This window comes from Neolamprologus multifasciatus, chromosome 2, assembly GCF_963576455.1.
Source record: "Neolamprologus multifasciatus chromosome 2, fNeoMul1.2, whole genome shotgun sequence".
In the NCBI taxonomy this organism is placed as follows: domain Eukaryota; kingdom Metazoa; phylum Chordata; class Actinopteri; order Cichliformes; family Cichlidae; genus Neolamprologus; species Neolamprologus multifasciatus.
This window is the reverse complement of record NC_140440.1, coordinates 12,682,830-12,753,939: the sequence shown is the minus strand read 5'-3', so window position 1 is coordinate 12,753,939 and position 71,110 is coordinate 12,682,830. Positions and strand designations below refer to the sequence as shown.

Here is a 71,110-nt window from a genome sequence, read left to right as displayed (position 1 = left end):
AATTTGAGGGGAGAATCAGAATGAGAATACTTTAGGCTACTGGCTAAAAAATTTCCTCGGTTATGAATATCACCCTAAAAATGTAATGATATTTACATTAATACTTTACAACAACCTTTCAGTAATTTACAAAAATGTTAATTAAAAAGAAAATAAAACACTTAGTAATGGGAAATGTGAGGCAGGGGAAGGATGTTGGCGCCCATTTAATCACACCCATGGAAATTATGTCAATTTTTAACATAATTGCTTTGATGTGTTTAGAAGATTTATTTATTTATTTGGGCTTCATGAAAGACAGCAAATAAGATTGTAAATAAGACAAAGAAAAGCAACTGACATTCTTGATAAGACTACACTATAGGAATCTTGCAGCTTAGATGTGTATGCAAAATTTCAACATATGAAAGCATATTATCTATAAGATGAAAACATCCTCTCCTGTAGATTGTTTCATACCAAGCAACAGTAAGTAGATCTAATCCAGCCCAAAAGCTTTGACGGCTGTGTAGATCTGCTGCTTCTCTGCTGCCTTTGCATCCTTTTTGTTGCGAATATCAGCTTCCATCATGGCAAAGACAACAGCAGAAAACATCTGTGTGTCCTTAATCTGGGAAATGTAAATGGAACATATTCAAAAATGTAAAAATGCTTATTAACCTTTAATATTTATTTTTAATTTTCAAATTTGTGAGAACAATCCTAGTATTTAATACTTCACCTGTTGTCTTTTCTGATCACTAAGGTTTTTCTGCAGGTCAGGAGCTTGATCGTAGTACAGAAAGACAACAAGTTAATATCAATTTAAGAATCTTTTATTTTGTTTATAGTGAACTGTGAGTAACTTCAATTACCTTTGTGATCACTGCTGTTGGCTTTTTTGGTTAAGTAAATGAGGACAGCAGTAACAATGAGATTTATACCCATGACAGCACAAAGCACAAAAACAACTGTACTGGCTGTCTGTGATGACGCACTGCTTTCTGCAACAATAGTAAAAGTGAGAAAACAAAATTAGAGTTGCCTAATAGTAAGATTACAGTTATGAAATAAACATTTGGATTAATTACTGGTACTCAAATATAAATATTATCTGATTTATGTATATTATATATCTTGATTTAAAAATCAGTGGCACAGATACCTTGAACATCCAGTTTAGTTCCAATTCCCAGTAATATCTCCCCACATGTGGCCACAGCACAGTAGTAAGTCCCAGCATCAGAGGAGCTGACGGTCTTAGAGAAGCGATAAACACATCCATCCTGAGGGTCAGATCTTGTCTCACATTGATCGGTTCTGTTTCCATGAGTGTAGATTATGTTTGGAAGAGATTTATTAGATCCATCTCTGAACCAGAAAACATTATGATGTCCTGAACACGTGTTTTTCTCAGAATTTGTCAGAACTGAACACTGAAGAGTTGCTGTGTCTCCTGGACGGAGTTGATTTAATGCTGTCGGCTGCTGTACAACAATATAGTTTGATGTCCTTTCAGTGTTTCCTGTGTAATACAAAATGTAATACAAGTAAATTATTCACCACATTCTCAGAGGCATTTAAAAAGTTTGTAAAAGTTAGTCAGTTCATTACCTTTTACTAACAAATATGTCCCACTCCATTCAAGTTTAATCCAGGTGTCTATTCCACAGTGATACATCCCCTCATCCTCTTGGACGACATTCCAAATGGTCAGGTTGCTGAAATCTTTACTGTTATGTGCAGAAAATCTTGACTGAAGAGACTCTGAAGGTTTTCCAGGAAGTGACACTAATAATTTAAGAGTATCTCCGACTCTCTGCTTGTACCACTGAACCTTTCTGCTGCCGAGCTCTTCATTTGGTAAAACACATGTTAATGTTGCTGTTTCACCAACATGAACTGTTTTCACTTGAACCAGAGAATCTGCGGTAAAAGAAAGAGTTTTTTTCATGAAGTAAAAACATTTATTTTTTTATGTTATTATCTCTATGTCTACACAATTTATATGAATCTATTCAACATAAATGACACGTTCAGTTTGGTCAGATGGTCAGATAAAACAAAAACAAACAGAAACAAATCCCCCTTACTTCCTCGATGAAGAAAAAGCAATGTAATCCATAAGACGACCATCTTGAGAATGCACCTTAGGGTTTTTCAGTAAGTTAAGAAAGGGAAATGAGCACACTGGGTTAGACCATAAAATGCGTCCGATTGGTTAACACAGAAAAGACTTCCTGTGACACCAATTTCATCTTGATCTTTTTCTAAAACATATGATCTTTTTTCATCTCCTGTTACAATGTTTGTTCACTTCCTTTTTTTTTTGACTCTCTATGGTTTAATATGTACTGCAAAAACTGCCTAAAACACCACAAGTTCTGCAGTTCAGGGAAATGTTAAGTTGAGGGACGTAACATTTTGTTCTTCAGTTGTGTTGAAGAGCAGATTTGACTCACACAGCGAGTTTGTTTATTTTCTTCAAAACCAGAACTAATGTGTAATTTGTGGTGCAAATTACATATGAAAATTACATAGCAAACCAAACTGACTATTCAGACTGTATTTTTTCTTTGCACTACTTCCAAGCACTTTTTAACTTGTAACTTTGTAACTAATCTAATGTGTGCCTTTGTGTTTTAATGGTATTTTGCATATATTCCTCTTGATTGTATATATTTCTCCTGTTTGCTATTTATTCCTGTTGTCTACTATTTAGACTTTATTCTGGGACAGCTGGTATGGAGCACCCACAATTTCATTGTACATGTACAATGACAATAAATGGCTATTCTATTCTATTCTATTCTATTCTATTCTATTTTGTCTTGTGAGAATTAGAGTACAGAAGGTGAGAAGGTGTGTCCAAACTTTTGACTGGGAGTGTATAAGTTTTAATTTTCTAAGTAATCACATTTCTAAAGGTACTACTGATATAGAATTCCCACCAGATCTCATTAACAACCATCCAATCCACACATGCAATGAAAACAAACTATAGATGTGTACTAGAAAAAGTTTTATTTCCTGCGAAAATGGTGTGTGAATGCCATGTAGCAGAAATGTAGTGGAAGTGTTGCTGAAAAAAGCTGAAGAAGGAACTATCTGTTGAAAAGAGGTGAAGAAGCTGAACTGTCTGCTGAAGACGGCTTTATTTGAAAGAGTACACTGAAGAGAGTCAAGAAAGCAGAGGGAGAGAGAGCGGGGAAGACATGCGGCAATGGCCATAGGCATGATTTGAACCTGCGCCGCCTGCTCTCAGGGTGCCTACTCATCTCAGGAGGCAAACCGGCACTCATCCCAGAGAGAGATATGACGTAATGTAAAAAAAGAAAAAGTAAAACAGGGAGTAACGGGAACGCACACACAGAGGCGCAGACAGACACACGGAGACATGACTGGGAACAGAATGAAACACGAGGGAAGCAAGTCTCAAGAACTCACAACAAAGACAATCACAGCCACACAGAGGGAGACATAGAGGGCAAAGACACAAGGGGGAATACTAAATAATCAAAATCTAAACAGGAACAAACTAGGCACTAGAAAATCAACGTAAGACTACCAAAGAGGACTTAAACATGAAACATAATGACATCAAAACACAAGAAAATTCAAAACACTGGGTCAAATGTCTCAGGATCGTGACATCCACCACGTGTAAACAAAGCTTCTCTGCCTGGAGAAAAATTCTTCTCCAATCAGCATTCATGACACATACTTTAAATGTAACTATGCACCTGTCTTTCTCCTTGAAATGCCTTTGTGCACCCCACCTCCTCCATATTTCCTCCTCTCATCATTCAAGCTCCATTCACGCCACTTTTATCTCCACCACCAGCGTCTCGGCTCGAGGTCCTGCTCCAATCGCTTTCACAGCTGGGGTTCCGTTCTGCCGAAATGGGCCATCGGAGTCTAAGAGCCAAGCATCTATCAACACTCTGTTCACTCTTTCCAATGACCTCTCCTTATTGAAATGACAGTTGGCTATTGTCTTTGAAAGCCAGCTTGATGCTGAGCTACTGGAATGCATATTTTTTGTATTTTTAATGGGAATTTCCATATTTCATTACCAAAGGCTGGTGCTTTGCAAGCTGAGAGGATAGTAGGTTTTGCACATACATTTTGGAAAACCCTGTGCTCTCTGACAGGAGGCTGACTAAAAACTGACTCTGAAACATATGACAAAGAAGACCCAGGACTGTTGAACAGCTATTGGACAATAATGGGGCAACTTTCACCAAGTCCAGCAACTGGTCTCTTCAAATCCCAAACAATTATGAACTGTTGTTAAAAGAAGAGGGGATGCTACTCAGTGGTAAACATGTCCTATACTGTTTTATATACATTTTACACAGTGTCCTACATCTTTTAAAACTATGGTATACACGTATCAGACTGTGAGACTGAAAACATTGATTTGGATGAATGAAAAACACTACATCCAGATGGACAGAATCCACTTTCCGGCACTACCATTTGTTAAATTCACTTTTAATGTGACATATTTTTGTCACTAGAGAATGTAAATAACAATAATAAAGGTTAAGTTAATAAAGGTTAATAAGGTTAATAAAGTTAAATTTAATTTGACGAGGATGAGATGTTATCGTAGTGATAAGATGGTTACCTCAGGGAACTGATTTAAGATTTAAATTCTGAAGTCATATATTGTCCACACATGTCAGTAAAAATAGGATTAAAAATTAGTGACCAAAATAGTCTTAGGACACATGGAGAAGAGTGACTGGGGCCTGGTGGTATATCACATCTGTTTGGTTCCTTCTGCCAGTGGCGGTCCTAGCCTGTTTGGCGCCCTGGGCGAGCACTCCCTCTGGCGCGCCCCCCCCCCCCCCCCCCACACACACACACACAGACAAAACATATTAAGGATTGTACATTAATGTAGAACTGTTGCTGTAACCTTACTGAATTTCACCAGAGAAACACACACATATGAAGAGAGAGAGAGAGTATGCATAGTATGCAAATGGCTACCAAACAGCCATCATAATTCGTCATACAATGAGAACAGGACAAATCAACATTTGACAATGACTAATTAATATTAAAATCTGTAACATAATGTATTGTTTGGAGTTTAGTCTGTTACTGTTGCTATTTTTACCATTTCTTCTTGGAGCAACTGTAACGCACATAATTTCCTTAGGGATTAATAAAGTATTCTGATTCTGATTGTTTCAGGATGACCTGCCATTATCCAATCACACATCTGCTTACCTGCATCATTTGCTCGTTTCTCCTCCTCTTCTTTTCTCTTTTTTCTAAACTGAGGACCTGATGGCTTTGAACTTTTCTTGTCCATCTTCCATTGGTTTTAATTTTGCACTCCAGTATGAACACAAATCCCTCAACCCGAGGATCACCACAACATGATCTAACACCTTAGTTCACAGATTCACTTTGTCTAGGCTTTATTTCTGAGATTTCACACAACCCATGATTCAAATCATGAATACATAATGGGCTTGGATTTACAACATTATGAATGAAATGTGCTCTATTTGGAAGCCGCAGGTCTTCCTCCCCTTTCGACGGGTTGTGTGTGAGACTTTAAATCAAACTGTAAATTTTAAATTGTTATTGATCCCTTTACCCCGAGTCCTAAAGTGTATATTTATTTTCTTACTCTTTTATATTTATTGTTTGTTAACTTGCACTGCTGTAACTGGAGCCTCGTCGTCTCATCTCTCTATATACTGGACTGTATGTAGCGGAGATGACAATAAAGTTTACTTTGACTTCAGCAGCGAGCAGGCGCACCGAGGGCTCTCGCGCTCACTTTTCATGTATAGAATTTCGAAAAAACATCGGTGTAAATTATAAGTCTGTATTATAATGTCTGGTGTTTTCGTGTTTGTTGTTTTGTTTTTCTTTTCTTTTCTTTTGCGAGTTGGTTATTAGACGCTGCTCCAGCCAGCCAGAGACTCCCCCGCCGCCCCGCCCTCTCCTCCCTGCGCTGCAAGCAGCAGGCGCACCTCGCAAACGGAGGGCGTCCTTACTCCCAGCAAATGGGCGATAGAAAACCGATCGGTGCCTTTGCCATCCCCAATATGCGCTGGCTGACGTCAGGGCAGCATGAGTACGAGCTTTTTTTTTTTTTTGCCGGTGCCCGTGATGCCGCCCCCCACCACGATGCCGCCCTGGGCAACCGCCCATGTCGCCCGTATCTAAAACCGCTACTGCCTTCTGCCCACACAAGTGGGCTTTACGAATCTTACAATTAGGTATGGTATGGTGGCATTTACGAATACAGGACAATTGTACAATGACAAACACAATGTAATTGCAGAGTGTTAGGTCATCTTTATAATTACTTTTTTTAATGTAGTGTAAAAATGCATTTACATTCTGCATAGAAAGAAAACAAAAGCAGCAGCAGCGGTGGTCTTTATTTATTAATCATTTACTGGTTTAACTGACAGATTAACAAGATGCATATTTTTTATTTTCATAATCTAATATTTTTACAAAGCAGAGACATTTACATGAAAGCATAATTTTTCATTTAGGCAATATATTTTGTAATTGTCTTCTTCAAGAATCACTGTGGAATAACATTAAAAGAATGAAAAACTTACCAGCAGGTGGCAACAGAGCATTTGTCACCTTGCTGGGCCTAGATGTTTCAGTTTTTGTGGTAGTGCTAAATAAACTGGGGCTGGTGTATCTTTTAGGTGAGGCTGCTGCAATTGTTGACTACCTTTGCCATGAGGGGTTTGCTCGGGCTATAGCAGTTTTTAGTTGGCTGGTATGTATCACAGTAATATTTCCACCAGTACAACGGCCTGGTTTCAGTGTCAGTGGCTTTAATGTTGTGGTTGATGAGTTTAAAAGAGACCACTTGTGTGGCTTTTATTGAGAATTGCTCAATAAGCAAAGGCTTCTTCTAATGCACGTACCTGTCTGCAATGTAATGTTAGATGAAAAAAAACAAAACATTGTCAGTTGTTTGTCATTGATGTTTTGAGGGTCTCGGATTGATTTCAGCCTTTAAAACCTCTGATCAAAGAATTGATAAAACTTCTTGCCCAACTGTCATTTTCAAATACTGAATTTGATGGTTGTCTAGATGAGAAGATGGTCTTTAAAAACAGACTAAGAATACAAGGTTTTTCTTTATCACTACCAAACTCAAAGTATTCAGATCACTTTTGCAATTTTTAAGAGAGGAAGAAATCACGAGATTTAGTGGAGAATAGACTATCATGAAATCATGCATTGCGTTACAATTTTTGGAGTAATTACAATCCTCAATGCCAAATCTATAACTGTAGGAACTAGTAGCTATTCCTTTGCTTTAATAATAAAACATTAATCTCAATGTATATTTTTAACCGATATCTATGTACAATTTAGGTTTTCAAATACAGATTATGCTGGAGAATAATCAGTGAAAACAAACTGTACAGCTAAGTTTCACTAAAAGGGTTTGTAAAATTTTACAGGAAGTGGATTTTCTGTGTTTCAGCCAATGACTGTAATTTCCACTTTGTACCCCCTGATTATCTTGTGAGCAAATCTTCCTTTGAGTTGGAAGACATCAGTTGTGCAAGAGAAGGCTGAGGTACCACAATGATCAGAAGCCTGGTTTCTTTGATTCTTCTAAGTACATTGCGTAAGTTTACTTCTGCACTGAAACATGTGACACTGTGATATAGGGTTGAGTAATATTTGTTACATTTAAGGTGCTTTGTCCTGTCATGTTCAAATCTAACTGATACTGTATTTTGTTTTGTTTTGTTTTTAGCTTTGACCGAAGGGGATGAGGGTCCCTTCCAGAGCTCTATAACTGTGACTAAACTTGGAGATAATGTGACTCTGACATGTGAAATCCCTAACGATGATGTTGGGTTGTCTTACTGGTATAAGCTGAAATTTGGATACATGATTGAAACAATTGCCTCAGGAAGTTTTGACAAAATATCACTTCAGGGACAATTTACCTACTCAAGATTCAGTGCCACAAAAGTGGGTTATATGTATTCTCTTACCATAACAAATGCAAGCAAAGAAGATGAAGCGACATACTTATGCCAAGGAGGAACGGCATACATAATGGAATTTTTTAATAGCACGCTTTTGGTCGTGGATGGTAACGTATTTTAATTTGACTGTTTTTGTCATATCTGCTTCTAAACCCAAATAATTACAGTTGATGCTATTTCATAACTTTTTATGATTCACACAGATACAAAAACGCTGCAGAAATCTGTCACCGTGAAACAAACTTCAGACGTGGAGTCAGTACATTTGGGAGATACGATGACTCTGCAGTGTTCGCTCCTCTCTGAGAACAAAGATGACACAGATCAGTGTCCAGATGAAGACAAAGTGCACTGGTTTAAAGGTGCATCAGACGTCTATCCAGGCGTCATTTACCACGGCAGTCTCAGAAATAAAGAGGACGGGAGATGTGACTACAGTCTGTCCAAAACTGTAACAAACTCATCTGATGCTGGGACGTACTACTGTGCCGTGGTGACATGTGGACAGATCCTGTTTGGTGAAGGAACTGAAGTGGAGATAGGTATGTATATTTTTTAAAATTACTTTGCTTAATTATATAGAGATCTTAAATGGTCAATATTCTAATTGCCTAAAATCTTTTGCTGATTTTTTCCTACATGTTAATTCACTTCATTGAAACTGTTTTTATGCTTCAGGGAATCATTTGATAGGACTTTAAAAAAATATCTGTAATTCTTATATTATGCATTAATGTAAATGTAATATTTGATTTGCTACTGTTACCTGTGGACTTGTGGACTTAAATGGCATAAAACTCTTAAACCTCTAAACCTAAAAAAAGCCCAGAATTAATTTCTTAATGCTTTCCACATTTATCATAAAGCATTTCATGGCTCACAGAGACTGACTTAAAATGTTATTAGTAAGTGAAATCCACTTATGGTAAAAACTATTCAGTGTTTCTTTTATGACATTTGATAATATTTCCTGTTTGCAAATTATAAATGAGAATGAAAGACTTTCGTGTATTTTGTTTTCTGATTTTAGGACAAAAGTGGGACCCAGTTGTCCTTGTGCTCGGCATGCTGCTGGCTCTCTGTGTGATTGTGATCGCAGTTCTTATTTTATCCAGACACTAAAGGTTTTTCTTGCTTTGCTTTCTTAAATTTAGAACATCCATGATTTTTGGAACCAGAATATCAAAGAAAACATTGTAGACAACGAATTTTAATCCAAGAGCTGTTGTATTGAATTAATAAAACTGATTATGAAATTATTCCTTTTTATACTCATATTGGCTTCAATAATGAAAACATATAAAAGGCCCATGTCATAGCATAATACATCTGGTGGACTGTTTTTTGTTTACTCACTGTAGCTGTGAGACTAACAGTAGAATATTTGACTAACTGTAACATACAAAATAACAACTTAGCACCAAAAATATAAAATTTTCAATTAAAATTGAATTGATTTGAATGAATTTGGTCATAAAAAACATTGTATCATATTGTTAATGCATTTAGTTATTCTATGCTATAGTCTGTGTTACATCTCCTTTGATAAATAAAGTCTATCCAAATTACAAAAGTCTACCTGTCTGTTCTCATAAAACAACACTGTGTGTTTGCACATCTCAAAGTGAATAGAACTATTACCTATATGTTTGTGTTTATTGTTATTGTACATTTGCACCAATCTCTGTCTTTATTGTTATGAATGTATATGATAGATTATGCAGCAAATTCATTTTCTTCTGCCATTTTGAACACCAGTCTTTACTACTACTTACTACTCCTCATACATGTTATATTTCTGTATTTTATTTTTAATAAATTTGCAAAAAATTCAAGCAAACTTTTTTTTCATTTTGTCATTATGGGGTGTTGTGCGCAGAATTTTTGGAATGAGACCTAACCCTAACACAACAAGTAACGTGCTGTGAAAATCGAGTTTCATTGTCAACCCATCAAGTATACAGTGTTTTTTTTTTCTTTTTTTTTCTCCTTTTCTCTTTTTTCTTTCTCTTTCGTTTTGCTTTGTTTTTCCCTTGTAAATTGTGTTGATTAATGCCTGTAATCACCTTCGTGAATTAATATTTTAGAAATAAAGAATTTAAAAAAAAAGTATACAGTGGGACAAAATATCGTCCTCCTGGATCAAAGGTGAAAACCGTAAAAAATAAAAAATCAAATATGCATATATACAGAAATAAGATAAACTAAGAATAATCACAACAGTATTGTACTTGAATAGAAATAGAGTAAGAATAGAAAGGAATGAGAATGAAAATAAATACAGCTCACACAGCACACACAGCAGAGTGGCGTAGTCATTAGCACTGTCGCCTCACAGGAACAAATTGTGTTGAATTTGCATGTTATGCCCATGTTTGCGTGGCTGCTCTCCGGGTACTCCAGCTTCCGCCCACAGTCCAAAGACATGCAGTTAGTGGGGAGAAGTGAATTGATATTTCTAATTGAATAGGTTTGAATCTGAGTGTGAATGGTTTTCTGTCTCTTTCAGAGATGGGCCAGAGTCCCTTCCAGGCCCTATGACAGTATCAGAAATAAAGAGGAAGAGACATGTGACTACAGTCTTTCCAAAGCATCTAATGCTGAGTCGGAATTAATATATTTTTAATTTCATATTTTAATCTTTGTTTATCTGTACTGATTACTGCTGTATTGATTTCAGTGAATAGAGGTCTTCACATGGTAGGTTCAGGCTTTTAAAGGTTATATGAGTTCGATCAGTTTAATGTGTTCACAGCCTGAAGTGTCACAGTGGTTGGAAACTTACATACTACTTCTTCACTTTACAGACTACAGTTTTACAGTTTTTTGGTTATTTCATATGTGCCTTTCTGCTTCCTCTGTCAGCTTTGGTCTGTTTTTTTTCTCTGTACTTTTCTTTGTTTGTGTTTTCTCCTCATTTCCTGTGGTGTCACGTAGAGGCACAGCATTTCAGCTGCTCGTGTTGTCTTGCACAGCTTAGATGGAGGTTGTTGTTGCTGTTCTGGTCACAGATAATGGTTGATTATGTTATCAACTTTCTCTGCTAACTCAGAGCTTCTGTTTCAAGCTCTGTCACATCATCTGTGCTGCTGTACAGCTGGGCTTCGGTCGATAGTGTTAGTAAGGTACAGCTTAATAACTTATAAAATTCATATTCTTTTAGTATGTTATCTTTCTGGCTCTCAAAGATTACTGAATATAAATTAAAATAAACAAATTAATAAATAATATTAAAAAAATGATATAACTACTGACTATGTATGGATTTTGATGAGTCACCATGGTCATTTAACCATATAATAGGAGAGCCACCTTTGTGACACTGAAAACTGTGACTTCAAGCTCAAAATATTTTGTAACATAACTCATTAATCTTTATTCAGATTTTGCCCCTCTGTTGTGTAATGAACAAAGTGGAGTTGAGGTTGATTAGAGAAAATGTTCTCAGCAGTCTTTCATCATAAACTGTAGTGTGAGAGAGATTTTATTTTTAAATTGTTACTAAAGTGGTGCAAATTCAAATTTAAATAGATGCAAAAAGTTCTGTCTGACACTGAAAACCATTATTTTGAATCAAAGTTGAAAAAAGCTGCTCAGTCTGTAATTAAATGTGTTTTCTTCCATTCAGCATGGAAATAAAAGAATGAGGAATTTTGAAGAGAATTTTAATTAACAGAGACGTGAACATGATCAGAAGGTAGTCTCGCTGAAACTCCAGGCAACTAACTGAACACCACAGGAAGCACAATCGGCCAACAGGCGGCGTTGCCAGCACCACTAATGATCAGCAATCTTTCACAATAAAAGCATTCAGAACGCTGATGTGATGGAGGATCAATATGTTAAGCCAAACGGTGGTTTTTTCACCTTTTTAATTAACAGACAAGGAAAACTGTCGATGTTACAGGTGTCGTATAACGTTAAAGAGGGAAGGGTCAAGTTTGGTTAACAAGTTTTAGCATAAAAACGCATGATATCCTCTCATCTTGCAAGGATATGCAGTGTAACACAATCAAATTTGCTTCCAACAATTTTTATCCATCCATCTTCTTCTACTTATCTGGGTCCGGGTCGCTGGGGCAGCAGCCTAAACAGAGACGCCCAAACCTTCCTCTGCTCAGCCACATCCTCTGTCTTGTCCCAGGGAACACCAAGGTATTCCCAGACCAGTCGAGAGGTGTAATCTCTCCAGCTTGAACATAAACACTGATTACAGTACATAAAGAATTTATTCATCACAGACTTCATAATGAAATTCTGTGATTTCAAGAATAGTTTTATATTTTTATAGTCTCTATATATAATAATAAATTTAAATAATTAAATTAGCTGTATAATACCAGTAGGCCAGCTCTAATAGTAATTTGGCTTCGCGGGCCAAATGTAATTAGGCTGCGGGCCAAATTTGGCCCGCGGGCCAGAGTTTGACACTTATGTGCTACACTATCAGAGACAGTCTAAAAAAATGTGCTGGTCTGAGATGAAATTGCCCTTCAGTCAAATCTGCGGGGTGTTTACTGGGTAAACATTTTCAATGTGAGTTGATATCACCCTGAAAATGGTATATTACTTAAATTAATACTTTAAAACAACCTTGCACTATTTTGCTGAAATGTTAAGGAAAACACTTGGAAATGGGAAATGTGAGGAAAGAAAGCAATTTTTAACATGATTACTTTAATTTGTTTGTAGGATTTTTTCTTTTACTACAGTAATCTACTGAAGCGCCTGACACGAGAGCATAGACGAACACTTCTGAGTGATCCTTGTTCATCATCCATGGATAACACCGCGGCAACTCCTGCTAAGCAGGCAAAACCTGATTTTACTTCAGCAGCACAGAAAGCGTCTGAAGGTGAGCTTAAAAACATGATAGCAGGCTACATTGTGGAAGAGATGCTACCGCTGCGTACTGTAGAGTCTCTGTCTTTAAAAAATTTATTTATTATTTAAAGAGTTTAATTTCTATTGTTTGCCCACTCAAGGTTTATAGGGATTTTAAGAAGTATTTAGTTAAATTACTTATTTAGTACTTAAGTTACTTTTCTGACACAGTAATTAGATAAGATTTTTAAATACAATATTTGCTAAGTAATTAGTAATTAATTACTTTTTTAAAGTAACTTACCCAACACTGGTTGAAGAACAGGTTGAACCCATGTTGCATGATTTTGCTTCTTCAAAAACCAGAACTAATGTGTAACTTGGGATGAAAATGACATCGGAAACCATCCAGCAGCAGATTTTCCACTAAAAATAAACTACATCAACCCCATGGTAGAGCTAGAAGAAAACCAAGAATAATGGAAAGTAAAATTTTTTAGCTATGATTGTTTTATTTAGTTCACGAAATGTCTAACCACAAATCTTAAAATGAGAAATAATTTGTGTCATTATGATAATTATGAAATTAAGGACATGATTTCATAACACGCTGCACCAGTGCAAAACTGGGTAAAAAAAAAAAAAAAGATACAATCAGTATTTGCACAGTGTCCAGACTCCGTGTGGAAACTTTCTTTTTCACAGCAGAAATTTCTCCAAATCGTCTCCTAATATGGATGAATGCTGGCTGTAACCTCAAGGAAGAAACTGGGAAGTGTTTTTAAAATGTGGAGTTAAATTTGTTAGAAAACGCATTAAAAACGAGTGCAATAAAAATGGCCCCAGCACACATGGAGAGAAATGGCTTGATTGATTTCACACTGATGTCAAGTAGACTTCTACAACGTTTCTTTGCCATTGCCATGTAAGGTGACATGCGGTAACTGCTCCATTAAAAAACAGGCAGCAACAAACATCTAGACAAAAACCTTTAATGGACTCAATTTTAGTAGCTGACCTTAGAGCAAATAAACAGTAAAAAGTTAAAAAACACTTACTTCAAAACCTCTGTGTTTCCTTTTTATTCAGTCAAAATCTCTTCTTTTATTAGTTACATTTAATTTATATTTCAGTATAGTATATTTAATAGTTTAAAATAATAGTTGTATTGATTTTTTAAATAATACTTGTACAATGTAGAAATATTTAAGTAAAATTACCAATAAGTCACCAGCAGATGGCAACAGAGCATTTGTCACAACATGTTGGACCTGCAGTGACTTCAGCTCAGTCATCCTTTAAGACAGCAGCAAATAAGAGCCGTCATCATTACTGTTATACACTCATTTTACTCAATAATGAGAGCTAATGTAACAACAGTTTTTATTGTAGTAACATGACTAATTATGGCCTTTTATCCCAATCCAGAAGATAGAAATAAAATATATTTCAAATTTATTTCTAAAATAATTTATACAATTGACCTTAATAACTTAAAACATTTATAATGAAAAAAAAAAGGCCAAACAAATTTGTGTTCAGTTGAAAAATCAACATTGCAGGGAGCTGGTCGGCTGTCTTATACATATTATGTTGTTGCTTTGAGTGAATTCTGTTGCATCATATCCATATAATACCATCTTCCTTTTATTAAGAAACAAAAATACGGAGAGTTTTATTTTCAATCTGACTGTTTGCATTGAGTTCATTTTATGTAAAAAACATAAATAAGTAACTTAGAATAGGTAATTTATTCACAATACTTTAGCTGATGTTTCACAGGCAGTGAGTGGAAAAATCAGCAGTGATGTGGTTGCGTGTTGTGAATCCACAAGGGGTATTTTTTTCTCTCTTGCTTTCTATTTTTAGTTCGTGTGCAGGGGCTAACTTTAAACCTGTTTCCACAAGGCAACTCAAGTTAAAGCAAATATTTTGTGCACTAGCAACTCGTAGCATATCGTGTTAGCACTTGACGTGTGATAGGACAACTGTTCTGTAAGAATTTCCATTACAGCAATGTGGTTTCCTTCATAATTTGTTTAGAAAAAGCAATGCACTGCTTAGTCACGCAACATAGTTGTGTTGTAAGCTATGTTATGCAGCGTCCACAAACATTAGTATATTAAATAACTGATTAGTGCCTATCTTGAAGTTTTGAGATGCCAACAGACAGGAAGCCATCAGTTGTGCAAATCGCCATCTGATATTATAGTCCCTTAATACTAGCTATATCTTATTCTTATCTCTGGGGGGCCAATTAGTATTTGTCAAAGCTACTAAAATGGCTAATTTGCATACAAAGCGTCATGTGGCATGTGTACTGCAAGGCCCATTTGCTATGGCGTATGTGAGGGAGGTCAGTCGCACGTGTTTTAACTCAAACTATAATATTTCAGTAACTTTAATCTAGCTGCATATAGTGTCTATGATTTATCTGGAAGTTGAAGTGAAACACAAATTCTTAACAGAAATAACCCTAACCACCTCCCCTCCAGTTTCCTAATGAGGACGTTGCAGGTTTGGTAAATGTGGCTGTTATCAGCGGCCATGACTGGAGGGTCAGAGCACCAGTGCTAAAGAACACATTGCACACAATAGTAAAACACAGCTGGTACCTGACAACAACATATAATCCAGGGGTCCCCAAGCTCAGTCCACGAGGGCCGGTGTCCCTGCAGGTTTTAGATCTCACCCTGGGTCAACACACCTGAATCACATGATTAGTTCATTACCAGGCCTCTGGAGAACTGAAGACATGTTGAGAAGGTAATTTATCCATTTAAATCAGCTGTGATGGATCAAGGACACATCTAAAACCTGCAGGGACACCGGCCCTCGTAGACTGAGATTGGGGACCCCTGATATAATCAGTATGAATTTGGAACCAACTGAATGGCTCAGAAAGGATAGCTTAACCTTTGAACACTGTAGGAGTTTCCTTTACTCAGTATGAATCGGGTTAAAGTCTTTTGCTTATCAAAACCAAGGCTGTAAAATCATAGAGTATGTTGTACATATTATGAAGCCTGTTGTGGTAAATGAACTAAACTTGAACATTTAAAAATCAAAGGTTGTTCACTTTTAACCAAACTGTAGTTGGTGGGTCTGCAAATATTTTGATCCCCTGACCCACCTCATAAGAAACCAGACAGCAATCATTGTGGTTTCTAATATCTGTCACTTTCTGCCCAATCACACCCAAGTTAACCTGGTGGTCTGCAAACCTCTTCTGACCTTTGATCGATTAAACTTTATATGTTACATATTTAACATCATCACATTTTAACTCTCAAAACGTGACTGAAATAATTTTTATTTCAATCTTTAGCACAGCTGTACTTGTGTGGAGTTTGATTGAAAGCAGTTCTTTTTGTACAACTCTGCATTAATGCATTAATTAAACAATGTCCAGTACAGCAGATCTGAAAACAATCAGGTTAACAGTTACAGCTAAAAATAGCTTGCCAAGGCTTGTTTTCAGTGAGCTACATATCCTGTTGATACCAACATTCATATGCGTTCTGAGTAAACAGGTTTAGGCGGGGTGTCGGAAGCAGAGAAGTAGCCAGCCTGCATCGCACAGTTCAGCCGCCACATGTGGCTTTGCTTGTTCTCTCACAGACACGGACGCACCTATACCACAGTGCTTTGAAATGAAAAGACAAGAGGCTTGTTGATTTTGTCAAACTGTATCTGCACAGTTGCATGTGCATTGGTCATTTTTAACTAGTTTACATGCATCAAGCGAGAGCAATATTCTCCTCACATAAAACATTCCTGTCTATGCACCTGTCATGCAAAAATTAGTGAATTCTGCAGAGTCCTGATTAAGCAACGATAAAACATTTGCAACATCTGAATGATTTCCTTTATCTGTGCAACAGGATTCACACTCTTCTCCTATACATGTCATACTGTGGGTTTTTGTTGGGTTACTTAGAGTTTTATGGTAACTGGTAAATGGCCTGTATTTGTATAGCGCTTTGCTTAGTCCCTATCGACCCCAAAGCGCTTTACACTACATTCAGTCATTCACACACATTCACACACTGGATGTTATAGATGTTTCTCATTGTTATCTAAAGATGATTTTTTTATTGTTTCTATGTTTTTGCATTCTGAGTTCTGTTCATATGTTTGTATTCTGCTTACAACTAACTCATTTTCCAGTATTTATAGATCGGCCTGCTTTGTGTTGTCTTTTTGTCAAGTCTCTCCAAAATGTTTCCAATTTGAATTACTTCTTAATTCATTTTGTAGTTAAAAGTCTCTGTTTTGTGTCTTTGTCTAAAAAAAACAAGATAAGGACAAATATAAAGCAGAGATGTGTTTCTGTTAGAGGAGTTAACCTGTGGAATAGTTATGACAGTGATTTAAAAAGGTGTAGTTCATTTTCCTTGTTTAAAAATATGTTTAAAAATAGAGTATTAGAAAAATATATATATCAAGAATGAAAAGAGCAAAAAAAAACAAAAACAAAAAACAAAAAAACCTCTTGATTCTTTTGCTTTGATGTAGTTACTTATCTAAGGTGGAAAGTTTTTTGTTTTTTTGTTTTTTTCTTGTTTGTTTGTTTGTTTGTTTTGTTTTTGCTTTGTTTTATTATTTGCTTCGAGCCCTGTGTACAGGAGCTGCATGCTAAAAGATCTTTTGTTAAAAGGGTTGGCGTAATAAGCAAATGCTTCAGCCAATACCTTTTGATTAGCCTTGTCTCATGCTTTCTTGCTTTGTGGTAGATCTTTGTTCTGTCTTCACTGAGATATTTGAATGCTAATCAATAAAAAACATATCACTCACTTTGTCCTTAATTAGCGTCACGTATATTTATCTGTGCATCAGAATGATTGGAGGCAAATCGTGACCTACAGGTGAATCACCAGCCTGGTTGCTTAATTGAGTGACTGGGTTCTGTGGTTAATCTACTCACTGTACCTTTTGCTTGAAGTCTTCAGTTGTCCTTCAATGGACATGTTAAACAAATATGTAGGACTGCTTTCTTCCATTTGCACGATATCTCTAAAATAAGAACATTTCATGTCTCAGAGTCACACTGAAAAACTAGTTCATGCATTTATTACTTCCAGGCTGGACGACTGTAATTCATTATTATCAGGATGTCCTAAAAACTCCCTGAAAAGCCTTCAGTTAATCCAAAGTGTTGCAGCAAGAGTCCTGACAGGGACTAGAAAGAGAGAGCAGATTTCTCCTGTTTTGGCTTCCCTTCATTGGCTCTCTGTTAAATCAAGAATTGAATTCAAAATCCTGCTCCTCACATACAAGGTCTTAAATAATCAGGCCCCATCTTATCTTAATGACCTTGTAGTACCATATCACCCTATTAGAGCACTTCGCACGAGAGCACTTTGTAAGTAGACCTCTATGCATTGAATCATATCTGTTATTAATCTCTGTCTCTCTTCCACAGCACGTCTTTATCCTGTCTTCCCTCTCTTGCCCCAACCAGTCACAGCAGACGGCCCCCCCCTCCCTGAGCCCCGTTCTGCAGGAGGTTTCTTCCTACTGTCCCCAAAGTGCTTGCTCATAGGGGGTCATATTCCCAACGACAACGCATCCGTGGAGGGCTTCCCCACTGTTGGGGCTCTGGAACCTGTCTCCTGGAGAGGGGGTGGACTCTGTCTCAGAGTCTCGGGTGGGTATCCTGGTATCCCCCCTGCTTGCTGCCTGTATGTTGGGGTTTCTCCCAGTCAACGAGTGGGTTTGTTACCTGCGCCTCCGGGTCAGGGAATGGGTCCTGACCGTCGTCTGCGCTTATGTGCCTAGTGGCGGTTCAGAGTACCCAGCCTTCTTGGAGTCCCTCAGTGGGGTACTGGAGGGTGCTCCACCTGAGGACTCTGTTGTCCTACTGTGAGAAAGCTGAAGGCCCTGCCTCCCATACTACTTTTAAATATCTTAGGAACGACAAGTACAACAGCAGTCTAAAACCGAAGTGCTCTATTGGGGAGATATGGTACTATAAGGTTATTAAGATAAGATGGGGCCTGATTATTCTAGACCTTGTGTGTGAGGAGCAGGATTTTTAAATTTTGGATTTAACAGGAAGCCAAGAGAAGAGAAGAGAAGAGAAGAGAAGAGAAGGACACGTCCCGGTCAAAAACTACCAATAACCTCAGCTTTATCTGAATATAAAAGCAGCAAATTAGGCGTCATCAAGATCTTTATGTCTTGAAGACGTTCCTGCAGTACACTGCAGTTCAACCAATTGGTGTGTTATCTGGCTTCATGGAAAGATTCGTTTGGGTGCTATCCACGTAGCAGTGAATATATATGCTGTCACCATATGATTGGCTAGACATTCCCACCAGGTTCCTGAGTTTCCTTGGCAGGGCTGTCATCTCTTCAGCAGTTCCACTCACCTGAAGCTGATCTGAGGCGATCAGGCTGGAGAGATTTAAGCGCGACATGCTTTACTTACCTTGTTTTCTTGTACCATAGCTCTCCTGGACTCTCCGTGACTCTTACATTTGGCTTCAGGCTCTCATGCCACTGTTACATTCTATGTCCCATTGTTTTCAGCTACTGTCAAGTTCAACCAGTGCTAGATCAATAAACATTGTTAAACACTCTGCCGCCTTCGCTTTGGGTTTCTGCGTTTGGGTTCAGTTCAGTTCTGCCTTTTCGGCCATTGTGACATATGTTATGTCTTCAACTGATCCTGAGTCTATTAGACAGATGTGATTCAAACCACTGCAGTGCAGAACCTTTAATATCTACAGCATGCTATAATTGCTGAAGTAAAATATTATCGTCAACAGGATGAGCAGAGAAATGACTCGACTGTCACAGACCAGAAGAATCATTTGTAACGTTCATAAATTCTGTTTTGTTACAGTGATGAGCTCTGAAACTTGATTGAAAATCTTCAAATAAACCATCACTCAGCAGATGATCAGTTAGCTTGTCATGGTCCGTGGTCCTGTGTGTGGAATGTGTGATGCGCGGGTAGCCACACCCCCAGGCTGGGCCATCACCGGCACACCTGCTCTCCATCGGGGTGATTACCTGAAGAGCTACTTCCGGCGTTCAGCGTCTGCCACCACACCTGCCTGTCCTCCTGCTCAATTGGATCACCCGGTGCATCATCTGGCCCATCCACTACCTCCATGGATTTCCTTCTCACGGACTTCCCTCCCGAGCTCCCACGGTCCTGCTCTGATCCCTCCCACGGCCTCGATTCCGGCTTCCTCGCATCATTGTTTCCCCGGGTTTTTTAGTTCCTCGTTTTGCTCCTTTGGTTTTCCTGGGTCACCTTTTGTTGTTATAATAAAGTGTCATTTTCTGCTAGCGCTTGAGTCTGCGTTTGGATCCTTTTGTGCATGCGCGCCGCCGCGCATGACATAGCTACCCTTTCAAGAATTTTTGAGATAAGAGGTAAGGTTTGAGATTGGCCTATAACTGGTTGTGACCACAGTGTTAAGTAATGACATGTAAGTGAAATTTTAACTACTGCCATATTGAAGGCCTGTGGTACATAGCTGATAAATAGAGATTGACGCATTGATCAGTGGTATGACTTCCTTTTGCAGTCTTGTGGGGATGTGGTCTAAAAGACTGATGGTTTGGTTCACTGAGAAATTCAGAAACTCAATTGGAGAAAAAGCAAACATCCTAAAGCCTGCTCTTTCAGTCCACTCACTCTCTCTCACTCACTTCCACATTTTAATCATCATGTTTTATTTTTACATACATTCAAAATCCATGTATTACTTGTACCTTACATTTTCTCAGTACATGTTTATTTAAATAAAATAGGAATTTGTGGTCACGGTCTGCAGGAGGCAGGCCGAGTAAAGAATGAGTGGAGGACCCAAGTGCGACACTGACGAGGAGACGGAAAAATGAGCCTTTTTTGAGGCTGATACTTGAGCATACAAAAATAAAGCAAACAGGCTGAGACCAAACTAAGACAACTATGAATAAACTGTGACAAGACTAGAGAGACTATGAAAGCTATAAAGACTGATAATACTATGAAACATGAAGGGACACTATGAAGTCTAAAACTAGACATGGGGGAGGGAACACAGACGACACCACACTGAATGCAGGAAGATGGAGGGCTTAAATACACACATGAGGTGACCAGGGGAAGTGGAGACACGTGAGGAAACAGCTGACTAGGACGAACATAATGATGCCACAGTGGAAGTGAAAACTAAGTACATAGAACTTCCAAAATAAACAGGAAACATTACGAGACATGACAAGAATCGAGACATGAAACATGACAGATAGACATGAAGCAGGGAGACACAAAAAGATCTACAAAGCAAAGGACTAACACAGCAACCTAGGCAATTAAACTGAAACTAGAACACAAGTGGAAAACAAAATACAATAAAACTCAAACACTGGGTAGTTTGACTATTTATGTAACCTGTAGTGTCTCATGTCTCGTTTCCTGAGATTAGAGGATTACCATTCTGCTCTGAAGTGGTAAGGCCCACCAACCAGCATGCGTACAGTGAACTTTAATCATCAAAACACGAGTTTAGTTAATTGATCTCCTTTTGCTCCAAAGAAGAACTTTAATATCATAAGCCACGTTTATTTCTCACCCTTTATTTCAGTTTCATTCAAAGTTTCATCTTTCATTTCGGCCATAAAGCAGTTGATTTGCACTATGGAAATATTTTAGTCAATATGTGGTGCAGGTTTTGAGTTATCCCAAAAGTTTATAAATTAAAATCAAACTAACATCCACACATAGCTTGAAAGGGTAAAAAGGAACAAACGTTATTCATTTCATATACGAAAGCTACAAGAATGAACAGGATTCTTGAAAATACTGAAATTATACCAAAACCACCCGAAACCTAACAAAACCAAAGACAAACACCAGTGTTTTACTTCATTACATATTTGTTTTGAGTGGGAGTCCAGTAACCTCAGTAAACAACTGCACTGAAAACAAAGTCACAAAGCACTTAGTATTATACAAAATGTAATCCAATGATTCATGTTCTCTGACAAGAGTTGGCAGTTAAACTCAGTCATGTAAATGATGAATTTCACGCCTTCATTTATGCTGCTTTAATATTAAGCTTTGCTTTATTTAAGTGGATTTAGAAGAAAAAAAAATCAAACAAAAGCTGCTTAGAGAAAGATCCTAACATGTTGTGCATGAGAAGTTATTTCTTGAGACCGAAGTTAACGGTTAGATTATTAAATGTATGAAACTGTTACATGGATTGCCATGAGACAACGCCAGCATAGAGGGAAATAAAATGTAGGGTTGCTATAATGTTATACTTTCTTTGCACAATTGATAGCGAGATTATTAATTCTCGCATATAAGGGACAAAAACGTTGGGCTGGGCTGTGTGACTGAGACGGAGAGTTGCAGGAAGCAAACAGCTGCACTGCAGATAAAAGTTGAGAAAAGTGCCGATAAGTTCTGCTTACACTCATTCTGATCCCCGCAAAAACAAATGTGAGGCATTATAGATCTATTGTACTGCTTTGGTCAATGAGAGGAGTGCTGATTTTATTGATTACAGATAGACAACTCAGGCTTTGCTGTTGTTTTAGATGCTTAAACACAACATAAAAAATGACTAAAACAAAGTTGATCTTTTTAGGGAACAAACCTTCTAATAGAGTATTTACATCTTACATGTGTGCAGTATTGTAGCTACATCTGAAAGCAACTATCCAGTTGAGTTTGTCAGTCATAGCAAATGCAAAGAGGATCTGCTAACTTTGTTTGATTGATCATTATTTATTTGCATTTGCATTTTTTAAGTCTGGATACTAAATTTAAATCCAAAATCTGTAATTTGGGTATAAGGATGGTTTTGCTTGCATGGTTGGTATGTAAATTATGGGAAGTGTAAGGTCAACTTCAGGGTGTGAGATGAGATATAATAAAATAGTAAAACATATTATTTTAATAAAAAACTGTCAGTTGTTGTTCATTGGTGTTTGAGGGTATGAAGATAATCATAGTCTCCTAAATCTTTGTTACATGATTGGTAAAACTATCTGCTCAAGATTTTTGTGGTTATCCTGTGTGGATTGTACATCATAAACAAACTAAAACACAATTTTGTTTTGAATACAACTGTATTTCCATGTATGTACAATTTAGGTTTTCAAATGCAGATTATGTTACTCTGGAGAATCTTTGAAAACAAACAGTACAGCCTATATTCACTGTAAAGGGCTTGTAAAATATTACAGGAAGTGCATTTTCTGTGTTTCAGCCAATCACTGTGATTTCGACTTCCTAAACCTTGATCATCTTGTGACTAAATCTTCCTTTGAGTGGGAAGACATCAGTTGTGCAAGAGAAGGTTGTGGTACCACAATGATCGGAAGACTGGTTCCTTTGATTCTTCTAAGTACATTGTGTGAGTTTACTTTTTCTGTACTGTGGGATGTAGCATTGTAATCATATAAGACAAATTGTTTAAGGCTCTGTAATATTTTAAACTGCGTGATGATTATACATATTTTTAAGTATTTTGTCCTGTCATGTTCTAACTGCTACTGTTGGTTTCTTTTCTTCAGCTTTGATTGAAATGAGTGAGATTCAGCAGATGTCTTTGCATGTGGCTAAACTTGGAGATGATGTGAATCTGACATGTGTGAAAAACAATGCAGAGATTTCTTACTGGTATAAGTTGAATTTTGGATACATGCTTGAAACAGTTGCTACAGGAACTTATAGAACAATATCCCTCAGTGGACAATTTAACAACTCAAGATTCAATGCCACAAAAGTAGGTCACGTGCTTTCTCTTATCATAAGAAATGTAAGCAAAGAAGATGAAGCGACTTACCTCTGTCATGCAGGATCGGCATATGAAATGGAATTTATAAATGGCACGATTTTGGCAGTGAAAGGTAAAGTATATTTATTTTAGTGTTTTCTTTTTATATCTGTGTCAAAATCAAAACAAATACAGACATTTATTTTTGTGAATCACACAGATCCTAAAACTCAACTTAAATCTGTTACTGTGAAACAAACTCCAGACATGGAGTCAGTCAAGCTGGGTGATATGATGACTCTGCAGTGTTCGCTCCTCTCTGAGAACAAGAATGACACAGATCAGTGTCCAGATGAAGACAAAGTGCACTGGTTCAAAGGTGGATCAGAATCCCACCCAGACGTCATTTACCACGGCAATATCAGGAATAAAGAGGACGGGAGATGTGACTACAGTCTGTCCAAAACTGTAACAAACTCATCTGATGCTGGGACGTACTACTGTGCTGTTGTCACATGCAGTGAGATCCTGTTTGGTGAAGGAACAAAAGTGGTGACAAGTATGTTTTTAAAGTCTTATTTAAAATATTATTATTCATAGTGATCATTGTTGCCTGTAGTTCTGTGAATATAGACTGGAAGTCTTCACCTGCTAGTTTCAGGCCTCTAATAAAGCAACTCTACCAAGATCAGCTTTAAATACATTAAACATACAATGTTCTTAAGGCTTACAGCCCACAGCCTATTTGTGTTTGTCATATTGCAGGTGCCATTTTGCTGCCTTTGTTCTTTTTCTGTTCTTTTATGTGCATGTTTTCTACTCATTTCCTGCAGCGTTCTGTGTCACGTAAAGGCCTCTGCATTTTAGCTGTTCATATTGTTATATGCATTTAGTTTAGATGGTTTTACTGTAAGTATGTCAAGCTAGAGGTCACAAACACTTAGGATGCAATACAATCTCAAAATGCAACGCTTCATAACAAAATGCCACATAAAGAATACAGACAAGTTAGTATTAGTTTTAGGGTTTTTTTTAAACCCCATCAAAGATCTGTGAAGCCATACTTGGAACAGCTAAATAATAATGTGTTGATGTTCAGTAGAGGGTTGCACTAGGAAGCAAGTTGAACATAGCCAGGCCCTCTTTGTGGTAGCTGGATTTGAGAAAACCTAAAATCTAGTCAGAGATAACAGGTATCATGTTCAGCTTTTTCTGTTAACCTAGATTTAAAAACACCTAGAAGCATTAAGACAAAACATAAAAATAAGTCATATTTGTCACACATGCAGTACTACTTTAACCTCCTAGGACCTGCGTCCACATATGTGGACATCACATTTTGGGTTATTTAGACCAAAATACTCAATTTTGCTCTACAAGTGCCTGATATGCACTTACGAGGACATTATGCTGCTACTGTTCTATCAAAATTTTAAACGAATATCCTCATATGTGGCTCTGATTTTTCTTAGAAACAAAAATTAGGTAAAAAAAAAAATCTGGTAATTCCTTTTTTTGACATTCATCAGGTCCCAATCAGCCCAAATATCAAAGAGAAATTAAAAATGCTGCTGTGGAAGAGTTCAGGTCTTAGGAGGTTAACTTCAGTTTCATATGGTGGTGTTATTATGATACGGCCTAACAAGTGACATGTGTATAAAATGTTTTCCTTCAGGCTCTTAAAGCTTACTTTCACTAAAAATAGCTAAAATATTGGACTTTCAGCGAAATGAAACTAATATAACCTGCTACAGACAAGATTGTGTGTTCATCGTATGTTACCGTGGTGATAAAGTCCAAAGACATCTGCCTTACTGATGCTGAAAACTTTTACTTTCAGCTCAACATAATTCATTATCCATGAACCTTGGATTGCAATACTCTCTGTTGTGTAGTTAAAAAAAGTGCAGCTGAGGTTGATGAGAAAAAACATCGTCTGCAGGCAATTTTCCATAAACTACGAGGAGAGAATGATTTAATTTATTCATTGTTATTAACTTGGTAATGAGTAAAATATTAGTAATTAATATAAATCAATAAAATCCATCTGCATGAAATTTAATTGGGACTAACAGTGAGTCATGTAGATGTGCGCTATTACACAATTACATAAATGGGATGTAAAGTGTCTGCTGGGATGTTTTCTCGTTCCAGATGAGTTCCCGCTCAGTGCTGTGCTCGTGACGCTGCTCATCTTCTCTGTGCTCGTGAATTTTGGTCTGATTGTCTCCAGAAAAAAGAAGCCAACTTGTGAACGGTCCAAAGGTACAGTGGTGCATCACATTTCCATTACACCACATTCGTGTGTGTACACATTAATAGTATAACATTAGTATACAGAAATAGTTACCTTGCTAGTACCGGTTGCCTTTAGAACTGCCTTAATGTTTCAACAAGGCTTTGCTACTGAACTGTAAGTTTCCTTATCTTAGCTGATAGAAGAAAATTACTAACAAATCACATAATAAAGCACTAATACTACTAAAACCAGGACATAGCTATGTATTGACCCTTTAAAACTGGTCAGAGCAGCATGCTCTGTTTTGCGTAACTATTTTTAAATCCCGGTAGCTCTGCAACCACGCGAGCTAGCGCAATAATTTTTTTTGCATATGAAACCAGAGGAGTTGTTCTTACATCTTATGCCATCAGCTTGTCCTCGGTCACAGTTTCCTTCCACATATAGCTTTGCAAAAACTGCATAAAAAGCACTTGCAGCAACAAAAACATAATATTCCAGAAACACGCTTTGCCGATCCGATCAGCTGTTCATAACACTTCAGACGTCAGCGCGAACTTTCGCATGTCCGCCATGACCTGCCCGAAACAGGAAGTGACGTCATTTTTCGCGGAAATGTCGTTTTTTTACTATCTGGGCCTCATGAGCCTATACTGGTGTTTTTAAAAGTTATGTTTGACTTTATGACTTTCTGTGTGGTTTCTGGGATGCTTAGGACTCATATTGCACCGCTGGAAATAGTTTATTTTGATGCATATGCTGCTTTTTTGCAAATTTGCATTATAATATTTATTTTCATTTTTCCTGCAGTGTATAAAAATTGGTGTATTTCAAAAATAAAACTATGAAGACACTCAAAATAAATTTCCTGTGGTGGGAAACTATTTTGTGCAACTTTTTTGTATTTACAGTTTTGAGGGATAAACCTCTTAAATTTCTCTAACTAGAAATATATGTTAAAAAAGCAAAAACAATTTTAAATTTTTTTGTAGTTTATTGCACTTTTTTGCAATTTATGTAATTACTATGCACTTAATGCAGACATATTATTAAAATTTGGGCTATAATGGTTGTATTGATGTATAGCAACTTGAAATGTTCCCAAAAATGGCTCCACAGCATGTAAAAATATAATATAAGCTCTGGCAGACTTGGTTCTATGGTAGGTCTTAAAGGGTTAAACAAAATATCTTAAAATAGAGTTGGTTCTTTGTAGGAAAGCTGTAACTTGGAACAAAATCTAACAGACTATAATGCCATGTTGAAATGCAGTCCTGTACTCTGCACCCAGTAATGCATGGCGTGATACATTTCAGTCAGAATTAGAATTATTATCAACTGCATGGATCGATCAGACCTGCCGTGTGAGTCCTTACATACCCATGTCACCAAACTTTAAGTGGCGACTTTCTGGATGAGTCAAAAACGTAGATTACTCAAACGTTAAGCACAAGTGCTTTCAAACTGCTTTGCATGACAATGACTCCACTAGACCCAAGCAGTCATTTCAGCAGACAGATTTTAATCTAATAGTCTATTTCAGAAGTGGTAAAGCCAGAGTTTAACAGTATGAATCTTCAGGTGCAAACTCAATAAGGAATTTGAAAATGATTTATTGATATGCAGAATTCAGTTAAACTATCTGGAGATTGGACTCTGATGCCCCATTGCAGCAGAATGAAACGCTGGTGGTGGAGATGAAGACAGAGGCTTGCATGAAACCTGAGTAACATGAGAGAGGCAGGGATAGGGAGGAGGTGGGTTTCACAGAGGTGTTTGAAAGGGAGGATGACAGATTAACAGTGAGATTTAATGTACTCGGAGTGGAGGCTGAATGGCCTGAAGAAGGCGGACAGAAAGATGATTGGACCAGACCAGTGATGTCAGCATTGGAACAATGGTAGTGTGGGAAAGTGGAAGTGATGTAAAGCATAAATTAACCAGCAAATACCCAGGAAGCAAACGTGTGACTTCATTTAAGCTGTATCAGCTTCATTTAGGAAAGACTAAACTCTCAAATGAATGTTTCCATGAATGAAGCTGTTTTTAGAGCAAATGGATGCCTTATGCAGTATTACTGTAATCTTGATAATTAGCTTCTTGGATCTGACCTAAAAGGCTTTAAAAATAAATCACTCTTAATGTTTTCTTTTTCTGAACAGGAGGAGAAACCGTCTCCACTCAGCCTCCAATCAATGACCAGGATAGATCAACTGCAGATCAACTGAGTAATGTGGTACATATTGTAAATACTGAAACACACAGCCAGCATTTTCTATGACAAAACTGAGACATACTGAGATACAGGCAAAACTACAGGGTAGTAATCAACTTTACCTGACAGCCTTTCAAAAAGTTGCTAAAAATAAACTGATTTAGTAAAGTTTAGACATGAAAAGAGTTTGATTGGGCCTCAGTATCACACTTCACTTTCAACCTATGTTCTGTGTGTTTAATATAAATTGTAAAACTGTTTTAAAATGGTTATTAAATTCCAATTCTGTTTTCTATCTTCTAATTTCTGTTAATAATCTGCAGGAGGGTGAAGAAGGAGGAGTCAACTATGCGGCGCTGGACTTCTCTTCTTCAAGAAAAGCTAAAAAATGGAAGAATAAGCGGGAGCTACCAGATGACAGCATATATTCTGGCATGATAGACTACCAGTAACATGCTCTCCTCATCAAGAATGAATATTTAACAATTTTCATGCTGATATATTATTGTTAGTAGCACTGCAAAATAGATTAGGCTTGAGATGGGACATGTGTTTTGTAATGCTGGCTATTTAACCCTTTAAAGCCGGTCGGAGCGGCACGCTCCGTTTTGCGTAACTATATTTAAATCCCGGTAGCTCTGCAACCATGTGAGCTGGCGCAATAATTTTTTTTGCATATGAAACCGGAGGAGTTGTACTTACATCTTATGCCATCAGCTTGTCCTCGGTCACAGTTTCCTTCAACATATAGCTTTGCAAAAACTGCATAAAAAGCACTTGCAGGAACAAAAACATAATATTCCAGAAACACGCTTTGCCGATCCGATCAGCTGTTCGTAACACTTCCTACGTCCATGTCAGAAGATTTTTATTATTGAGACATTTTATTAATCATTATTGCTGATATACTAAAGCTAAGAGTGTTCATATTTCTGTTTTTACTTAACCACTTGCACAACTGTCTACACTTTGCCTTAAAAAGACTTGTTTTGCTCTCACATTATCTCACAGGAAACCGCCACCCAAAGAGTAAGAAATGACCTTGTAAGAACATAACCTTTTTTGAACATAAGTTCCGAGATCTCACACCTGCCTGTTTGGCTAGGGAATGTTACTTCCTTTCTTGTATGTTTCATGCTGTGTATAAATAAAGGCAGAGAATTGCTGCAGGGTGTGGGCCTCACTTGAGCTCCCACCCGTGCACGTTGAACTGTTACAAGTGTCTGAGTGTTATTTCATTATACCTGATTACTTGATAATATTGTCTCTTATCATTTTTAATGGTCCTCCGAGCCGGAGTGGACATTGATTATTTTCTTTTTCATGCTCCACTAGGAAACCTTCATCAAGTCCTGACGTCGTGAGAAGCCCGCGCTGAAGTCTGTCGACAGCTCCTCTCCAGGCAGAGGATAAAGACCAGAGACGCTATAATTCGATTTCTGGCCAGCGTTCTTATAAAGTGGTCCACGACGTTGGGGGTTGATGGAGCAGACCTAAACAACCACGAAATAAATCAGGTGAATATTTAACACTCACCCACATCTTGCGAAAAATTCGAATAAGAGTTGACGCTGCTCCTACAAGTAAACGCTCGTTCTAAGAGAGGACTGGTAGCTATTATAGGAAGCTCCTACAATGTAAATGCTCGTCCTAAGAGAGGACTGGTAGCTATTATAGGAAACTCTAAATGTAAATGCTCGCCTGAAAGAGGGTTGGTAGCTATTTTAGAGGGAAAAGCGTCATAATAAAAACCTTTAAACGCGCGAAATATTTCTATTTTATTGTTTTGTTGGTGGAATAAGTTACATTTTACAGCACAATAGGGAGGCTGAACTATTCCACCGTATTGTTTGCCGACTGGTGCTCACGTACTGGTGGGACGAGAAAAAGGTTGTGCTTCATCACATAAAATTAACACCGCTTTCAAGGGTAGCTTGAAAGTAGAAGGCTGTGTTAATAACCTCTCTCATCCCTCGTGCCAGAGAAAGCACCACGGCTGTTTGTGTGTGTAAAAGTTAAAAAGCTGTAATTTTCAAGGTACCTAAACATAAAACATTTAAAACAAATTAGTGAAAATGGGTAATAAATCAACAAAACTCACTGCTGACGAGCAGTGGTTAGAGAAAAAATGTCCAGGCGCCGGACAAATTAGTGCAAACAGATGGAGGAATCCAAAAAAGTTTAAATGCCCTGCGTGGGAGGGAAAATGTAATCCCTCTGCAGTGATAACTTTAAAGGAGACCCTCCAAGCAGAATTAAACAATGCAAAAAGTCCTAAAAAGAAAATAAAACGTACTCAAGAGTTAAAATATTTCAAAGCATGGAAAGAGGAGGAAGACAGACGTAGTGAAAAAAGAAAAAGAAAAAGGAAACAACATTACAAAGCCTACAGCCGCCACTTTATGTACCAGCACCGTCAGCACCAGAGCCACAATCAAAAAATCCCTTCACTAGTCAACCTAATCCTAATCCTTATGCCCAAGCCCGAAGTGCATTAAACTGTATGACAAGAAACCCACAGGAAGACATAGGGAAAGACCCGTCAGGCAGGGACATGGGAGGTATTGTAGATCCTCCAGGACCCTCTGGAATTTTTCCAATGATAGCTGCGCCTAATCCCAGATATGGACAGTTGATAGGTGGTGAGAACGCAGAAAGAGATATAAACCCATTTGTGTATGCTTTTAGACCATGGACCCAAGCTGACAGACAAAATGTCGAAAAAGATGTTCCATCTTTAAATGAAGGCTTTCAACAGTGGAGAGACGCAGTGGAACTAATTAGAACTCAATGGGGCCTAAACGGTCATGAAATGCTTCAAGTAGTGCAAGACCTGCTAGGATTGAGAATGGGGACAGTGAAAGACGGTTTTACAGGTGCAGATGACCAAGGAAGACCTCTTGGCCCAGATTCCCTAGATTTAATGAACACCTTGACAGACTTATATGACCGAATTAGGGTTCGTTTAGCCCCCAGAGCAGATTATTCCAAAATAGGAGAAGTAAAACAAAAGGAAGCCGAAACACCATCAGACTTCCTTGATCGGCTACGCCCGGTTTTCCGACAACATTCAGGCCTAGATTATGAAGACCGCCCTGAAAGACCTTACCAACAGCAGTTAAAAAATGCATTTCTAAATGGTCTCCGTCCCGCAGTCAGAGCCCATGTCGAAAAGCACTGGGTGACAATAAACACAGGAAATCTAGCAGACGCCCTACAATATGCAGAGCATGCAACTAGAGTGCTGAAAAAGAAGGAAAAAGGAGGTGTTTTCACTGTAGATCCCGACACAGGTGTCATAGCATTTTCTGGTGGATACAGAGGACAGGGACAAGGACAACACAGAGGAAAGGGACAGAAAAGCAGAGGTTACAAAGGTAACAGGAAGCACAGAAATGAAAGAGACAACCGTTGTTATAATTGCGGAAAAGAAGGACATTTTGCACGAGACTGCAGAAACAAAAAAGAGAATCATAGTGACAGAGAAAGTATGTGACTAGAGCAAAATACTGAAGCTGAACAAAACATTGAGGATGAAACTGAAATCTATAACATACAACAATTACTTTTAGGCTCTGAACATAAACCCACAGTAATTATTCATGTAAACAACGAACCTATGACTATGCTATGTGACACAGGCGCATGTAAAACTGTGTTAAATCAAAAACCACCGAATCTGAAATACTCCAGTAACACCATGATAGTAAAATCAGCATCAGGGCACACCAGCATTAAGTCTTTAACAGAGAGCCTACTGTTAATACATACAGACAGTGGACGCAGCTGCAAAAATCAATGTATATATGACCCATCCTGCCCAGTTAACCTTCTAGGGAGAGACTCCTTAGGAAAACTGCAAATAGGTGTATTGCCAGGGCCAGAAGGCATGTATGCTAAGTTAATGTTGAATGAAGAGCAAAACCTCACTGACTGTCAGATTAATGTGTGTGAAGGGCAGGGAGAGCCGCACTACTACTGGACATTAGACCTGCCCTCACTAGAACCTTTGCAACACATAGCAAATCAATATCTGCGAACCCACTCAACACGGCAGAGCTACACAGAGTATCACAACACACTGAGGTTCAAACAAAGCCCAGGTCATGACCCCATGTATGACTTACAGGTGCATAAACTGGGCCCACAAATGCTTACATTGCAGCACCTATATGTCACTCAAAGTGGTAATGCAGTCTGCTCTGTACTTCAGCCAGAAATAGTGCAACGAGTGAACAGGATGCCTAAACCACATGTATCAGTAGCACACAATGACAGCACTGAGTGGAAAGATTTAGGCCGCGTTCTCGCTCAAGTTGAAAGGGACAGATATGAAAAAACTGAAGAAACACATGAGGGATGGCTTCAAGGTCGAAGAACAGGATGCATGAGATACACATTAGGGTGGGTACTCACTACCCACCCAGCCACCCACATGATTGACAGCACTAATGTATACGTGCAGGAAGATAGTGAGAACTGACATGAACTCTCATTAGAATTACACCCAGAACTACAACAACTGCCCACAACACTGTGGTCCGTAGGACCTACAGATGTAGGATTAATTAAAGGAGCAGATCCCGTTGTAGTAAAAACCACCACAACCTACAGGCCAGTCAAACCACAATATCCCTTAACAGCAGAAGCAAAGGCAGGCATCAGGCCAGTAATTGCAGATATGGAGAAAGCAGGCATTTTAGTAAAAACAACCAAAGTGACCTGTAACACTCCGATCTTTCCAGTGAAAAAAGCAAACACAGGAAAGTATCGCCTAGTACATGACCTCAGAGCAATAAATGACGTAACAGAACAAATCCCACCTGTGGTAGCAAATCCACACACAATCCTAAATCAAGTAACACCAAAAGAGCAATGGTTTTCGGTTATAGACCTATCAAATGCATTCTTCTCTGTACCGCTACATTCTGACTCACAGGCTCTGTTCGGTTTCACCTTTGATAATCAGAAGTATACATATACAAGGTTACCTCAGGGTTTCCAGAACAGCCCCACCCTGTATGCAGAAGCTTTAAGGAAATCTATGTCGCTTTGCACTCTCCCTGCCCCAGGACAGTTTCTCCTGTACGTAGATGACATACTGATCACGGGAAACACACAGGCAGACTGCAAAGCGAACACAATAACAGTATTACAACATTTAGCTGAACAAGGCCACAAAGTCTCACAGCACAAATTACAACTGTGGAGCTCAGAGGTCACATACCTTGGCCACAAGCTCACAAGGGAGGGAAGAACACTGTTAGACAGCAGGAAACTAGCAGTACAGAATGCTCCAAAACCGCTCACAAAGCAACAGATGATGAGTTATTTAGGTCTCTGCAACTTTTGCAGATGCTGGATACCTGAATATGCTCTGTTAGCTCAACCTTTGCAAAACTTAATTTATGGAAAAAATCTAGCACTGAAAGATAAAATAGAATGGACACCAGAAGCAGAAAAAGCATTTAATGATTTGAAACTTGCCCTACAAACACGCACAGTCTTAGCCTTGCCAGACTATGACAAATTATTTTATTTGCATGTAGACGGAGGTGCAGGCTATATGAAGGCCGTTCTAACACAAGCATTTGGGGAAAAACAACGACCACTCGCCTTTTACTCGTGTAAATTAGACTCAGTTGCTTCAGGCTTGCCTACGTGCATACAGTCATGTGCAGCCGCAGCAGAGGCAGTAAAAAAGTCTGCCGACATTGTTCTCGGTCATAAATTAATTATCAAAGTTCCCCATGCTGTAACCTCCATCTTACTGCAAGCAAACTTGTCTTATCTTACACATGCAAGACAGCTCTCATATGTAGGCATTCTGCTATCACAGTCACACATTACAATTGAGAAGTGTGGACAACTAAACCCAAGCACACTTCTCCCCACTTTAGCAGACGGAGAAAAACACTGTTGCATGAAAAAATTAGATGAGGAAACGAAACCACGAGCTGACATTCATAGCACACCGCAACTGACCTTCACTAACATTTTTGTAGATGGCTCAGCATCCAAAAATAGTTTGGGGAGAAACTGTGTGGGCTATGCAGTAACCACAGCTGACAAGGTTTTAGAAGCTAAACCACTAACTTCCTCACACTCTGCTCAAACAGCTGAACTGACGGCTGTCATCAGAGCATGTCAACTACATGAGGGACAAAAGATAAACATATACACAGACAGCCAATATGTTTTTGCAGCAGTACATCATTTTGCAAAAATCTGGCAAAACAGAGGTATGGTTACTTCTACCGGTAACCCTGTGCAACACGGAAATCTTTTAAAACAACTACTAGAAGTTATAACTCTGCCAAAGAAGCTGGCATTATGCAAATGTGCTGCACACCAAAAAGATGACTCTGAAATTACTAAAGGCAACAACTTTGCAGACATAGCTGCAAAAAAGGCAGCACATCAGCCAATAGAAACCTTAATGTCTGAAACCACAGAGTTAATACCACTTGATGTACTGAAAGATGAACAGAAAGCCGCACCCACTGCAGAACAAAAGAAGTGGTTAAAATGTGGCGCACAACTGAAAAATGACTTAATGACCTGTAATGGCAAACCAATATTGCCAAAATCTCTACACAAGACAGCAGCATTAGTGACACATGGCTCGACGCACGTGTCAACAGGAGGGATGATAGATATTCTCTCTAAACACTTCTACACTCAAAATTTCGAAAATTCAGCAAAAGAATTTATCAGAACATGCATGATTTGCCAAAAACACAATGCACAGGGAAATCTCAGACCCAAAAGAGGTCATTTTCCCACACCACCTCACCCATTCCATACAATCCACATGGACTTTATCGAATTGAATGAATGCCAAAATTCGAAATATGCTCTAGTAATTATAGATGTATTTTCAAAATGGCCAGAAATCTATCCAGTAAAAAGAGCAGATGCAATTTCAGTAGCAAAATGCTTATGCAATCATTTCATACCCACATATGGCATCCCTAGCCTGATACGGAGTGACAATGGAACACATTTTGTAAATGACATAATTAGCAAGGTCTCTGAAGCCTTAGGATTTAGCATCAAACATCACTGTGCATACCATCCACAAAGTGCCGGACTAGTGGAAAGAACTAACGGTACAATAAAACAAAGATTAAGAAAATGCATGGAAGAAACAGGAAGGCCATGGCCCGAGTGTGTAGGCCTAGTAAAAATGTGGATGAGACTGACGCAAGGCTCTCAGAAGCTCACACCTTTTGAAATCATTCATGGCAGACCATTTCCACTGCCGATCACAAGCGAGCCAATAGACAAATCAGTAAGGGAAACCACCCTAGCTGAATGGATGACTAAACTGCTTGAAAACAAAGAGATTGTGCTAAACAACCAACTGCCGAGTGATTCTTCTCCAGTCTCTTCCAGGTTGAAACCAGGCGATTGGATCCTGATTAAAGTACTCCACAGGAAAAATTGGAGTTCACCGAGGTGGGAGGGCCCCTATCAGGTGCTGCTGACGACCCCAACTGCATGCAAAATAGCAGAACGACCCTCGTGGATTCATCAGAGCCACACAAAGAAGGTACAGGACACATCAGGCTAAGACGCCAGCTCCCTAGAATCTCACCGGTGCTCTAGTGGTGGAGAGAGGGCTGATTGGGCAAAAAGCCCGCCCTTGATCTTCTCGCCCTAGTCTACGCACCAGAGGTTTTAGTGTGCTTGGTCACCATGAAGACACTGTTCCTGCTATCAGCGATCCTCCTATCACTGGTGGCTCTCTTTGCAATATTCACACTGCAAGGCAGCTACAAAAGAAATCTGAAAAAAAGATGGACACATGACAACTCGCACCTGCGCGACCTGAACCAAGACCACAACCACCCATGGATGAACAACGCGTGGTATAAGTATGTGTACGACAGAACACGCACCGACAACAGCACGGAGTGCTATGTGTGTTCACACATGCCAACAACGGCCATACACGCAACAATATATGGAATGGCACCTCAACTCGATGAAGCAATGTGCATATTCAACAAAGCGATAACTGGCAACTGCTCACGCAGAGATTTGATGACAACAGGACTGGCTCTAAAAGGTCAAAGCACGAAGAAGAAAGACCAAATTCCATGGTGTAATGACACAGATGTTAAACGTGTCATGAAACCAATCTCACAGCAAAGGGTCATATTCAAACAGACAACCCATTGTGCCTACAATCTGACAAACTGGAACTACGCCTGTGACGAAGAACATTGGGTAAACGTCAACGCCAACAACACCAAAAGCAGATCATTCGCCATAGTTCTGCCACCTGACATACAGCACCCAATATGTTTTGCCTTCTCGGACGGAAGCAGAAAGGTCGGACGGAACCTTAACTGCACACAAACCTTTGACATGACCCAATCCACAGGAACATTCACCTTCAAGAATGGAACTTTCTGGGTCCAGGGAGCCGCTTGGGCCTGCGGGCCTAAAACCTACTTCATGCTCCCACCAAACTCCACCGGTCTGTGTGCACCAGTGCTAATTTCAGACCACACCTTCAAGATCACAGCAGAGACACACGCACGCATATCAAGAGCAAAGCGTGAAGTCGCTGAAGTGTTGCCACATGACTCAGTCTACGGATCAGATGTGCCTAAGAACTTCAAGTTATGGACCACCGGTCAAAAAGTTCTCCACTCCCTGTTCCCTTGGGTGGGAACTGGAAAAAACATGCTCAGGATTGAGACACTTGACTACCGATTTGGATTGTTCCTAAATGCCTCAGTAAAGATCAACAAGGCACAAAATGAAGAAATCGACGCAATACGCATTGTAGTGATGCAACACAGAGTCGCACTGGACATGATTTTAGCTGAAAAAGGAGGTTTGTGTGTATTGTTTAACACCACATGCTGTACATACATCCCAGACAATGTGCACTCACAAAACATGACCGACGCTCTGAACGCTTTGAGAAAGATTAAGGACGCTCAGCAACAAGACTATGTCACAAGCACTGAAGATTGGCTCACATGGTTGCTAAGTGGTTCTTGGAAGTCCCTACTGATTAAAGGACTTGTTTTTGTTGGAATTTTACTTTTACTTTTATGTGTTTTCACAACATGTGTAATACCCTGTCTGAAGAAAATGGTATCAAACATAGTGATGACCTCTATCAATGCTTATGTAACACTGCCTCAAATGGAAGATGTTTTGGAAAAGGATTCATGTGATGATGTTGAAGTCTAATTGAACCCAGGATTGCTCAATGACGTTCTGACCGAAAATGTTTAGGCAAGAGGTTATGAATTGAACCAATAGCAATGCTGTTATTACAGAAATTTGAACAACAGGAGGGGATGTCAGAAGATTTTTATTATTGAGACATTTTATTAATCATTATTGCTGATATACTAAAGCTAAGAGTGTTCATATTTCTGTTTTTACTTAACCACTTGCACAACTGTCTACACTTTGCCTTAAAAAGACTTGTTTTGCTCTCACATTATCTCACAGGAAACCGCCACCCAAAGAGTAAGAAATGACCTTGTAAGAACATAACCTTTTTTGAACATAAGTTCCGAGATCTCACACCTGCCTGTTTGGCTAGGGAATGTTACTTCCTTTCTTGTATGTTTCATGCTGTGTATAAATAAAGGCAGAGAATTGCTGCAGGGTGTGGGCCTCACTTGAGCTCCCACCCGTGCACGTTGAACTGTTACAAGTGTCTGAGTGTTATTTCATTATACCTGATTACTTGATAATATTGTCTCTTATCAGTCCATCAGCGCGAACTATCGCATGTCCGCCATGTCCTGCACGAAACCGGAAGTGACGTCATTTTCGCAGAAATGTAGTTTTTTACCATCAGGGCCTCATGAGCCTATACTGGTGTTTTTAAAAGTTATCTTTGACTTTATGACTTTCTGTGTCGTTTCTGGGATGCTTAGGACTCATATTGCACTGCTGGAAATAGTTTATTTTGATGCATATGCTGTTTTGTTGCAAATTTGCATTATAATATTTATTTTCATTTTTCCTGCAGTGTATAGAAATTGGTGTATTTCAAAAATAAAACTATGAAGACTAGAAATATATGTTAAAAAAACAAAAACGATTTTCAATTTTTTTGTAGTTTATTGCACTTTTTTGCAATTTATGTAATTACTATGCACTTAATGCAGACATATTATTAATATTTAGGCTGTAATGGTTGTATTAATGTATATCAACTTGAAATGCTCCCAAAAATGGCTCCACAGCATGTAAAAATATAATATAAGCTCTGGCGGACTTGGTTCTATGGTAGGTCTTAAAGGGTTAAATCAAAAATATATATGTTAAGATTATGTGGATCTTTATATTATGTACTATCAGATTTGAGTTGAGTAATATCAAACTGACATAAATATCAATCATAATTTAGTGTCATTAAAGAGTGAATTTTATGTTTCATGAGACACTTTAAATATACATAAAATTGACAAGAACATGACAATCCACAAGAGGATATGCTTTAGATCAGGGGTGTCGAACTCCAGGCCTCGAGGGCCGGTGTCCTGCAGGTTTTAGATCTCACCCTGGGTCAACACACCTGAATCACGTGATCAGTTCATTAGCAGGCCTCTGGAGAACTTCAGGACATGTTGAGGAGGTAATTTAGCCATTAAATCAGCTGTGATGGATCAAGGAAACATCTAAAACCTGCAGGACACCGGCCCTCGAGGCCTGGAGTTCGACACCTGTGCTTTAGATTAAAACCAAGACTTAGCTAGATGGTGTGACAACTCGTAGGGTGTTACTTACAGGATTCTGCAGAATGATGGTGGCAAATGCTAAAAGTTCTCTTTTCAAATGTATTTCCCCAGTTATTGAACCTAAACTGTACCTTGACACTGATTATGAAGTGATACTAAATTTAAGTTTGACATATCCTTAATAGGGATCGCAGCTTCGATGTAAGATGTAAAACATGACAGCTTATTAAGATAATGTAAAGTTTGTTGTTTCAAAACATAAACAGCAATCAGATTCTGCAGACTGATGATTGCTCTGTCTTTATTTAATATTCTGGCAGACTCTGTACCTATTAACAGATAGCTTTGTTAGCATCTAGTGCATGTTGGTTGCAAGGCAAGCAAGCAGATAGCAGTGTGCAAAATGAAATAGCTTACAACACATTTATAAAATGATAATATAAACAAACACTGAAATGAAGTAACATGTGAATCCCATTCACTCGGACTGGCTGAACATTGGAAACCATCATAATATCACGAGTCCAAGGTTTAGGCTCAATGCTAAGAGAACGAGGCTCCTCAGCTTGTAATTGCATTGAATATTTCTTGTGTGTTGTTGCTTTCTTCACGGAAATAAATTAATGAGACTGAATTTTAGTCTGACTGCATCAGTTGACTGAGGTTTTCTAATAGTGGTTTTCATTGTTTTTTCTCAGTCTGTCTGCATCTGGATGGTACCTCTGTGCCTCTGTAGTCAGTTATGTCTCTGTTTATTCTCTTTTTGCCTTTGTCAAGTCTGTATGTCTCACAGTTAGTTTCCTGTTTTAGTTTGAAAGTCTCTTGTCCTGTGTTACATTTAGTTTTGCTTCCCCTGTCATTAGTCTGACTTCGTTTAGCCGTAATTTGTTTTTCCCAGCTATGCTCCATATTTGTAATTGCCTCATGTGTGTATTTAAGTACTCCGTCTCCCCCTGTTCTTTGTTACGTCATTCAATCAAGGGATGCTGTGTGGCAGGTAGAGAGTGGACCCAAATGCAGAACTTTGCAAACAAACATGAACTCAAAAGGTAGCACTGGCATGCAACATGACAAAACATAAAGCACAGTTAACTGGAGTAGGCTTACTGAAATGCTAACGCTGACTGATAGAGCGTATGCAACATGAAGGACATGACGACGGCATGGTAAATGGCCTGTATTTGTATAACAATAAGCACATAGATGTGTATTTATTCTGAAAGAACTCTTGTGCAAAGTAATTAAACATCCCAACACCAGCCCTTAAAATAAAACTGAAAAAAAAAAACCCTCATAAATAAAACCTGATGCCTGTAGTGTGAACTAAAGTGTCATAGGCACTAAATGTAATCTTCTTCTAACTGTGAAAACCAAGGCAACCATTTTTCATAGATAAAAAACTACAGATGTCACAAGTACAACAAATACTGACAGCACAAACTGCATTAGTGATGAAGCAAATTTATGACAAAGACTGAAACTAACAATACCAAAAAGTCACAAACAGACTCTGTAAAAGGATGTCAGGTTTATTTTCAAGGACATACTCGATATGTTGATACTTCATCAACATCAGCATTTAGGAGTAGACACTAGTCTCAGTGAACTCCCTCTTCCTTCTTCCTCTGGTTTTTCGTTCAGAGAAATTCAGTGCAGCGTAGTTTATATCAGCTTCAGTCTGTGTTATGATAAGAATACACAAACATAGTTTAGATGGTGATGAGGAACTCTTTAGACATATTTGAACCGAACAGCTGTCATTTCTATTACTTACTGATTGGAACAAACTGTCGGTTTGGACTTCTGTTATAGCGCTTTCATATCCTTAAAATATACATTGTAACAATAAATTATAATCGTGAAATGCACTAAATGCGATATTACCCATTTACTCATAGACATAGATACATGCATTAAACAAATTCAGGTACACAAAGTAAAGGCAGTCACTGTGGGGAAGGAGGTGTCGCACAGATTCATTAACAATTGATTAACAAAAATTTACCTTATTGTGTTATAGAAGAACTCATTTAAAGGTTTTGTTTATAAAAGGCATGACTCTTTACCTTCAGGTAACACTTACCTTTACTTTTCTTACATACGCTTCGTCTGCAGATGAGGAAAACGTTTCCAATGACTGAAATGGCCAAACAGCTTATTAATATTGCCATTTGAATAAACACGAGTTGTGTTGTTCGCTCTACAAAAAAGAACAAAAATTACATTCTTAAAAAGTCTTATAACTTATCTTGATATTAACATACTTTAGTATAAATGCTAGCAAATAAAACAAAATCATACCAAGTTCAACTGTAGTTCCGTTTCCCAATAATATCTCCCCACATGTGGCCACAGCACAGTAGTAAGTCCCAGCATCAGAGGAGCTGACGTTCTTAGAAAGCTGATAAAAACATCTTTTCTGAGGGTCAGATCTTTTCTCACATTGATCAGTTCTATTTCCATGAGTGTAGATGATGTTTGGATGAGATTTATTAGATCCAGCTCTGAACCAGAAAACCTTATGATCTCCTGGACACGTCTTGTTCTCAGAATCAGAGAGAACTGAACACTGTAGAGTTGCTGTGTCTCCTGGACGCAGTGGATTTGATTCTATCGGCTGCTGTACAACAATATAGTTTGATGTCCTTTCAGTGTTTCCTGCATAATATAAAATGTATTACAATGACATTCTTCAAAAAATACTCTGAAACATTAAAAATTTTGTAAAAGTTGGTCTGTTTATTACCTTTAACTAACAAATATGTTCCACTCCATTCAAGATTACCCCATGCTGTCGTTCCACAATGATAAATTCCCTCATCCTCTTGGATTGTCTCCAGAATAGTCAGTTTGCTAAAATTATTTGCATTCTTTGCAGAAAATCTTGATTTCAAAAACGGAGAAGCATACACAGGTTCTGTATCTCGATATAGTGTCACAATTAATTTAAGTGTATCCCCAACACTCTGCCTGTACCAGTATACTTTACTGCTGATGTCTTTGGATATATCACACTTTAAGGTTGCTGGTTCGCCAAGCTGAACCATTTTCACTGGAACCAGAGAATCTGAGTTAAAACAAAATGAAGAAAAACAAATTCTTAAAAATATTATTAATATAATTATTGATAAATCCTGACAAATCTATTCAACATAAATTATCAAGTTTAAGATTTATGTACAGAAGAAATTAGAACTTACTTCCATGATGAAGAAGAAGTAATATCATCCATAACACCACCATCTTGACACTGCTCCTTCTCGGGGTTTTTCAGTAAGTTAAGTTGGTGAAAAGAGCATGTTGGGTTGGGCCATAAAATAAATCTGATTGGTTAACACGGAAGAGACTCAAAAGTAAACTTCCTGTCACTCTGGTCTCATTTTGAGCTTTTTAAAAACACATCTTCTCTTTTCATCTTCTGTGCAAGGTTTCACGTTGTTCACTCTTTATGTTTGACTGTCTCTGTTTGATTTTCATTTTAAATCTTAAGTACAGAAACAGTAAATGGCAATTCTGCTCTCGATTGTCTTGGCTGCGATATGAACTGCAAGAAATACCTCAAATACATCAAACTCTGCACTTCAGAGGAAATTTGAAAGCAGAATGTTTCATTGCTAAGAGGTCCTAACATGTTGTTTTTCAGAAGACGTGAACAGCAACATGAAACAATGCTGCATGGTTTTACTTCTTCAGAAAACATTATTTTATTTATTCATATAGGAAACTACCTAGAAGCAGATATTCCACCAAAAGTCACCCACATTAACCACATGTCCAGAATAAGAGCAACATTTTAGTTGTGACTGTCAGTGGACTGAAAGTAGTCAAAGTGCTTTTTTACTGCAAGCCAATCCATGCAATCATACAAGCTCTTTTCCCAACACCTAAACACCATGATGAACATTTGTGGACACATTCACATTGGGAGAAACCAGGGGGGCAGTATCTTCATGAAAAATACTTCAACATGCAAAATAGATTAGCTGGGGAATGAATGACTAAGCTTTTGATTGGTAGAAGAATCACTCTTTTCCTGAGCCGCAGCCATCCCAATCTGAGGATTCAAAAATAAGCAGACTTTATTATTTCATGACAGGGTAGTAAAAAGGAAATGATGCACAAAAATATTAAGCATACGTCCCAGCATATATAAAGGCTGAGCACTGGGGGTCGGTGTGCATCTGTGAGGAGACTCACAAGAGACTGAGATGCTTATAAAGCTGACTCTGACTCTCCTCTCACAACTGTGAGATTACTTATGCTATAGGATCATTTTTATATGCATGTGTATATTATGTGGAAACACAGGCAGCAGAAGCAAGTATAGGAGCAAATTATCCTGCAGTTGATCATCTCAGCACACAGTTTTCTTCACTAATCACCTTGGGCAGTGTAGAAGATTCAGACTTTAGTGTGAATAAAAAACAAATCAATGTCTTCAGTGTCTTGGCACAACATTTTCACATTAGTAGATATGAGAAATCACTTGGTTGACCAGATGTTTTAAGTTGAACCAGTTATTTTATAAAATACACCCACTTGATATGAAACTGTATATTTTAATCTGCTCCAATCGTTTTTCTTTTAAATGTATTAAAAAGTGATTGAGCATCTTTCTCTTTGCCTCTTTGCACTTGGCTACAAACAGCCCCAGTGTGAGCTGGAGGTCACTGCTTGATGAAGGCATAAGAAGCCATGGCAGGTTATCTCAGCTGTATTGAAATCATAAAAATGATTTAAATTGCTTTGAATATGGAATGGTTATTGATGCCACATGGGATGGTTTGTGTTTTGAAGAAACTGCTGATCTACTAGGATTAGGGTAAGGGTTAGCACATCCATGCTAGTGAGAAGCAGTTCTGTGGGAAACAATGCCTTCCTGAGGGGTACAGCAACAGAATACCACGTTAGGTGCCGTTCCTGTCAGGTACGAACAAGAAAGAGTTTCACAGAATCATCAAAATCTGATGATAACAGATTCTAAAACATCGCCCAGTCAGAGTAATCTCAATTTCCACTTCAACATTCAGCTGGCAGTCTTACTTTGCTGTAAATAACACAAGAGTATTGCTCTATTCTTCCTTGTTTCAACAATCCAGCCTGTTGGTAATATGTCGATGTGGGGATATTTCCCTGGCAAACTCTTAGTACCAATTAAATATAGTTTGAAATGCCACAGTCCCTTTATGACGACAGCGTTTCCACTTTCTGATGACTACTTTGATTAGGAAGCACACACAATGTCACAATGTCCCTGCACTCAGTAACGTCAACCTGCAATTAAACCAGATCTCATTCCAATTCAGCACGCTGGGATGTGGTGGAACGGGAGAGATGCATTTAAGCGTTGCAGCTGATTTTCAGCAACTTCATGATGTTATCATGTTAATATGGACCATTAATATGCACCAAGATCACAGAGGAAAGTTTCCAGCACCTTGTTAAAGCGTCCAGTGTTGGGAAGGTCACTTTTAAAACGTAGATTACAGATTACAGAATACAAAATGTATTTTGTAGCGTATTACATTACGTTACTCAATGAGAGTAACGTATTATGAATACTTTGGACTACTTATATTATATATTATCATGCATTTTAAAACTACATGAATGTACTATTGCTGCGTGATTTATTACTATTACTGAAAGTTACTCACCATACCAATACATACTAGATGTTTAAATCTTAATATAAATGAGTAACAGTAGGTGGACATTAGGTAAGGCTGCACTTTTTGCAGCGATCTCGTATAGAAAACTATTCCGCGCGTATATAAAACAGGTCTGCGGCTCTGAACCGTAGTAAAGGGACCTCTGGCTAATACGTCGGGTTCATGTCGGGCTCGTAGCTGAAAACTATAGTTTTTTACTTTGCTGTCAGGGTCAACAGAGACAGAGAGAGGCATCAAAAGGCTGCTCCAAATTAGTAATAGCCCAATAGCTTACTTACAACAACTCTTACTTTATGACTCTTCTTTTTCTCCCTCCCTCGCTCACAGACACATAACAGGTACAGCAGTCAGTTCTTCATGTCATTATGTGGGCCGCAAGTAGAGGTGACATCGTCCGCGAGATTGAGACCCAGGCATTAGAGCAGGGGTGGGCAATTCCAGGCCCCGAGGGACACCGGCCCTCATGGACTGGAATTGCCCACCCCTGCATTAGAGCCTCTTATTGCCTGTTTTGTTCGGGTTTCCAGAGGGCATAGCCTAGCATATAAAACAGGAAAAGACCGCCATGTAATCCATTTACTTCAACAAAGTAACTGTATTCTGAATACCACTTTTTAAAATGGTAACTGTAACGGAATACAGTCCCCAACACTGGTTATGTCATAACGGATTATTGCATTTGACCCACTACTGGTTAGGTGTATGTAATAAAGTATTTGTTGAGTGTATGCAGATATTTTCTTATGTTTTTATATTCTGTCAAATGTTTCTCAAACACAGCCTCATTTTCCACACACTATCAGAATTTTAAATTTGCACAAAAAAGAGCTTTAACCTGTTTTTCCTTCTCTTGTTTGAAGTCACAAAATAGCAGAAACAAATAGATACCATTGACCAAACATATAAAGCATTGGAGGGATTAAAGAAACATTTATTAATTCAAAATTTAAAAAAAAAACAAGGACTACATACAGTTTCAAATTTTGCCCTCAGATATGCCATAAATCTAAGTTACAGGCTTTGAGAGCCCAAATGGTGGAGCAAACAAATTGCCAAGTCTCAAATATAAGGTCAATAACAGAATATGAGGTTCCTTTTAAAATTCAGGAAATGCTCAACATTGTCATGAAGTTCAACATTTAACTGGAGAGTAGACGCTGTCCTCAGCAAACTCTCTCTTCCGCCTTCCTCTTGTTTTTCTTTCAGAGAAATTAATTGAGGCGTAGTTTAGTTCTTCATCAGCTTCACCCTGCTTTATAATTAAAACCATGAGCAAAAACTGTAATAAAGAACTGGTAAAACAATATTTTAACTAACAATATTTCTTATTACTTACAGCTTGGTGCAATTTGTCATTTTGTGCTCCTGATATAGCACTTTCTGTTTCTGTAAATATGACAGTATGTCACAAATGCACTTAATGTGGCATTTATTCCTGAATTTGTCTGACATGTACATATAGAATATATGTTTATTTTCCATTTTCCAAGTGCAATGAGATCATTTTTGCCTTTAAGAAAGACTATAACTTCTATAACACTTACCTTTATATGGTTTCCATAATCTTTGGTAGAAGATGAGGAAAACATTTCCAATGACAGAAATGGACAAGAACACTAATAAGGTCATTTGGATAGAGATTGATTGTGTTGTTTGTTCTGGAAAATAAAAACAAATAAATCTTCTTAAAAAGTCTTGTGCCTCATTTTAGAACAACATGTTATTGTGTATTAATTCCAGTACTTAATTCATAATCATACCAAGTTCCACTGAAGATCCATTTCCAAATATTATCTCTCCAGCGCAGTAGTAAGTCCCAACATCGGAGGAGCTGACATTTTTAGAGAAGTGATAAACACAGTTTTTCTGAGTCTCTGATCTTTTCTCACATTCGTTTTTTCTATTTCCATCAGAGTAGATGATGTTTGGATGAGATTTGTGTGATCCTGCTCTGAACCAAAACACATTATAATCTCCTGGACATGCCTCATTCTGAGACTCAGAGAGGACTGAACACTCAAGCGTCACCGTGTCTCCTGCACGGACCGGTTCTGATTCTGTCGGCTGCTGGACAACAGAGTAGTTTGATATCCTCTGAATGTTTCCTTTATAATACAAAACACAAACATTCTTCAAAGCATGCTCAGAAAATATTTGATAAATTAGGGTGTAAAATTACCTTTTACTAACAGGTATGTCCCACTCCATTCAGCATCAATCCACTCTGTGATTCCACAGTGATAGATCCCCTCATCCTCTTGGATTGTCTTCAGAATGATCAAGTTGCTAAAATTTTTATCATTATTTACATTAAATCTTGAATCTGAAAATTCAGGACCATATTCCGGTGGTGTATTTTTATATAGTGCCAATATCAATTTAAGAGTTTCTCCAACGTTCTGCTTGTACCAGTAGATTGCTTTACTGCTCAGCTCTTTCGGTAAAGCGCATGTTAAGGTTGCCGCTTCACCAAGTTGAACTATGTTCACCGGCACCAGAGAGTCTGAGTTAAAACAAAACACAGAAAAACAAAATTTTGCTTGAAAATATTTAAATTGTTATCATTTCAAAAGTATTATTGTTATTATCTATAACTCTACACATATATATTTTACAATAACAACATATATCAGCGTTATGAACAGAGAAAAGTAGCCCTTACGTCCTTGATGAAGAAATAGCCATGTCATCCATAACCCCACCATCTTGACACTACTCCTTTTTAAGAACCTCATTGCTATTTCTGTGAGTGAAGGAAGTGAGATGAGTGACTGGGTAACACCATCTATGCATATGATAGCTCTGATTGGTTAAAACATAATAGATTCAAAAGTACACTTCCTGTCACATTGATCTCAACTAGAGATGGCACGATACCACTTTTTTATGTCCGATACCGATATCATAAATTTTGATATCTGCCGATACCGATATGAATCCAATATAGTGTGTTTTTAATCAATAAAACTGTTTTTTTTAAATATATTGCTGCATTTTATATAAGTTCATACTCAAGTTTAAATAAACAACAACACTAAAGCTATTCTGTTATATCTGTATGTAAAAAATACACTGCACCCAAAATATTTCATAGATCAGCAACACTGATCAATCTAATAAACTTAAACCTGCTCCATCCTCCCTATTCTGGTATTTTAAAGAGTACTTAGCAGAAATATTAAGCAACCTAACTAATAGGGTTGCAAACTCCCAGCAAAAAAAAAAAATAGGGAACCACCCCCCCACCCCCCACCTCATGATGCTTAATCGACATAATAAACTTTAATTTGATGCAGTGTGGAAAAAAAATGCACAGAAATAAATTATTTTTCAAGAATAATTAAATAGATTCAACATCTTTCTTCAACAGAATTGCAGACTGCACAGATGGTATCTTCCCAAAGGAAAAAGTACTATAGCTTACTAGGGTATATTAGACTTAACAGTTACTATATACAGTAATGGACTTCTATATATTTTACATCAGATTAAAACTTTGGGTGTAAGATTCAGATAATTATTTATTTAAAGCTCGACATTTTAAACGAGAATAAGAAAGAAAAGTATGTCTTTGTGCCCCCTTTTCCCTGTTCATGCCCTATCGGCCCCCCTGGCTAAACTTTGCTAGATCCGCCCCTGCACAGCTATGTCAGCTGCGTAGAAAAAGATCCTGGTGTAGAAATAATATTAAATAAATTCTAACAACAGCTTATCAAGCTTAATAGTGCTGCTGTTGTTCAGCCGCTGGTTTCCTCTTTCTGGCGCAAAGTGAGACAAAAACAAAGAAGAGACACGGACTCGTGACAGAAAAGCCGATCAGCTGATCAGCCTGGGACTTCCAGTGTTAAGCAGTTTCATGATTGAAGTAGCAGCAGGAGAGAGAGAGAGAGAGGCAGTCACTCCATATATCGGTTGTTAAGTTTAACGTGGGAATGCTTTACAAACATTCAGAGATGAACTTACACACTTGCTTTACTTCTCTCTGGGAAAACTTCCTCGGAGATGAAATGCTGGTTTGGTAGCGAGGCTACAAATACACACAGCCGCTCTATCACATGACCACACTGCTCCGACGTGCTACAGTTATGAGCCGAGTTACGCCGTGTTGCAAGTTTTGTGAGGTGCTTTTTTGATATTTAATGGATCGGATTACATTTTTTACTTCTCTCCGATATCCGATCCAGTAATTTACATCAGTATCAGACCGATACGTAATATCGGATCGGTCCATCTCAACCAGAGGTTTTTCTTTTTCATCTTCTATTGCAGTTGTTGAGATTGTTCAGTTGTCATATTTACATTCAAGTTTGTGATTGTAATTCATCTTCTCAAACAATAAGCATGGATACATGGATAATAATTATTGGTACATACAACAAGATGTACCTCAGATATGTAACACTTCGTAAGAGTTGAAGAGCAGACTGAACTAACAGTCAGTTTGCTGAGGTGGCGGACAAACAGACTCAAGGACAGCTTTTACAGGGCAATAGCCCAAATCAATGCTAACAGACACCAAAATACTCCTCAATTTCACTCCTCATCCAAGTGAAATCTCCAGCAGAAGAGCATGAGAGTGGTGTGGAGTGCCGTGACACCCCTTTCCCACCTATTACTTTTACTCACGACCAGATGCAAAGACAAATGAGAAGACTCAACTCAGGCAAGTCTGCTGGCCAGACAGGATGAGTCCCCGTGTCCTCAAGGCCTGTGCAGCCCAGCCTTATGGATTCTTTAAGAAACTGTTCATGTTGAGTCTGCAGAGGGTCCCATTGCGGTGGACGACATCATGCCTCGTTCCTGTACCAAAGATGCCACGTCCCAGTGGCTCCAGGGTTTCGAGCCTGTGGCACCGACTTTCCACGTCATGAAGACCCTGGAAAGAGTCATCCTTGACCAGCTTCCAACCTATTGTCAGGCCACATCAGCATCTCCTTCAGTTCTCTTACCAGCTTACCAGAGCTGAGGACGCCATCGTCTGCCTGCTCAGTCGTGTCTATGCCCATCTGGACCAGCCAGCGAGCACAGTGAGGGTCATGTTTTCAATAACATCAGGCCGACCCTACTGGGTGATAAGCCCACAGCAATGCAGGTGGATGCCTCTCTGGTGTCCTGGGTTGTTGATTACCTCACAGGAAGACCACAACATTGTGTGTCTGACAAGGTTAGCAGCAACACAGGCGCACCACAAGTCCTCTCCCCTTTCCTCTTCAACCTCTACACCACAGACTTCAGCCACTGCACAGAGACCCGCCATCCTCAGAAGATTTCTGATGACTCTGTGGTGGTTGTATGCATCAGTGAGGCGATGAGATGGAGTACCTGGCTGCGGTTTAGGCCTTTGTAAATAGTACAAGCAAAATCATCTGCAACTCAACGTGACAAAGGAGGAGGACCAAACCTGTGACGCCTGTTTCAATCCAGGGAGTCGATGTGGACACTGTGGTGGACTACAAATACCTCGGAGTACACATGGCAATGCCCAATATTTTTTATGAGTCTGTTGTGGCTAGTGTCGTCCTCTATGCTGCATCCTGGGGTAGGAGTCAATAAACTGATCTACAAGGCCAGTAATGTTGTGAGTAAGGAGCTGGACTCCCCTAAGGTGGTGTAGGAGAGGCGGATGTAGTCCAAAAAAATGCTGGACAACACCTCCCACCCACTCCATTATGTGCTGGCAGGTCACAGGAACACGTTCAGTGAGAGGCTGAGATTAACCAAGTGCACCACTAATCTCCCTGTACAACTCCTCCTCTAATGCACAGTTCACAGTGCAATAGTTACACATTTTTGCACTTTTGCTCTGTAGTAAAATTAACAAAGTTTTACAGTTGTCAACCATATTTCCCCTCTATAATATACTGGATATTTATGATTGAGCTATTTGTATATATTAGAGTTATTTCTTATATTTCTTAACTTTGTAATATATTGTGTTATTTAATTTAATCCAGTCTGTTGCAGCTATTGTCTTGGAGCAACTGTAACCACATAATTTCCTTTTAGTGATTCTGATTCTGATGATGATTGTGAATAAACATGCTCCCTGTGGGGACACTGACGAGAGATTCGGCTGGTAGTCAAGCTGCCTCTGGCTCTGTTTTCACTCCTCTTATATCAATTATGATATTGTTAAATTGTTATAGACATTTCCAGATGTCTGTATAAACAGAGGCAGTGAAATAGAGCAGGTAAGTTTCCCCTCACTAATCAGCTTTGCTAACATGTAGATGAGTGCAGTGTAAATAAACGTTTAATAACTTTTCTAGGACATTTCTAGTATATTAACAATGAAAGCCTTAATAAAGGGAGGGGCACATTTTGAAACTGGACAAAGATAACCAGAGTAAACACAAAATTTGTAATCATGATTTTATTTATTAAAGAAAAAAATCTGTCCAAACCTACCAGGCCCAAAGTAACTGCCCTCTAAACCTATTAAATGGTATGTTTAGGTCTAAACTAAAATCAAACATTTGCAATAACTGGAAATTACTTTTACGTTTTGTGTCATGGTACTCCAGTCCTCCTTGTTATGAAACGGCTGTGTGCAGGCAGAAAAAGGACCCAAAGTGCAGACTCAGTAGACAGACGTGAACTCAAAACAGCTTTAATGCTGACCTCAAAAAAGTAACAAAACTGAGACTCCAAAAACAAACTCCGGCAAACAGCCAGAACACACAGCATCATAAACAGTAGACACAGACAAACTGAAACACAGGGCTTAAATACATAGAGGGAGCAATCAGGGAATGGGTAACAGGAGGGAAACACAGCTGGGGCAAATCAGGCCTAACGAGACAAAGGAAGCAAAACCAGACGCATTTACATGAGACAGACTTTCAAAGTAAAACAGGAAACATAACACAGAGACGCGAACTTGACAAGGGGATACAGCTGACAGGGGAGACAGAGCAACTAGAGAACACAGAGACATAAACCATAAGACAGAACTCTAACAAAGAAACCAAAGACTAGAAATGATAAATAATATAATAAACTCAAAAACCCTGGGTCAATGACCCAGGCATCCTACCAGTGTTGATTAACTCACATGTTGACAGTCATGTGATCAGCCTGTCTGTTATTTAAACATCTTAAGTAATGCAATAATTACTTTTCCTAGTAATTAATTAATTTACAATAAGTGTTTTGAAGAAGTAACTAGTAACTATAACTGATTACTTTTTTAAAGTAACTTGCCCAATCATTATCTTAAATGTCCAAATAACCATGGAGAATTAGCACCTCCAAGTTTGAGGCCGTGGTTCCTAGCTGGTCTGTCGTGGTGATCAGGAGTGTGAGAGATGTCAACTTGTTCAAACTACCTTCCTGCCATCACCAGTGATCATGAAAGAGTACGTGAAAGTACATGAAACTATATAAATAATGCATGTAGTCATCTCAATCTTAGCATTTTGGCCTCTGCCATGCTAGTCTTCTCGAGCTAAAAGCAACCATATTTGGAACATGGAGCAGGAAATTACAAGCCAAAGCTTGCAAGCTTACTTAGTAAGGATTTCATGAGTTCATAGCACACAATGCTTGTGTTAGTGTTGGGATTGTTATGCAAAAAAAGTGAATGTATTACACATTACTACTTTTATTACTACTTTTCTTAAAAGTAATATAGTATGTTACTTACTTAGTCACTGAAGAAAGCAATTCATTACATCGAAATAGTCTCAATTTTTGCATCACAACCTTTGATCTGTATACAAATTTTCCTTTGATTTTTCGTTCTCCCTGCTGGATTAAATGCACAAATGACTAATGATTAATGGTGAGTGTTAGGATGCCTGGGTCGTTGACCCAGGGTTTTTGAGTTTATTATATTATTTATAATTTCTAGTCTTTGGTTTCTTTGTTAGAGTTCTGTCTTTTGGTTTATGTCTCTGTGTAATCCTTAGTTGCTGTCTCCCCTCTCGGCTATATCCCCGTGTCCAGTCAGTTGCTGTGTCCCAATTCAGGGTCTGCACGCTTGAAGTACGCATTTTAAGTGCAATTACGTCACCGCCACGCGACGACGGCTGTCCCAATTCGAAGTGTACTTCAAATGCATACTCCAAATGCGCCGTCGATTTCCCCAAATATCAAGCGTGGTCCGGTGCACGCTTCGTGGTCCCATATATCCCACAATTCATAGCGCGGCGGTGGGTGTGGATAATTTTGCCGCAAAATACGGCAGAAGGGAGCAGCCAAGAGTGAACTGTCAAAAGTAAGTACTGGATATGACGTCACTTAATTATGTGCGAATGTTTAATAACGAAGAACATTAAAACATTGCTGTTGGCCACATGTTGGCAAAGTTGTGTGACATTAGTGATGTTTGTACTTACAGCGTTAACTTGGTTTTAAAGCCTATATATATATATATATATATATATATATATATATATATATATATATATATATATCATAATAATCTGACAATAATATAATATTGTCCATATTATATTTACATTACCACAGTGAGATGATTTTAGTCTCATGAACAACATTAGCTAATTGTTATTTACTAACTAATCTTAAATGACTGTTCAGTTCAGAAATGAAGCCCAACAATCATGTTTTACAGTCCCGTGGTCTCAGCCTCAGATACTCAACTAATCAAAGTGATGTCATGACAAAACAAATTTCTCCTTCATTTATGTCAAACAAAGCTGTATGTAACGTTTCTCACGATTAGTATCATGGTTGCTAGGCAACCTGAACAGCGCGACGAAGCATATACCGTCCCATTTCACAAGCCTCTCACTTCCGCACTTCTCGTACTTATAGTACGCGCCGTATGTAGTACGCATAGTGCGCGTACTTCAAGCGTGCAGACCCTGAAATGGGACACAGCTAGTGTCTGTGTCTGCCCTGGTCCCACATCTCTGTTCCCTCTGCAGTGGCTGTCTGTGAGTCTGTGTCTGTAAGTTCAGTCTGTGTTATGTTTCCTGTTTTACTTTGAAAGTCTGTCTCATGTAAATGCGTCTGGTTTTGCTTCCTTTGTCTCGTTAGGCCTGATTTGCCCCAGCTGTGTTTCCCTCCTGTTACTCATTCCCTGATTGCTCCCTCTGTGTATTTAAGCCTTGTGTTTCTCTGTGTCTGTGTCGTGATCTACCCTCATCTTGCTGTGTGGTCTGTCTGTCCGTGTAAGTTTATTTTGGATACATAGTTTTGTTACTTTTTTGAGTTTAGCAATTAAAGCTGTTTTGAGTTACTTTCTGTCTCCGGAGTCTGCACTTTGGGTCCACCATTCCTGCCTGCACACAGCGCAATCTGACAGTGAGTTATCACTCACTATTAATCGTATACCTTTTATAACTAGATGTTATTAAATAAACAAAAAGTATCAGGAGAATTAATTTTGATTTATTGCAGAAAGGATGACAAGTTCACACAGTTCAATCAGGGATGACAAAAAATGCAACAAAACTGTGTTACGGGCTTTGACAGACCAAATAAAATAAGTAAAAAACAGACCTTTAAGTTAAAAAGAGTAAAATCAAAGAGTTTCAAACACAGGTTCTGTAACAGGATGTCAGGCTTACTTGAAATTTCAGTTCTATCATTTAACTTGAGAGTAGACGCTCTCCTCAGCGGGCTCTCGCTTCTTTCTTCCTCGCGTTTTTCTTTCAGAGAAATTTAGTGCAGCATAGTTTAGTTCTTCATCAGCTTCGGTCTGCATTGTAATTAAAACACACAAAACAAATGTTTCTTAATCTGGTTTAGATGGTTATACTAACTTTTCAGACATTTTAACTAAACAATATTGTTATTACTTACCGGTTGGCGTAAGGCGTCATTTTGTGCTTCAGTTATTGCACTTTCTGCTATAAACATGAGATCATAGTAACAAATACATATTACTAAAATGCACTTAATATGCAGTTTCCTTCTGAATTTGTTATAACCATAAAATTCACTGATAGAAATAAAGTTTTCCAATAATTAACATAGGAAAAATAACCACCATGGAGTGTTAATAATATTTGCAGTGTATACAATGACAGTCTCTCCCATGGATTTATTTTACATAAATGATTAGTCTTTAAATTATTTAAGTGTAATGGGATAATTTTAGATACCTGTAGCTCTTACCTCTAATTGGTGTACATATTCTTCGTTTGCAAACAACGAAAATATTCCCAGAGACAGAAATGACCAAACAGACTATTAAGGCTATTTGAAGAAACTCAATTTTTTTGGCTTGCTCTATAAAAACAAACAAAATAATATGTTCTCAGAATGTCTCATCACTCGTATTTTAACATATTTGAAGTATAAAAACCAGCACTGAACACAAAATCATACCAAGTTCGAGTGTCGTCCCATTTCCAAATAATATCTCCCCACATGTGGCCACAGCGCAGTAGTAAGTCCCTCCATCAGAGGAGCTGACGTTCTTAGAGAAGCGATAAACACATGCCCTCTGAGTATCAGATCTTTTCTCACATTCATTATGTGTATTTACGTTAGCGTAAATGACTGGATGAGATTCATGAGATCTGTCTCTGAACCAAAGAACTCTGAGACCTCCTGGACACGTCTTGTTGACAGTGTGAGAGACTGAACACTGGAAAGTCACTGTGTCTCCTGGATGGAGTGGATTTGATCCTGTCAGCTGTTGAACAACTACTGATGCTTTCTGATTGTTTCCTGGGGAATAAAAATGCAAAGACATTACTGTCACGGCTGGCGGGGTGAGCCGTGTGGTGTGGAGGAAACGGAGGACCCAAAATGCAGACAGCCGATATGATGATATGAGTGAGGGTTTAATTTACAGTGTACAAATAACAGAACTGAGGGCAGGACAGAACATAAACCTAAACTGGGTGAGCTAAATAACAAACCGGATCATACAAATGGGGTGGGAGGCAGAGAGACACAGACGAGGAATGGACACCATGAAACACAGACGAGCCGACAACGAACACAGACCGACACCCACTATAAATACACACACCAGGTAATCAGGAAATGGCACACAGGAGGGGACACAGCTGGAACTAATGGGCATAACGAGACACAGACCTACAAAGTAAAACAGGAAACACACAGACTGTTTTACACAACCAACTGGGGACACGATCAGAACGCAGAGGAGAGACACAGGTAGGGATGATAGAACACACAACTCAAACCCTACGAACAAATACAAGATCAGAATAAACTAGAAAAGTGATAATAATGAACTGAAAGCGCTGGGTCACCGACCCAGGACCATGACAATTACGCTGTCATAGTAGCTCAAAAATATTGTAAATGAGTGTTACGTTCCCCTAAAACGGTTCAGGGGTTGAGGGGAATGTAACAAAATGTGTCCAGGTCAAAAAAAGGAGACAGAAAGGCAAAATAGTTTTATTAAAGCTTATATTAAGGATGTACTCTTACCTTTTACAAACAAATATGTGCCACTCCAGTTAGTCCTAATCCACTCTGTGAGCCCACAGTGATAGATTCCCTCGTCCTCTTGGACGGTCTTCAAAATGGTCACATTGCTGAAATTGTTATCATTATGTTCCTCAAATCTTGATTTAGAAAATGCAGGACCATATTCCGCTGGTGTAGATTTAAAAGATGTCATAATTAACTTTAGGGTATCCCCGTGATTCTGCTTGTACCAGTGGACTTCTCCACTCTGGAGCCCTTTGGGTAAAGCACATGTTAAGGTCACTGGTTCACCAAGTTGAACTGTTTTCACTGAAACCAGAGAATCTGAAAGAAGAAAAAAATATAAAAATGGAAAAAGCTTTTTCTTGCAACAATAAATGCACGCAAATGTTTCCATATAACAAAAAAGCCCCTTACATCCTTGCTGAAGAACAAACAATGTCATCCATAAGACGATCATCTTGACACTGCCCCTCGTTCAGGACTTCACTGGTGTTTTAGTGAGTGAAAGAGGGGGCATGATTGTATTAGGTCAGACACTAAAATGTATCTGATTGGTTAACACTGAAAAGACTGAAAAATACACTTCCTGTCACATTGGTCTCATCCTGGGCTTTGTAAAGCATATCACCTCACTTTCAACTGTTCAGATGTACAGAAATGCATCACATTTTACATTTCAGATTATATGTTGCCTCACAAAAGGGGACAAAGAACAAGCAGAGTCCTTTTTCCAATTAATGTGGCAAAGTTCGTGGCAAAAGATTCAGCAGTCGCATTAAATATCACCCAGGTTTACCCCATGGTGGAGCTAGAGGTAAAGACAGGATAATGGCAACTGCAACATTTTAGCTGTGATTATCCTTCCTCAATTAAATTAGAAAGACTTCTTCTTCTTCACATCAGCTGGATCCAGAAAACCTAAAAGCCAATGGCACTGTTGTATCATGTGTCATGATAGTAGCCATGAAATCAAGTCATTATTTGTCAAGACAGTTTTTCTTAATAGGGCACTGACCAAACCCTCTTTCAAATGTGCACCATATAAACTTCCTCTGAACTGAAATACAGGGATAGAGGTCAGAGGTCATAGAGAGAAATGGGAAACAGAAAAAAAACACAAACAGAAAGGATTTCTGAATCTTTTAATCTTTAGTTTTTAAATGTATTTAAATGCCCATAATTTATTTTTAACTTGCAAACCGCTTTGAGATCTCAAATTAAAGTTAAAGTTAAAAAATTAAATTAAATTCATACATCTATTTTCTACTGTTTATAAATCGTGTCAGGAATCTATCTTATATACAGTGTTCCCAAAACACCTCACCGAAAAGGTGTCAAAGGTGCATCAGTGTCAGATACCTGCATCTCCAGCTGTTTCCTTTGATTCTGAACTTTTCAAAAAATTGATCAAAGTGTGTTTGAGGTTTGACAAAGTTGCTATCAGCAAAGGCTTACCAGCAAACCTCCCACAGAGCCTTTCCTCCTTGTTATCTATGCAAAGCGTAAACAACAAAAGCACAGAAGTTAAGCTGGCTCATAACTCAAGCATAAAATAAGAAAATGTATATTTCATTTCACTGGATATGCTCCCTTTCTTTTAAATCCCAACTTTTGTAATAAAGTTATACTTCTCACCAGTAGTTTTTGTTCCTATGACCTGCGTGATGCAACATCGCCTCCACTTTCCCATGCTGCCGAGCTCATTGCTGAAATCACTGGTCTAGTCCAATCATCTTTCTCCCAGCTTTGAGTTTTCACAGCTGGGATCGCCAAATACCTGGGTTGACTGATTACTGTACTCTCTATGATAAATGCTTCAATTTCACATGATTTATTGATAAATTAATGTATCTATTTTTGCTGATTACACTCTGATGACTCATCACAGCAGAAGGAAATTCCAGCGGTAATAACCTTTAGTACAGGACCCACTGATTCTAGATGTTAGTGGTGGTGTAGTTAAAGATGGAGGTTCGGATGGAACTTTGAGTGAGACGGGTGAGGTGGGTTTCACAAATGAGAGTCTTAAAGGGAGAATGATCACTAGTGGTGTGCGGATCGATACTGAAATATCGATTCTTCCGATACCAGTAATTTATGTTCTAGAATCGATTCTCATATTAAAATATCGATATTTTAGTACTTTGGGGTAAATTTGTAGTTTTTCATTAACAGGAACACAGTGGAAAGAAACTATATCATTCAGATCGTCTAAATTGGAAGGAACTACTTCCTCTTCCGCCTTTCACAGTCATATGTGAAATGCGGCTGTATAAATGTGTCGCAGACCCTGGCGTGCGCACTCACAACAATGGCTGAACATAAACGGAGGCATGTGTGGACGTATTTTACCTCCACAAACAGCCAAGACACGGTTTGCGATACATGTGGCAAGACAGTGAGGTGTTGTGGCAACACCACTAACTTTGTCAAACACCTCACAGTAAATTATATCACAGAATATGACGAGGTTATGTTGAGGCAAACTGAAGAGGAGGAGAGGGACAGGTGCTGCTAGGGCAACACAGACGTCTCTCGCGGAGTCCTTTAGTGCTGCAGGCAGGCAACATGCTCAAATAGCGCAACTTTAGGTTTTTTATTTCTATATGATAATTCTGCATTATGAAGCGATACGAACAAGTAGTCTGATGTCCTGTTAAGTTTTTGTACAGAGTTTCGTATCGGATCAGTATTGTCGATACCACCCTGAATTTTACTTGGTATCGGATCGGAAAGGAAATCAGTGGTATCACACATCACTAATGACCACAGTTTAAAGGATGCAAAGTGGCTGATTGGCTCAAAGAAGGCCAACAAGGAGATGATTGGACTAGTGTAATGATGTCACTATTGATTTTGACACTGTGGGAAAGTAGAGATGTAAAGATGAGACTACCAACTGAATACTGAGGAAACGGGCAGATGAGTGATTACAGATTGTCCTTATTAAACTAAGAACAAACGTAATCAATAGACTAACAAATGTTCTAATTCCATTATCTGAATAACCAGCATTAGATGAACGTATATCTAGTTCTGCTGAAGGTTTCTTCTGTTTCCCTTCCTACTGTCACCAAGTGCTTGCTCAAAAAGGGAAGATTGATTTTTGGGGTTATCTCTCTATTATTGTGGGGTCTTCATGTTACAAAACAAAGTGCCTCAGGTTGAATGTTTTTGTAATTTGGTGCTAAATAAATACAAATGAATTGAATTGATTGATCAGCTATGTCTTAAACACACTCTCAGACTTGGAAGTACTAGAGCCCAGTTAACAACAAACCTTCCCAGCAGGAATCAGTGGGCACTTGTTGAAGCCAGAAAGCCCACATAAAATATAAATTAAAAAGAAAAATATTCCCATGATCTCTGAACTGGAACCTCTGACAATTTGACTATGGCTAAAAATTATATCCTTAAAAGTTATGGATATAATTATAAACAGAACAATTAACAAAAGGCACCACTTGTGTAGCTCAAGACCTACCAGCAACAAACATGTTCATAGTGCCGTTTAGAAAGTCTATGTGATTAACAAGATATTTAGTACATCTGTACATGTAAGATATGAGAGTGTGGTAGTCGAGATTTTATCGTTTTTATACTAATTCCATATTTTATGTTTATTTAGACAGTTTTTATTTGTTAAGTATTTTGCGTGACTTCGAAAGTAAAGACTATTTTTGCTTTATAAAGCATTTAAAAAAGAAACTGAAATGACACAGACAAGGCACAAAGACACATAAAACATACAGATATTCATCCCCAAACATAAACTGGACCCAAACGCAGACAATGGAGATGAATGTGATCTTTAACAAAAACGAGCCTTTATTCTTGACTGCACAAAAAGCTACAAAACAAAAGGTGGCGGAGGAACTGAGAAAAAACAAACCAAAATCTGAACCGGGAAAAGCTAAATTAAAGAACATGAGGAACTTAGAAAACCTATGACATGGAAACCTTGAGGAGGAAATGCAGGATGAAACACGGGGATGACAAACAGGAGAAAACGCAGACAATCTGACAGAGGCAAGCGCACACTATATATTACACACAGGGAAGTGAGGAAATGGCAGAGAGGCAGGGAACACAGCTCACAATAATGAGACGAGATGAGACCAGGTGGAAGCAAAACAGAATACAATGATGCACAGGACTCGAAGTAAAACAGGAAAGGGGAACATAGAACCAAGAACACTAGACACAACACAAGTAACACAAGGGAGGCACAGAGAGACCTAAACACTGCAAATAATAACAAATAACTAATAAACCAACAAAATCAATGACATAAACATAAACTGGGAGTCACTAGACTCCGGACCCTCAAAGCAAGTCATATTCATCATAATACATGTCATTATTATTGTTATTATTATTATTGCTGTTGTTGTTGTGATTATTAGCAGAGATGATGCATTGCAAGGCAGCTGTGCATGATGTAACACTAACATGCAAACTAAAATGGGACTAGGTAACCTAGCATAAAAACAAAGAAAGCTATAATTCACATTGAAATTTCCATTCAACTATTTAAGGTAGAAACAAACTACATTATCTAATCTAAAAAAAAGCAGCAAATATAAAGTCAAGCTCACCTAACAGGAAAGGCAAACAGACAACACAATGCTACTGCAGTAACAAACAACATGGCTGCAAGGCTCAGTTCAGCTAAACTCACCAACACAGTTTCTTGACTCTTACATTCCTGAATTTATACTGTCAGTCTGCACAAGTGTTCTCACACTACAATTATCTCCAACAAAAACAATTTGTTTTTACAAAAAAAGCTTCTAATTCAGCAGCACTCAACTTCATTTCTCTTACAAAAGTCAGAAAGCTGCTTATGGAGTGAGCGGGACTCAAGTTTCCTCTCCAGCAGGAGTGTGAATTCACTGATTAAGTAAATCATATAGTACTTTGAGGATTTTGTTTGTTTTTGTTTTTTCTCTTTTGCAAAATTTAAAGTTGATGTGTTGATTTTGTTGTGGCGAATCCACTAAGCCAAAAAAATGGATCGGACATCAGTTGTAGAATCGATAGTCTTTATATAAGGCTTCAAAAAGGGGAATGTACAACAAATAAACTGCTCGACATCAGAGCAACATATAATGGCTTCCCGAAACTTTCTTTGCTAGCTAAAACCCAGAGTAACTTCCGTCTACCACAAAGGATTCTGGGAAATGTAGTTTTCTAATGAAAATACCTGTTAAATGCTCCCCTTTAGCAGAAATTTAAATCTATAATTAACAGCTCTCACTAAACATGTGACTAACACTTAAATCACTTACAAAATAACCAAAATGCTGTTATCAAACAATAAACTGCAATAAAGTTACAACAGATTTTTCTTTTCTTTGATATTTTTTCCGTATTTTATTTTATTTTCTGTGTTTTTGTTTTTTCATAAAAACACACAAAACTCAACTTTGGTGTTGAAATCAGGATTTAACTTGAGAGTAGACGCTGTCCTCAGCAAAGTCTCTCTTCCTTGTGCTTTTCAATTTTCTTTCACTGAAGTTCAGTGCAACATAGCTTACATGGCCATCAGTTTCAGCCTGTGTAATAAAGATATGCAATAATAACAACCAGTTGAAATAATAATAATGAGCTTTTCAGTCATATTTTAATTGAATAACAAGCATTTTCATTACTTACTGGTTGGTGTGAGGTGTCAACTTGGTCTTCCGATATTGCATTTTCTATTCGTAAAGATGAATTCAATTATTATGACAAATACAAAATAGTAAAATGCATTTGATGTGGCAACTATTTCAAAATGTATTGCCTAACATATGAATATATAACACAAAACATTTTATATGTATTCATATTCATATTTAAACAATGGAAATGCTGCTTGAATAGCAGGACAATCTTAGCTTTAGAAATCATCATACAACACTTACCTTTATTTTGTATTCTTTGATTGCAGATGAGGAAAACATTTCCAGTGACAGAAATGACCAAACACACTGTTATTACGGCCAGTTGAATAAATGCCGACTGTGTTTTTTGCACTACAAAACAAACAAGCAGAAAGATATATCACATTTTCCAAAAAAGTCACTCATATGCTGCCAACATACCTTGACTATAACTTAGTATCATACCAGCCTTCAGATCGGTTCCATTTCCAAATAATATCTCCCCACATGTGGCCACAGCACAATAGTAAGTCCCTTCATCAGAGGAGCTGATGTTCTTAGAGAAGCGATAAACACAGCTTTTCTGAAGGTCAGATGGTTTTTCACATTCATTACTTCTCTTTCTGCCAGCGTAGATGATGCCGGGATGAGATTTGTCTGAACCAGCTCTGAACCAGAACACATCAGGATCCCCTGCATATGTGTTGTTGTCAAAGTCAGAGAAAACTGAACACTGGAGAGCTGTTGTGTCTGCTGGATCGACTGGATCTGATACAGCTGGCCACTGAACGACAGTATAGTTTGATGCCCTCTGAGTGTTTCCTGTTTAATAAAAAATATAAAGACAATCGTCAAAACATACTCTGACACACTAATACATTTTTTGAAAGTATGCCAGTTTATTACCTTTTACTAACAAATATGTCCCACTCCATTCAGGATTAAGCCATTCAATGATCCCACAGTGATAGATTCCTTCGTCCTCTTGGACTGTTTTCAAAATGGTCAGATTGCTAAATGTTTTAGTATTACATGCGTCATATCTTGATCTAAATATTTCTTGACCATACTGAGGTGGTGTAGTTCCATACAGTGTTGAAATCAGTTTGAGCTCATCCCCGATACTCTGCTTGTACCAGTGGACTTCCAGAGTGCTGAGCTCTTTGTTGCTGGGTAAAGCACATGTTAACGTTGCTGGTTCACCAAGCTGAACGATTTTCATTGGAACCAGAGAATCTGAATTAAGAGAATACAGAAAAAAATGATGTGAAAATGTTCAAATGCAAAATAATTCATTTTATTTTCAACACATTTTTTCTATTTGACATAATTTATCTTCATAGAATAGTTGTGGAGAAAATTAAAGAGCACTTACATCCTTGATGAAGAAAGAGCAAAGTAATCCACAGCACCATCATCATGACACTGCTCGTTGTTGAGAACATCTTTCAGTGAGTGAAGGAGGCAAGATGATCGTGTTAGGTAAGGCTGTACAATGATTCTGATTGGTTAACACATATAGATTCAAAAGTACCCTTCATGTCACACTGGTCCCCTCCTGGGCTCTGTAAAACATTTCACCTCTCTTTGATATTCTGTTGTAATTATCCATTTGGTTACTTTTTACTTCTCTCTTGGTGGTTATTAGTTATTCTATTCCTTCCTTTTCTTTTCATCTGAAGGACATAAACAGTGGAATAGTCACCACTTCTGTTTGTGGTATGAAGTGCAAGAAATAACACAAAAACATTACATATTGAATTTCTCATGAAATTTGACATCTTGACTTGGAGAAAAGCTGGCGCACAGGATGAAGCGAAGCCTTTTGCCCAACTAATGTGCAACTTTAGTTATTTATATGTTTTTTGCATTTTTCATAACAAACCAATCAGCACTTGCATTAAACGTCACCCATGTTAACCCCATGGTGGAGCTAGAGGTAAAGACAGAATAATGTTACCCCCAAGACCTTAGCTGGTATACACTGTTTAACTTTCTCAATCAAAATGGCATGTCTTCTTTAGATCAGCTGGCTGTATGAAGAAATCAAAACCTCTATACAAAGATATGGTATAGACCTAAGTTATGAAATCAAATCATTATGTTCTAAGACAGTTTTCCTTTATTCGTCTGAGCAAACTCTGCACAGCATGGACTGATTTCATGTCCCCTTGATCAACAATTGTACACTGCTCAAAAACTTCAGAGAGGCACTACAACATATCAGACCTCAATGGGAAAAAAGTCCTGAGGCGTCTCCAACCAGATCAGGATCAGAGCATCACTGAGCTCCTGAGCAGTCTGAGGTGCAACCTGCTGGTGTCAGATGGACTGAAACATAATGTCCCAGAGTTGTTCTAATGAATATAGATGACTTGAGCATTGGGCCCATTCAATTCCTTTATCCTCCAGGACTTGCCTGCATACTCTTGCAGCATGAGGTCATGTGCTCTCATACACCAGGAGGAACCCACAACCCACTGCACCAGAATAGAGTCTGTCAGTGGATCCAAGGACATCTAAAGGCAGTAAAGGGTACTGTTGCCTATCACTTTGAGGTCTGTGAATTTTTCCATGGATTTCCTTCCTCAGACCACCAGTGACCCACCAAGAAAATGGTCATGCTAAATGATATTACAGGAATATTTTCCATGGCTTCTACAGACCCTTTCCATCTCTTACATGTGCTCAGGGTGAACCTGCTCTCACATGTAAGAAGCACAGGTCACCAGTGGTGGATCCTGTTCGTCCTAGCACAAGGACCTTCTATAACCCTGCCCAGCTCTCCTAGATTAACTGCCTGTCTCCTAGAATCAATTTAATTCAATTCAGTTCAATTCAGTTTTATTTATATAGCGCCAAATCACAACAGTTGCCTCAAGGCACTTTATGTTGTAAGGTAAAGACCCTACAATAATACATACAGAGAAAAACCCAACAATCATATGACCCCCTATGAGCAAGCACTTTGGTGACAGTGGGAAGGAAAAACTCCCTTTTAACAGGAAGAAACCTCCAGCAGAACCAGGCTCAGGGAGGGGCGGGGCCATCTGCTGCAACTGGTTAGGTTGAGAGAGGAAGACTGGATAAAAGACACGTTGTGGAAGAGAGACAGAGATTAATAACGAGCCAGCATCAATATTCTTGAGACTGTGCTGGGAGATACAGCAATCATATGTGATGTGCTATTCTTGAGGAGTTGGGCTACCTGTGTAATACCTGTAGTGTCCAGTAGTAATTGAAAAATTGTGCTATCAGTTATAATTGATTTGATGCCATACGCTGATTGAAAGGTGTTTCTTTGTTGTTGTTTTTTTGGTTTTTTGGTTTTTCTTAGCAATGTGTGTAGGTAGAAATTATTTGAATGTGGAGAAAACTGTTTATTGAATGGATAAAGCTTCTAGAAGGTCTTTGCAAAAGCCCATTCTTAAATCTATTGAAAAATTTGTAGACAGTGAAAAGTCATGACAAGTGCAAGGAAACCAGTCAATTTAAGTCAGCGCTACCAATTCTGCCAAGAGGAGTGATGCAGTATCCATTCAGAGTACCCAAAAGCATCTGGGGGCATAAAACCAAATATCATTGGAGGTGTATGCATATATCAAAGCCTATTTATAAACGTTTGATTTTGTGTAGACAGAAGAGAATGCACATACATTAAAACTATTATTCTATGTAATTTTGTATTTATGCTATGTAATCATTCTACTTTGGCAAAAGAACAGTTAAAAGAAATCATTAAAAGCTCCAAATTGCCATGACATTTGTGCCTATGATGAGTGTAAATGCGTCCAGAATGGTATATGACCTAAATAAACTGTTTCTATGCAGTTCTCATTATACATCCCTATCAAAAGTTTAAGACCACTTGAAGAATGGCAAAAAATTGTATTTTGCAAGGTTAAATCTCAACAAAGTTCCAAGTAGAGCTTCAACATGTGACAAGAAGAAATGGTAGAGAGACAGAATATTTGTTTAGAGCATGCAATATACTGAGAACAATGCTTAAAATGAAACAGGCTGTTTTACAGCTGACCTAAAGTTTAGGACCAAATCTGTGCAGAAATGTGGATTCATTGTCATTTTCTGTCAAGTAGTCACACTGTCATGACGTTCTGATGGCAAAGGCAAAAAAAAGTTTCATTTTTGAACATGTTCAGGTTATTAAACTGCATAAGCAGCACACAATCACTGCTGAGGTGGGATGTAGTAAGACAGTGCTGATGAGATTTTTTGGGGTCGGAGGATCCCATTGGCTGTCATCAAGACACTGGATGATCCTGAACCCAAATTAAGGTTGTTACCGGTACTAACTGCAGCCCCATAACCATCAGATGGCATCTGAGACTGAAGGGCTTCAAAAATAAAAAATGTATTCAAAGGCCTCCTTGAACAGAACAAAGCTCACCTTTTGGACGTTGCAAGAGAGCACCAAACATGGGACATTAAAAGGTGAAAGAAGGTTTTATTCTCTAATGAGAAAAAAACTTGATGTTTCCGATAGTTTCCAATGTTACTGGTTTGACAAGCATATCCCACCTGAGATGTTTTCTACAACCCCCAGTGGAGGGGGCGCAATAATGGTCTCAGGTGCTTTTTTCCTTCTGTGAAACAATGGAGCTTCAGGAGGTGCAGGGCATCAAACGGCCGATGGCTATGTCCAGATGTTGCCGAGAGCATCCCTCATGACTGAGGGCCCCCGTCTGTGTGGTAATGGCTGGGTTTTTCAACAGGACAACGCTACATTACACAATGCCTGCAGGATAAGGATCTTCTTCCAGAAGAATAACATCACTATTTTGGCCGGTCCTGCATGTTGCCCTGATCCAGTTGAAAACCTTTGGGGATGGATGGCAAGGAAAAAGAACAACAGTTCCAGACAGTAGATGCCCTTCGTGCGGCCATCTTCACCACTTGGAGAAATGTTCCCACTCACCTCATGGAAACGCTTGCATCAAGCATGCTGCAACATATTTTTGAAGTGATTTTAAGCTAGACTGGTTCAGAGGAGCCTTAATGTAAGGTTAAATCAAAGGTAAACAAAGAAAATGGATTTTAATGTTCCATCAACTGTCAAATTTACACTCAAATTAGTGGGAGCAAAGCCTATTCTAGTCTATTAATGTGTTCTCTGAGATGAAAACCAACAGACTAATCATTCTTCTAATCTGTGTGTTTTTTTTAGCTACAGTTTTGTATAAAGTAAATGAAGCACAAACACACACACAGCTTCATTCTCTAACATTAATAAGGTATAACTCAGTAAGGTTTGCATATATATAGTATAAATTATTTATCGCAGTTTAAAACGAACCACTGAAAAAAATGGCTGTGCCCAGATTGCTTACTTATCAGATACAAGATAATAAAATAATTTCTCTACTTTAACATGAAAGAAGACACACTACTGGCAAAACCACCCAAAATCTAAAAAACTGACCAGTTATTGTCCCTGTAGTATCTTGCCCTAAACATAAAAAAGAATCCAAAATACTGAATGAAATAGTTTTTAATCAACGAAAGCAAGCAAACAGGTTTATACAGATAAAAAAATTCAGGGATTTCAAAAATGTGACAAGACTTTGTTTTAGTTTGAGAGCCGAAACTTGTCAGCGATGAGGCAAATAAACTGCTCACAGTTAGTTTTTAATCAAGGCAGCAAAATAACAACACCTGTCACAAATAATAGGATCTGCAATCAGGTTTCAGCTTCAATTTAATTTTCAATGGGCTCTTTGATATCAGCATCAGCTTTTAACTTGAGAGTAGACACTGTCCTCTGTGTCTCTCTTCCTTCTTCCTCTTGTTTTCCTTTCAGAGAAATTCAGTGCAGCATAGTTTAGCTGGTCATCGGCTTCAATCCGTTCATTAAATATTAGAAGGAAAATATTGATGCTGAGCTTTCCATGTAGACAATATTTTAATTAAATAACATTTATTTTCATCACTTACTGGTTGGTTCAACTTGTGAGTTTGTGATTCTGATACAGCACTTTCTTTTCCTAAAGATAAATAAAATTATTAAAACAAATATATAATAGTGAAGTGCACTTTTTTATTTTAGATTGCATGATCCTTAATAAAAATAGTGCTGATAAGAATGTATTATTAAAAAAAAATAAGTTGGTACACTAAGCAGCGACAGCCACTCATTGTAAGCAGGTTTATTAACAATGGTGTGATTGACTCCTGATGATTTTACAGAATAACTTATTATATAATTTTGTACCTTAAATCCATGAATGATTGGTCTTTCCATTATTTAAGTCTAATGAGATCATTTATGACTTTTAAACAATTGTAATGTTTTATAACACTTACCTTGAAATGGTTTACATACTCTTGAGTTGAATATGAGGAACACATTTCCAATGACCGAAATAGCCAAACAAACTATTAATATTAGCATTTGAGTGAATACTGATTGTGCCGGTTGCACTACAAAAACACAAAGAAAAAGTTTTAGCACTCAAATCGGTATAAAAATATCTTGTTTGTTGTTTAGAATAGTTAATGAAAAATCATACCAAGTTTCAATGCAGTTCCATTTCCAAATAATATCTCCCCACATGTGGCCACAGCACAGTAGTAAGTCCCAGCATCAGAGGAGCTGATGTTCTTAGAGAAGCGATAAACACATCTCGTCTGAGTCTCAGATCGATTCTCACATTCATCGTGTGTATTTCCATGAGTATAGATGATGTTTGGATGAGATTTATTTGATCCGGCTCTGAACCAAAAGACACTAAGATCTTCTGAACATGTTGCTTTGTCAAAGACAGAGATGATTGAACATTGTAGAGTCACTGATTCTCCTGGATGGAGTGGGTCTAATACTGTAGGCCACTGAACAACAGTATAGTTTGATGTCATCTGAGTATTTCCTGTGTATTACAAAAGATACAGAGACGCTTTAAAGCTTCTAGTAGAAACTTTAAAGTTTGTAAAAGTAGCTCAGTCTTACCTTTTACTGACAAATACGTCTCACTCCACTGAATGGGATACATCCACTCAGCTATTCCACAGTGATAGATTCCCTCATCCTCTTGGACTGCCATCAGAACTGTCAGGTTGCTAACATTATTAGCATTTTCCACATTAAATCTCTTTCTAGAAAATTCAGGACTATATTCAGGTGGTGCTGATTTGGACAATGTCACGATTAATTTAAGACCATCTCCAGCGCTCTGCTTGTACCAGTGGACTGTTATACTGCCGAACTCTTTAATGGGTAAAGCACATGTTAATGTTGCTGCTTCACCGAGCTGAACGGTTTTTACTGGGACCAGAGAATCTGAATCGACAGAAAACACAGAAAAATAAAATGTTGTAAGATGTGGAAATTTTTAATGCAAAATTAAATTTATTTGGTTTCTGTTCCATATTGCAGGTCACAATATAAATCATCATGACAAGTTTTTCACTAAGAATAATTTTGGACAAAAGAAGAAAAAAGTACTTACATCCTTGATGAAGAAGGAACATTGTAATCCACATCACAATCATCTTTACACTGATCTATGTTAAGGACTTTTTTGGTATTTCAGTGAAAAGGAGGTGAGATGATTACATTAAGTCAGACTGTAATGCGCACCTGATTGGTTAACTCTGAAAACATTCAAATCTACACTTCCTGTCACATTTACCTCCTCCTGGGCATAGTGAAAAACGGCCACCTCTCTTTTATCTAGTGTTGAAGTAATCCTTTTTTAGCTATTGTTTTGTACAATTTCGTCTATCCCTGGATATTTATTATTTTTGTCAGTGAATCTTAAACATGTGTGCCATATAGTCTTAGAAATATATTAGTTCATCATGGTTTACATTTCAGAGGAAATTTCCTGGTTGGTTGTTTTGCTGGCAATGACAGTTTACTCCTGAGAAGCACTGAAGAAATGACTAAACCAATATCCCCTCCTAAAGAAGATAACCTCACCTCTTCAAAAACAGAAAAAAAAACCATATTTGCAGCAAAATTCATTGCGAATCAACCAACATTACTGAAGTAGTTTAATAACGATCACACATGTTAACCCCATGGTGGAGCTAGAGGTAGCTAACCTTATACTGCAGCATTTTACTGACTAAATCAAAATAGAAAGCCTTTCTTTGCATCTGCTGGATTGACAAAACCTACAACCTCAGATAATAATTATGAAATCAAGCCGTTATTTGTAAATGCAGGCATCTTTATCTGCCTCGTTGAAAACTCATTGTTTTATGCATCATTAAAAGTTTCTTCTGGGCAACATGAATCAACTAAATGCCCCCTATTCCAGTCAAGAACAGGTAATACAGATCAATGAAACACATTTCAAAAGTATTTCAACACCAAGTAGCAAGAGAAAAATTATGAAGATATTTGATGATCATGTCAATAAAATCTATTTTTACCTTGATGCCTTCTCATTACCCGCTTTCAATTTTGCAATACATTCATTTTTACGATGTTTTTTATTTAAAGGGCTTTAGAAGATGTGATTTTAATCATACATTATATAGCATTTTATTCTATACACTTAAAGTACTTTATTTGCCTCATATTCACAGTCAATTTAGAATTACCAATTTAACTAACTTGGATGTCTTTTGATTGCGGGAGGAAGTTGGAGTACTTGGAGGAAACCCATGCACGCAAAGAGAGATCATGGATACACCACACAGAAAGGCCTCAGCAAGGACTTGAACTATCTGGTCGTTAAGTCTGACATCACTAGCCGTGTCTGGGCCTAAACTCCGCTGCAGGTCCATATATCAAACGATCACTATGGGAGTTGAACTGAGAGTTGAAAAACTGTCTAAAGTCTTTCATCTTTAATAAAATGATCAGTGTTCTGCTCTACCAGGTGTAACAATTGAGTTTACCATCCAGGCATCCATGAAAATGGAATTTATGACATTTAACGGAGTTAGAAGTTAGCAGGAAGTTAGCTTGCTAGCTTCTATCTAAATACAATATAGCATGTCCTGACTGCGGGGTTTTGGAAACAAATTCAAACGTACAGCTCTGTTATCACTTCCAACATAAATGAAGACAGAAAACTAAACAGCAGTGACGTTTGTAGGGTTACTGAAGTTTGGCTAGCTGGTATATAATGATGTGCTACGTGACCGCTAGCGACACAGCTATGTTAGCATAATATAAACAAGCTAACTTTTTTTCCACTCGATAAAAGTTAACGTGAGTGTTCTCGGTGGTCAGGAACAAATGTAATCGCATGGCAGGATGCTGTAAAAGGACCAAACTTCAGCCAGGAGAACAACTGAGATAATCCATCCACAATACGAGGTTAGTCATTCATATACTGCTGCATGGGCTGGGCTGTAGCTACATCCTAAGGTTTTAAAAACTGAGCTTAAATAAATGATTAGTGGTAATAAAAGCCGAGGGAGGTCAACAGTGATCACTGACTGTTTTAGGAGCTTTTTGATATTAAATAGAAGAAAATACAAAACATTAAACATGTTAACAACACAAAAGCCATATTAAATGCAGACTACTTTAGGCCCGGAAGTAGGATTCGTCACGTCATCACTTAACGACCGGATAAGTCATCTTGCTGTGAGGAAACAGTGCTAACCAATCCGTCAGTGGACCAACTATTTGCAACTTGTGTGCTCATTAAAGTATAAACTCTCAATGGTCATGAGAATTTGCATAATTATGATTAAGGAATTG

General features: G+C 38.2%; 7 protein-coding genes across 7 annotated transcripts in view; 3 read left to right on the top strand and 4 right to left on the bottom strand.

Annotated features, from left to right (window-relative positions):
* Positions 1 to 3,048, bottom strand: part of LOC146524054 (signal-regulatory protein beta-2-like) — a 3,674-nt gene extending 626 nt beyond the window's left edge. The window contains exons 1-6 of the mRNA XM_085184413.1: positions 2,073 to 3,048; positions 1,594 to 1,905; positions 1,145 to 1,504; positions 855 to 983; positions 721 to 777; positions 1 to 621 (exon numbers count right to left, since the gene is read on the bottom strand). The exon at positions 1 to 621 is cut by the window's left edge and continues 626 nt beyond it. Coding sequence (XP_085040539.1) covers positions 479 to 621; positions 721 to 777; positions 855 to 983; positions 1,145 to 1,504; positions 1,594 to 1,905; positions 2,073 to 2,115 — 1,044 coding nt within the window. The 5' untranslated portion in view covers positions 2,116 to 3,048 and the 3' untranslated portion in view covers positions 1 to 478. The remainder of the gene's footprint in view (positions 622 to 720; positions 778 to 854; positions 984 to 1,144; positions 1,505 to 1,593; positions 1,906 to 2,072) is intronic.
* Positions 3,049 to 7,535: 4,487 nt separating this feature from the next.
* On the top strand, positions 7,536 to 9,738 carry LOC146524053 (uncharacterized). Its single transcript, XM_085184284.1, has 4 exons — positions 7,536 to 7,621; positions 7,754 to 8,098; positions 8,195 to 8,533; positions 9,022 to 9,738. The coding sequence occupies exons 1-4, from the start codon at positions 7,579 to 7,581 to the stop codon at positions 9,111 to 9,113; spliced, it is 819 nt and encodes a 272-aa protein (XP_085040410.1). The 5' UTR covers positions 7,536 to 7,578; the 3' UTR covers positions 9,114 to 9,738.
* A 13,389-nt stretch (positions 9,739 to 23,127) lies between these two features.
* On the top strand, positions 23,128 to 28,847 carry LOC146524052 (uncharacterized). The gene is made up of 5 exons (XM_085184426.1): positions 23,128 to 23,681; positions 23,769 to 24,107; positions 25,703 to 25,813; positions 27,950 to 28,023; positions 28,326 to 28,847. Exons 1-5 carry the CDS (start codon positions 23,357 to 23,359, stop codon positions 28,452 to 28,454), a joined length of 978 nt encoding a protein of 325 aa, XP_085040552.1. The 5' UTR covers positions 23,128 to 23,356; the 3' UTR covers positions 28,455 to 28,847.
* A 27-nt stretch (positions 28,848 to 28,874) lies between these two features.
* LOC146524051 (uncharacterized) lies at positions 28,875 to 37,842 on the top strand. Its single transcript, XM_085184068.1, has one exon. The coding sequence runs from the start codon at positions 35,704 to 35,706 to the stop codon at positions 37,216 to 37,218; it is 1,515 nt and encodes a 504-aa protein (XP_085040194.1). The 5' UTR covers positions 28,875 to 35,703; the 3' UTR covers positions 37,219 to 37,842.
* A 642-nt stretch (positions 37,843 to 38,484) lies between these two features.
* On the bottom strand, positions 38,485 to 41,792 carry LOC146524050 (signal-regulatory protein beta-2-like). Its single transcript, XM_085184440.1, has 5 exons — positions 41,473 to 41,792; positions 41,028 to 41,384; positions 40,810 to 40,926; positions 40,501 to 40,550; positions 38,485 to 40,404 (listed from the first exon to the last, which is right to left on the bottom strand). The coding sequence occupies exons 1-5, from the start codon at positions 41,771 to 41,773 to the stop codon at positions 40,306 to 40,308; spliced, it is 924 nt and encodes a 307-aa protein (XP_085040566.1). The 5' UTR covers positions 41,774 to 41,792; the 3' UTR covers positions 38,485 to 40,305.
* Positions 41,793 to 54,572: 12,780 nt separating this feature from the next.
* LOC146524049 (uncharacterized) lies at positions 54,573 to 56,469 on the bottom strand. The gene is made up of 2 exons (XM_085184452.1): positions 55,781 to 56,469; positions 54,573 to 55,045 (listed from the first exon to the last, which is right to left on the bottom strand). Exons 1-2 carry the CDS (start codon positions 56,238 to 56,240, stop codon positions 54,654 to 54,656), a joined length of 852 nt encoding a protein of 283 aa, XP_085040578.1. The 5' UTR covers positions 56,241 to 56,469; the 3' UTR covers positions 54,573 to 54,653.
* A 3,003-nt stretch (positions 56,470 to 59,472) lies between these two features.
* Positions 59,473 to 62,699, bottom strand: LOC146524048 (uncharacterized). The gene is made up of 4 exons (XM_085184333.1): positions 62,338 to 62,699; positions 61,693 to 62,253; positions 61,442 to 61,485; positions 59,473 to 61,341 (listed from the first exon to the last, which is right to left on the bottom strand). The coding sequence occupies exons 1-2, from the start codon at positions 62,651 to 62,653 to the stop codon at positions 61,850 to 61,852; spliced, it is 720 nt and encodes a 239-aa protein (XP_085040459.1). The 5' UTR covers positions 62,654 to 62,699; the 3' UTR covers positions 59,473 to 61,341; positions 61,442 to 61,485; positions 61,693 to 61,849.
* Positions 62,700 to 71,110: the final 8,411 nt, after the last annotated feature.

What these genes read in the sequence shown, in the direction of transcription:
- LOC146524050 (XM_085184440.1), bottom strand. Translation starts at nt 41,773, where the DNA reads ATGGTTCAGCTTGGCGAACCAGCAACCTTAAAGTGTGATATATCCAAA. An exon ending in CGGAACTACAGTTGAACTTG is followed by an intron (nt 40,927 to 41,027) that starts GTATGATTTTGT and finishes TCTTTTTTGTAG; the next exon opens with AGCGAACAACACAACTCGTG. An exon ending in CCGACAGTTTGTTCCAATCA is followed by an intron (nt 40,405 to 40,500) that starts GTAAGTAATAGA and finishes ATCATAACACAG; the next exon opens with ACTGAAGCTGATATAAACTA.
- LOC146524048 (XM_085184333.1), bottom strand. Translation starts at nt 62,653, where the DNA reads ATGAAAATCGTTCAGCTTGGTGAACCAGCAACGTTAACATGTGCTTTA. An exon ending in GACATATTTGTTAGTAAAAG is followed by an intron (nt 62,254 to 62,337) that starts GTAATAAACTGG and finishes TTTATTAAACAG; the next exon opens with GAAACACTCAGAGGGCATCA.
- LOC146524051 (XM_085184068.1), top strand. Translation starts at nt 35,704, where the DNA reads ATGAAGACACTGTTCCTGCTATCAGCGATCCTCCTATCACTGGTGGCT.
- LOC146524049 (XM_085184452.1), bottom strand. Translation starts at nt 56,240, where the DNA reads ATGATCGTCTTATGGATGACATTGTTTGTTCTTCAGCAAGGATGTAAG. An exon ending in CACATATTTGTTTGTAAAAG is followed by an intron (nt 55,046 to 55,780) that starts GTAAGAGTACAT and finishes TTTATTCCCCAG; the next exon opens with GAAACAATCAGAAAGCATCA.
- LOC146524053 (XM_085184284.1), top strand. Translation starts at nt 7,579, where the DNA reads ATGATCAGAAGCCTGGTTTCTTTGATTCTTCTAAGTACATTGC. An exon ending in GATTCTTCTAAGTACATTGC is followed by an intron (nt 7,622 to 7,753) that starts GTAAGTTTACTT and finishes TTTTGTTTTTAG; the next exon opens with CTTTGACCGAAGGGGATGAG. An exon ending in AGGAACTGAAGTGGAGATAG is followed by an intron (nt 8,534 to 9,021) that starts GTATGTATATTT and finishes TTCTGATTTTAG; the next exon opens with GACAAAAGTGGGACCCAGTT.
- LOC146524052 (XM_085184426.1), top strand. Translation starts at nt 23,357, where the DNA reads ATGAGTGAGATTCAGCAGATGTCTTTGCATGTGGCTAAACTTGGAGAT. An exon ending in CACGATTTTGGCAGTGAAAG is followed by an intron (nt 23,682 to 23,768) that starts GTAAAGTATATT and finishes TGAATCACACAG; the next exon opens with ATCCTAAAACTCAACTTAAA. An exon ending in CAGATCAACTGAGTAATGTG is followed by an intron (nt 28,024 to 28,325) that starts GTACATATTGTA and finishes AATAATCTGCAG; the next exon opens with GAGGGTGAAGAAGGAGGAGT.